Consider the following 60,948-nt stretch of genomic DNA (forward strand, 5'->3'; position numbering starts at 1 on the left):
CCTACAGAAATCTGCTACGTTTGAGTCTTCTCACAGTCTGCTTGTTTCTAATATGCAATTGCTACACTGGAACCAAAATCTACAGAACTTTGCCAGTTCTTGTTGGAGTGCAGTGCCCTATATATTTGTAAGGAGAGCTGTCAAGTATTGCAAACTCTGATTTACCAGTGATGTCAGCTGTTTGCACTGTGGTCCTTTGCTGGCCTCCTCCCACGCTCTTGCTTTCCCATCCAGTGGACAGGAGCAAACATGCAATTCCACATTCTGCTCTGACCTCTACATGGTTAATACAATAACACAAACACGTTGCTTAACACGACAGCAAAGAGATGGAGCTCAATACAAGGGAATGTTTGAATAATGGGCAACCATCACTTGTCAGTCTGGGGAGCAGCAGCACTCACAGATTATAAAATCTTTCCTCTGGCACTTCAGCAGCGGAGTGGGATGTGGAGATGAAATTTTCAAATCTAATTGAGTTTAAGTTATTAAATAATCCTTACAGACAATGGTGATGATCACTGCTCTTTTTCAGCACCATCTATCCAGGAATTTCAGTCTCCTAGACCTTCAGAAAGCCTTACTGAGCAAGGTAAGGTCACTGTCATGTCATCCTCCGACAGCACTTGCATATTGCAAGCTCTGGCACAAAGAAATGAAATTGCTTATGATTCAATAGTGTGGCCAGGGTTAAAAAGAGACTTGCCTCCTGCATTTGTTGCCAGACACACTCTTTCTCTGCTGCCACGTTTGTCACTTAAACTGTGTTAATTTTAACCTATCAGGGCATATAAAATGTCACATGCTCAGTACTTAACCAAACCAGTTGTCATTTCAGTTCTGGGTCACTCGAGGCTACCTATGGAAGAACCATAGACCAAGAACCATTCCCAGAAACAATTCACCAAATTGCCAGTAAATATGCAGAACTCATGAACTACTCGTAGGAGACAGAACAGGTGAAATTTACTGCAGAAATTCTTAGCTGTGGTTTACTTCCTCAGCCAGTTACCAAAACCAGAAGATGCAGGCTTGGTCCTTAAACCCAAATAATTTGTTCAACAAAAATGCCAGTTGCTCTTACATTTATTAGTATTTGCATTACAGGAGTCATATGGATACCATCGGGCCCTGTCATGTAAGACTAAAACCAGACAAATGAATGATACCGAGAACCATAGGAAAGGCTTTGCAGTCCTTCAAAAGAACTGTCCAGAACTAAGCTGAAGAACTCCCTGGAGAACATCCTGCAGGGAGTTGTTGGGAACTGGCAGAGGAGATGGACAAGATGACCTAACAGGGTTTTTCCATCTCTGATTTCTGTGACTACATAATTCCATCTTGAGGCAGGACCAGAGGAGCTGACAGATCTGCAGTCTCTCTTAAAAGTTATTGACTCTACCCATGGAATAGATCAAAAATTTAAGGGGAAAACACCACATGTGTATTAGGAATTGAGGGTGTGTATCAAGTTCTTCTTAAAAGCCATAAATGGGAATGAAGATGCAATGAAAGCAAAGATTGGTTTTGGTTTAAAAGCACAGTGAAGATGCGACCAGATGATATTAAGCAGAGAGATGGCTTATTACGTAAAGTTCAGCACTGCTACAAAGCTACAAATAAACGTTTTGAAATTTTGTTTCTTCTTTAGCATATAAAAGACAACGTCTCTTTCCAAAGCAAAATTCGTTTCCAAAATTTCAGAACATTTCTGCTCCCGCAGGTGTCCTTGTCTAATGTATTTTCTAAAGCATTTTAAAATTAAAAATAATAAAAACTCTAATGGTGCTTTCTTGGCTATGGAAATCAGAACAGTTATGAAAGAGCAATAAAGCAGCCTTTCTCTTGTAGCTGCCAACAACTCCAGAAACATGTTTGCTGGAACTCTGACCCCTTACATAGAAAACACTAAAACAACTGCAACTCGATACAATTAACTGGTATTAGATTCAAAGTTTGTGAGGCCAAGTGGCTTTTATGATATATTTCTTGGTACTTACATACTAATGGAAACACTCCAAACTTTTGAAAAAATATATTCCAGATAGGCTGACTGTTAACTCATTTTTTTTAAAGCAACTGCTTTAGCAACTGCCCGTCCTGTCTGCAAAGAATGAAAACCAGACGGACACGGCGTTTCTGCTGCTGTACACCCAAGAAACTTGTTCTATCTGCAATCAGCTCTCCCTCAGAATATATTAGCAATGGCAATATCCAAAGTGTTATGGATAAAGCTTTCATTGCACTTCTCAAAATACTAGTATCACAGTTGTAACATTTCCCAATCCTTCTTTTCATTCCCTCGCTTAATATTAAAAGAGGTACATAAAACTCATTCTAAGCCAGAAAGCCTTCAGCTATAGCCTGCTCTACACAATACGCTCTCCCTGTATGAGCCAGGGTAATAACTGTGGCAGAAAGATGACGGTTCAAGATTACAAAGCTCCTAAAACTGTCATTCCTCTGCATTCCTTCCACCTGTGTTGGAAAAGGGACAGCTATCAATAGCCACAGAATTAGAGGCAGAAGGTTGAATTGGACCCTACTAGCCAAAGGGCTACAAGAATTGTATAATGCGTATTGCTGCGAGTTAACCGAAGAGATTCAGCAACAAGTGAAATGGATTGGCTCCTGCTGGATATTCAGTGGATTGTTTACAATCATTTGGAAAACTCAACCCAGCTGCTAATTAAGAGGTGTTTATACCACACTGGCACCGGGAGCAGCCTGGCGAGCAATCTCAACAGCGAAAGCAAAGGGAACTTTCCAAGGTGGAAGCGACAAGTTTATTCTGCTTCTGCTGTCGAAATATCTCATGAAACGAGCAGTGTCTGGAGCTGTCACTCCAGCATCACCGAGAGCATGTATCGTGTAATGCTGCTGAGCACTCCTGCAATTACAAATCCATAAACAATTAAGGCCGTTTCTGTGAACGGATGCGTACATTCATATCGCAGTTGTTTCCTGTGCTTTAAACTTTCTTGGGCTAAGTCTATACAGTCGATAAATGTTGATTCCTTTTCTGTATTGCTATAAACATCAAAAGTTTCACTTGATAGTTTATTTTGAAATAAACTGAAAGGAGGCCAAGGAAATCAGTAAAGCAATAGTCTGAACACAGTGTGGGAAACAATACCAAATACTTTAACAAATAAGAAAGTCATTTACCTCATTGATACACACAGTACCAAACAAAAAATGAGAAAGGTTACTGCTTGGGGCTCATCACCCTGGCTACACCACTGCCACAGCACACCAGTGGTGTCAGGTCTATGCCCCTATTTCCATAAGGAATCAATCTGTCCATTCATCTCATTTTCTCAGTCAGTAAACTATCCACCGTTGTGATGAACTGTAAAAACTCCTCTCACTACGGGCAAATTTTCAGCATGGTCTATCAGAATGAAAAATATCACTAGAAAATTTCATTAGACTAGAAAGTGAATGCTGCTGAATGCTCCAGAACCTTTGTAAATCTGTGCTGCTCCAGCCTCAGCAAGGATTTTCTGATTTAGCTGTTAATTATCTCACCTCTTTCCTTCAGCAAGGTCCCCAGGAATCACACACTACTCCATTTTCCTTGACTTTGTACATATATTCTATTTTGTAATAGTAAGGCAGCCAAGACACTATGCAGTTACTGCTTCTATAGGAAAGCAAAGATCTCTTCAGCCTTAGCCCATCACTCAAGCCGATAGAATTCTTATTAATCATCAAAGGAGCGTGGTTACAGCATAAGGCACTGTAGCAGTGTTGTGAAAGGCTCACGCTGCAATTCTGCTGTTGCTTACAGCAGTCAAACTGTGGTGTTCTGTGCTATTTGTTAATGTGAGTGGATTTGGAATTACTCTGACAACAGCTCCTGTTCAAGTGCAGTTCACCTTGCACACAACTTAGAAAAAAATCCTGGATTAACCCTTATATCCACATTACTACAAACCCTGACTTGTGCACAATGACAAGGACAGTCCAAATCACAATGTCAAGATGTGCCATAGTGACATTTTGCATTCTTCACCTAAAGATCTTAAAAGGCTCAGAAACATTGAAGACTTAAGCCTTTCCATCTCAATACAGGAGATATGTTACCCTTTTCTACTGCTTTTGCTTCTCAAATTACTCAGCAGCAGCAGATCTAGGTATCGAGGTCCTATATTCTAAATTTCAGTTCTGGTCTGTGCCCCTCTACCCAGCAGCCTCTTCTCCTTAGGTCAGGGATACAGTCTGTGAGAAAACATTGGAAAGACAACACCAAAATCTCATTCACAGTCACTTAAAATTAGAATTTCAGAAGTACGTATGATTTGTGATAGAATGATTACATATGTGGCAGATATTTCCATCACAGAAACACACAAAGCTGGTTGTCTTTATGCCCATTTAATTTACCATGTAAATTGTCACTTAAGCCTTTGTGACCATGATCAAAATTCACAATAAACACAACCAGAGCAGGATCTTCACTTACGCTTTTGGCCAATGATGGGACTATTTATAGCCCTCATAACAAAACATGTACCTTACCATGGCAACCACAGCACCCGGGTTCTATCACCGAGACAAAAAGCATTGCCTTACAGAAAAGCACTAACCACCGTCAAATCATGCTTCCAGAACAATTTGTTTCCCAGTTTCCAAGCACATATTCCTCATCATTGATCATTATGAAACATTATTTATTGCTTTTCTCTGTTACATATTTGTCTTCTATTTTCTTCACAGAAGCAGAAAAAGATCAGAAAAGAAAGGATGGGGGTTTCTATTTGTCAAGCCAAGTATTCCAACCTTATATATAATTTTCAAGTATGAATCAATAAGGTTATCCATACTAGGAAGCCTAATAAATAGGAGAGGTTTGTATTCTGAAACTTTTGTGCTATAGCCTCATGCCTACTGAAGTCACCTGAACTATGCCAATATAATCAGCTCCAGTGTTGAACATCTTCAGTTATTTTTATATCATCAGTTATTTTTCTATGACAATTGTCATAAAATTTACTATATTATTTGATCAAAATTCTTAAAGACAAGCAAACCCCCAAACATTAATAGGAAATTTTAATCTATATCTCAAATGTCTACAGAGAAGATTTTTTTTTTTTCTTCTAAAATGTTAATAGCAAGACGACAACTATGACAGGGATCTTTAAGTCAATTATTTTCATGGCTATTAGAAGACTGCAGTTTTCAAAACTGAAGCCCCACTCCTGCATGAAAAACCTAACAAGGGTGACTGGGATGCAAAGACTGAATCCAGCTTCCACTGCATTCAATGGGAAAGATTCCATTGACTTCAGTGTGCCCTGGGTAAGAGCCCTGGCTCTGGGGTTTGATCCTTTTTACTTGCTGGTGACATTGAAAGAATCTTTGTTCTTGATTTTGGTTTTCTGTGGAAAAATTCAAGAGTTTGAAGGCAGGTGTGAGAGTCTGGCCCAAGAATGGGGGAATGGTCACTTCACGGACCATAAGCACATACTGGCCTGAAAAAGATAAGGGAAAGTTGGGAATTAAACATTTCAAATGGGGAAATAATAAAGCAAAACCGCCCCCAAACAAAACAGTTTCAGTACACAAACAGGGAGAAGTGACAGGAAAACAATTTACAATCATAACAAGTGTTAAAACAAAGTATGAAAAAAATTATAATGGTGTGGTACATTATCCAGACAAGAGTCTTTTTAAATATCTGTACGCCACGTACAGTATAGATCTTGGACTAGCATATATTTGTATATTTTAGAGAGATAAACAGAAGCCCAGATTGTTTTTTCTCCAGTATCTTTTAAAGATAACACAGTAACTTAACTTTTTAATCTGAACTATTTCTAATTACAGAGTTGGGTTTTTTTGTTTGCTTGTGTGTTTGTTCATTTGTGTGGTTTTTTTAAGACTGTAAAAGCTCCTATAACTGGTAACCAGACGGACAAAAAGAAATCAGGATCACTCAGATTAGGTAGAAATGTTTTAAACTCTTAAAGAAGTAAAACTGAATGGAATTCATGAATGAATTACTATAGCTTTGAGTAATCAATTCCAATCACTATTAATAATATAACTTTCCCTTCAAAGAATTACTTTCACCTTATAAAGTCAAATCTTGTAACCTCCTTAATCTTTAATAGAGCCTGCAACAATTACAATAAGGCATAGAGGATCTACAAATTTGAAGCCCTGTGCGATTATCTCTTTTTCCAACAGACTCTTTTGACGATCATAAATAACAGTAAAATTACCATAAAAATTAATAGTACTACAATTAAAGAAAATCATTATGTAAAGGTTTATGAATTTTGCAGCCATTAATAGACGTAAGTTAATGAGCCATAGGCTTTCCAGAATATGATACCAGATATTTTTCCACCAATGAAACTTTCAGAGTGCCAAATCCTTCAGAGGTCACCAACTTCAAAAATAGAATAGAAAGTTACTGTTTAATACTAATGTGAGTAAAAATGAAACAGAAGTATTATAGCAAGTATTGCGCATGGCAATTCGAACAGCCTAATAATAAGAGATAAAGAAATCTACTTTGTCAACAACTTGAAATGAAGACAGACAGAACTAGAATATTCAAGAAGAGTAAGATGCATTTTGAACATTCTCTGCGTATTTAAAAGTCACATGTACACAGATTCATAGCTTTAAGCTAGAAGGGAAAGTTAGGATCAGAGCCTATAGACACCAAGTGATGGAGAAATTTATTATGCCCCTTGGAATCATGTTCCCAAAAAGGTTATTGTAAATGAAGAATGTGCATTTTGACAACAACAAATAAAGCCGATAATCTGTTCCATTACTATGTGCACGGGATGCTTCAAGCTCACAGTAACAAAAATATGGAGAAAGCACAACTCCTACAGTATCAATGGCCTTTGGTTTTGTTAGTCACGTTTTTAAAGAGATGGCAAATATCTGAGTTTTTTAAATGACTAATAAACTTGCTACAGCACAAGAAACAAGTACACATCCTCTTTAAGGAAATAAAGCGTTGGTTTGGTTTTTTTAATATCTTTTCCCTCCAGCCAGGAGATAATAATATTTCCCCTTGGACAGTAACTGCCAGTTTCGTGACTTAAACAAGTAGGTACAACCTCACTGGCATAATTCAGTGAGATTATTTGACGTGAACTGATGATCTGGACCCAGCGGGTAGCACGTTGCGCTGCTGCTCCTGTTCCGCTGCAGCCTTTAGAACAAGCATTTATTCACACTGTCTCATGCTATTGCCACACATTTATTTTCAAAGTAAACTTCAGTGAAAGCTTCCTGCCATATGTGACTTTGCTTTTTGGTGTCTCAAGAGCAGGAGACTGAAGGCTCCCACAATCTTGTTTGTAATCACATACAAGATAAATACAATGGATTTAGAGAGCACCAGAAACATCAGAACCCTAATTAAAAGTAGCACCCAAAATTGTCAGATATATGACATATTAGACACTTAATCACGACACTAAAGATAAATATTTTGAAGGAAAAATTTCTAGGAAAATTTGACTGGCTTTCTTTACTGATCCTGGAAATAATTTAAGAATTGACATAATCTTCACGATCAGTATGTTCATTCCTGAAATTATACTAGAAACCATCTTTTCAGTTGATGAATATGGTAATACAGACAGGGGGAAAAAAGATCTTTACCTTGTAATGTCTTGTAACGTCTTAGAATTCTTTATGAAACGCTGATCCTTTTGTAGCTTGTATTCTTTGGATGTCATGTGAGATCTAAAGATTAGAATAAGTATATTATTACTACCAATAATGATGCTTACTTACATGTTGATGAGAGCTTGCTGTTATTAGCTTGTAAGACAGTTCAAAAGTCTCCCTCCTGTAAAATGTTTTGTACTATTCACTTTAACGTGAAATACTCAGTCACTTTAAAAACAATGTAATAACACACACGCTTCAGATCCTTTAGGCTGGATCTTCAAAAGCATTCAGTATCCTGAAGGTAAGTTACTGCCTTTGTCAAAATAAGCCAAATGCTACCAATTGACGGAACAAATTAAAAAGGTATAAACTTATTTGTGAGATAAAAAAAAAATACTTCAAAAATAAGTGTCTAACAAGTGCTACCCGAGTCACAGCCACAACTATGTTATGCTGTAGACTACAAAGGCACTTATATAAAAATATGTACATTTTTCACAATTTATAGTATACATATTGATACTTTAGTGTATGAAACTCCTTGTATAAAAGAAAGCTTAAAACATACTGAAGAAAAGCTAGTATTTAAGTAGTTATCCTTGCATTTTATTAAAATAAACACTCCTCACTACTGAGGAGCAATGAAAATGAAAAAGGTTCTCTCTTCTTCTACCATTTACTCTCTTCTTTCCTACTTACAAGTTATCAGGACATACATAACTTAAAGCACACAATAATATGATTATTAGAGAGGTATTTAAATTGTGTCCCATGCGAAACAAACTGCTATGGCACATTGGACCTCATGGGATGCTGGATTTAAAGGAGATTATGTGCTTAACTTTTTATTTTACCAGCATTTCAACATCATCGTTGAAAAACTCTTGGCAATTAAAAGACTTTGATCCTATAGGAGAAAGCCTCAAGACTGCTCTATAACACATGATATGAGATAGTACAGGAATGGTATTTTTTTAAAAACATAAATAAATTTGAGATCTGCTATTGAATGCAGGTGATGAGTAAGAACCATAATCAAGTAAACATAAAATGGTTTATATGACCTAGTTACCTTGTTACACTTAGAATTACAACTAAAAAAAAAACAGATACCACATCTTAGACATACTTATACATTCAAACTTTACATGTACTTTTTTTTTAATGGTAAAACACTACAGACAAAAGATAAAAATGGCTTCACTTTAAAGGGGGGGGGGAAGATAGGTCCCAAGAGTCAAGTTAAAGATTCAGAAGTCAGGGCTAGGAGGGAAAAGGAAGATAAATAATTTAGCACTAAGCATAACTAAAGCCTGTCAATCTGCCAACTTTAAGAGAAATAAAAAGGTTTACAAGGATCCTGAGAGTTTTTACAGAACCTCTAGGGTTTTGAAAAAATAAATCCAGAACAAGAAAAGAGTTCTGAAGTATTCCGCATAAACAGATTTTAAAGACACTGATTAGACCATGAGAATAATAGTATGGAAAGATTTCTTTAGTTTGAAATTAGCCTGTTCTCTGGCGTTTTGTTTGCCATCCTGTATCGTCACCAACCACGCCATCAGCTGTGCTGTCTTTTCCACAGACGCATCGCCTTGTCCGAAGCTGGGAAAGTTGTGCTTATGGGAGACCCAAACATACCAGTATCATTTTAAATAATATGGACATGCCTATGTTTGGCATTAAATGTACAGGCACTGCACAACATATACACAGGTATCCTTTTAAGATGAACCACACGTTCATGCTTAAATACCAACTCTGATTGTCTTTGAGTTGAGTAATTTCTGGATTTTGGAGTACGAATATTCACGGTTTAATGTAGGACAACCAAGCAAATAAAAATCTTAGTAAGCCTTGGCCACTCACGCTTTAATGGGAAGGGGGAAGAAAGGGAAGCTTCACATTATTTTATACTACTTTAAATTTTTTTTCCTCTTACTGTTTTTTTTGCAATAAGAATATATAGCAAGGTTGATTTGCATAAAACCAGAAGCTAAACTGCAAAACCCGCACCTACGTAAGAAATTTTAATTCCGTATCACCATCACTTTCTCCTTCCAATGAAGATGTAACCTTGTATTTCATTGCTCAGACAATGTTAGCTGCAGGAGAATCACAGAAAGGAACCAAGTTCATTTAAGACATAAAGCAATTTTGAATTGCATTGATTACAGTGATCAGTCTATCACTTTAATGTCATCTCAGCTGGCATTTATTACAAAGACATACATGTGACAACCCATTGATCCTTAACACTGTAGCTGAGATAAAAAGTCTATCTGCAAAAGAAAATTACTTCTTTAATTAGAAATGGAGTATCATTTTCTCTTTTCTTTGTCAGAACTTCAGCAGCCACAGATCAAATATATCACAGGAAGGGTTGTAGAATCTGCCATCTAGTTTGATGTCTTCATAGTTAATCCTTCCGCACGCTACAAATGAACGCTTGAGATGGGAAAGAAAACAGGTATATTCCACCTCTCTGAGGAGACTCCAGCTCCCTGCTGCTTGAGAAAGGGGAGTCCTCCTTGGAGGACTCTGCTGTAAGACTGAAGTTCAGGGGACAGGGTCACAACTGCTTTGAGTCTCTACACATGGAGTAAAGGAGCCAACAAAACCAACTCCACTGACTTTCAGGAAGATTTTCAATGAGTTAACTATGGCTAAACACGTACCTCTCCAAACAACAAACTATTCAATACAAGTATTCGCCATAAAAGAATCCAGCAAATATTTGCTAAAGAATATCCCGTAGAAATGACTGGATCTTGCCCGTCACTTAATGTATATGGAAAAAACAGATCTCAGTCTACCAGAAGATATTCCACAAGCAGATAAAAGGATAAATGTGTCTGATACACTGTGAATGACATGTTGTTCTATAAATTCCAGGAGGATTCCTTGTTGGTGAACAGAATTTGAAGCCAAGTAATTTAATCTGTGGACCTATAAAATCCTATTTTTAACGTTCTGTTTTCTCTTTGTACAAATCCAAAGCTACATGTTTGGAAAACCTTACATTTCATACAGTGCCTCTCTTCGTCCTTGGGACAGCCAGTCTGAGTCTCCCTTGGAGGTGAATCTATCAATTGAATTGCCTTCTTTTTATGAAGAGCATTAATGATTTCCTATCAATCTCTCTCAGAAATGCCAGGGCATCTCCACACTCTATGGCTGTACTTTCTAGCCTTCTCTTTCTGCTCTTCTGTCAGAACCATCACCTTTGGGAACCAAAGACAATGGTAAGTTCGCAACTTCGGCTGCTATCTTAGTGCTACGCTACTAGTTCTAATTTATACTCTCCTTGAAAAGCACGTCATTCAACAGATACGGGTTTAATTTCTCTAACTTTTCACGATGAAAATCACTAAGTAATACTAAGGTGGACAATGTAAGTAAATCTACACACTCTTGTGGGTGTAGACTTTTAATATCAAATGAAATTAATTCTGGACAATTAACTCATATTCCATTTTCCCCATCAATTAAAATCAGAAAGTTCAATGCACTGCTGATTTCTTAGCTGAATACAGAGTTTATATAGTTAAAAATGTCCAGACTGAATGATTATTTACAACAGAGGGTTTCAGGACCTTAAATTATTTAGATTCTTTTCTGCAGTATGTAACCTTTTGGGTTTACTTAAATTGCTGCCTACAAATAAACTATCAGTAACTCAGCATCTAGTCATAAAAATAACTTCATTGGGCTGCTGTTAGATATTCAATTGCCCTCACAATATTTGTACAGTATTTGGCTATAAAGCTTTAAATAATATTGTCTTAATTCATCTGAGTAAACTATCAGTTCCCTTAAAACAATAGACAAAAATCTGCATTCCTGTTTTAACTTTCCCCAGGGTTAAAATTAAAACTTTCACATTGCAGATCTTTACTCTATTTTGCAATAAACTCCCTTTATGACAATGCAAGTTGTGACAGTTGATGGCTACTGAAACGCTTAAGTGCGCGTTCCCAGCTATTATGCAGCGAACAGGAGCTGTGCAAAAATTCCCTGTACAAGCTCTGAAAATTTAGCTCTCAAACATCTAGAAAGGCAGAATTGATTGGCTGTGATCATTCTTCAGAGCGAATAACTTCCATCTTTAACTTGACTCAACTAGTGAAACACTCAGCTGTTACCAATCAGTAAAAGTAATTTCCATATGACCAGCTATTTTACAAGATACAAATTTTGCCCAAATTCTGTAGTTCTGTTTGAAGTAGCTCCGTACGAACACGTATAAGAGTAAATTAATAACCTATCTGTTGCAGAGTATGGAAAAGAACCAGTACATGTAGAATTTGAGGTTTAATCTCTGAAACTGGGCAGGAAGATCTGAACTGGGATACTAGAGTCACGATTCCTCAGCTGAAACAGAATTTGGGCTCCCAAGGGTAGGTTGAGATTAAGGAGAATTCCTAGTCTCAGTACAGGTTACTGTTTAAGTGGTATTTTGACAGAGCTATGTATTTACAGATACAAATAAAGAGCCAAAATTAGCAAATTCTATGTAAAGACACCACTTTATGCCTAGAACTTGATGAAATGATTCCAAATATCTTAGAAATATGAAAAAGTGTCTATTCAGGATAGTGAAACAGTTTGAGTTGACTGATTTTTATATTATTAGTTTACAAAAGGTAAATTATGTATAGGAGACCAGGATGATACAATATAACAACAACAGAAACCAAGAGTCTCAGATCCAGAACCACTGCTCTAAATACAGGATACCGTTGCTGTACAGAAAAATGACTTATATGAAAAAACTAATGGATGGAACTCGTATCTGCTCCAATTCGAGAATCTAGTGTAGGATGATGCTAATATCATCTAATAATATCAGGATCAAAGATGAGTGGAATAAAACTTCCAATTTTAGATGCTCTTTATCTGCAGGTGTGAATGTATAATGAATTCTCGCCACTGGCTCCCTATGATAAATCCAATGATTTTGTGCTCTACGACAGCAGTTTCTACAATTTTCTTTTGGCACAACCTGCTTGGAATATATGACAAAACAGCAGGGTGCCAAAATGTTTCTCTAAATGATCTACTTTGCAAGACAGCTTCCAAGTGTGACCCTGATGAATCTTATCATTACTCTTGGAATAGAATAAACACGAAAGAAAGAACCCACATATCACTTACATAAGTGGGCATTCCTTTGTTTCTTTTACACACTGCTTCACATCCGTGCCAAAGTATTAATCCCAGCATACAAAGCATTTTAAACCCAGGTTAAATAAAAACACATGATTGGGTGGGATAGGATTGCAGTATGCCTATTTTTGAATCCTGCTGTCTCAGACAAGTGTAATGAATCATTTGATGTCATCTCAATTACCATGTTAGCTCTAATCAACTCAATTGCTCTTCCTATCCATTCCTTGTATGGGACTCTCCAAATGAGATGGCAGAGGTTTTCCAGTGGATAAACCCATCCTCTGGCAGACTACAAGGGTCAGGATTTGACAAGATTCAAGCCACAGTATAAGGCTGGATGACTCCATACCTTCAACGAATATCAGATCATTTTAGTGGTACAGAGAGGCATTTCATTGCAATTTATAATGATGATTCAATGTTTACTTTAGTTGGGAAGAAGTGTTTACATGCAAAAGCTATATTAAAAACAGGGAGGGGATCATTATACACCTTCAAAAGCATATCTCTGAATTAAGGTAGATTTCAGTTGCAACACAGATTTCCAAAAGCTCCTAATTTTTTCATCTTTGCGTGACATGCCTGGCTGCAAACATCAAGGAACAGGCAATGAGGATTAGTAGAATGCATTAAGAAAGGTTCCTGAGGTATTCCTACAAGTGAAGGAAAAGTGAGCCTAAAGAGAGTTAACTGTGGTTGGTTCCCTCCTCCTTTCTCAGTCTAGGAACCCTTCCATATGCTGTGTTCTATTTATTATTTCTGCATTGCATCAGGAGGGAAATATTCACACTGAGCCACAGGGATTAAAGACTGAAGCTCTAGAGCAGTCAGATCACATCCGTCATATCCAGCTGTTTTCAATTCCAACACCTCACACCTGCTTTTATTTATTATTCCTGGGCGAGACAAGACAGGGCTCATTTTTCAATCTTTAAAAGCTTTCTTAAGAAAGACACAAATCAATCTATTCCTTTCCCTTTTGCCTCTGCGACAGCCCACCAAGACAACATTAAGTCAAACCATTGACATGGGGAGGATCTGAGCTAATGGGAAGCCACTCAAACACTGAAGCTGGACAGGTCCCTTGTCTCCCAGCACAGTGACAGCGCTGCAAACTGGAACAGAAACACCAGCAACTACAAAAAATTCACCGTTAGCATCGACTCTTAACCCCATTTACTCCCACAAGTTTCAATTTACATTGGAAATGGACTCAAGAGGTTTGGGTGGCAGTGAATTAACGAACTAATTCATGTACTACTTTATGCAGCAGGATCTCCACTTGTACTTGTTTCAAGCTACCGTTCCACAGAGCCCAGGTGTGGACAGTCCAGCAGAATTCCTTTCCGATTCTCTATCAGGAGATCACACTCCCTCAGCATTTGATTGTCCCTTTTTTATCAAGTAATTTTTCCAGACAGGGACTCATAAGTCATTCTTTTTGCAATCTTCTCTCGTGTCACAGGCTAGTCCTACATCAGGATCTTCCTAATTACTGCTCAACGGTAATTATTCAGTCACATTTAAAATGCAAACCAAATGTACCAGACCTCCTTGTACTTACAGCACAAACACTCCCATTCACAATTTGTCTCATACCCACCACACCAGGTTATTATCTGATGGAGAAAACTTGTGATCACTAAATTCCTCTTTATGATTTTTAGCAAGTCATTTCATAGCTATATTCAGCTCATTTTTTGGTACTGCCAAGTAGATACAAAGTCTTCCCACATCAAATGAAACAGGCCCTTAAGCTCATAAAACATTTTAAATTCTTGCATGAAGTTTAGCTCTGAAACACAAAGTATTATCATTTGTAATAACAAAATACATTAGGAGATGCTGAATACATTTGCTTTAAAGGGCAACTTTGCCCCACTACTCTTTAAAAAATAAAGGATACTCCATAACGAGAACAATCATCAGTGGGAATTCAAAACCAAACCGATGCATTAAAATCTGGATAGCATGTAATAAAACATACCTACAGTTGCCATAACACTGATGTGCTGTAAACGCTCTGCAGTTTTTGGAAGAGTAATGCACACTTACTACACAGACATCAAGGCAATTGCCCATGATACAATGTTAAAAAAAATAGATTGTACAGTTTGCAGTAGCATCAAGTCTCTATTCAAGTGTAAAAAAATTAATTGACTCCATCTGTATTGGCCTAATGACTGATTAAATGACTAATCACGGAAGTCTTAATTAAAATCATTTTTCTGTACAGAAGAGGATGGAGGGAGGAAGGCAATCATTAATGTGTTATAATGTATGTCAGATTCCATTTGTGCCATTTACTAACAGCCATCAAACGAGTAATTATGCACAAGGTCATTCTGTAAACTTTCTGCATACATCAGACTGATTGGATTAGGGCTTGGTGCTTGGCTGGGTTCTGCATGTGCCTGCTTTTTTTCCCCAATCACAAACCAGGTAATTAATATTGCTCAGAATAAATAATAAAGGAATTTGACATTTCCTCTTCCATCTTTGCACCAGCCAACCCAGTCAAAGATTCCTTTACAACTTTCATATGTTATTGGGTAAAGTCCCATCCCTCATTCATTAAACCAAGCCCATCCTCAGCTATTCAATATTCTTCATGAATTGACAGGGATCCCCGTCACACAGTGAAATCCTGTAATATGCAAGGAATTTTCCCTGCATGAATAAAATGACCAGGCAATTAAAAGAATCCTTTTCGAGTAAAGCAAGATGGCAGTATAAAATTAAAAGATTTTAAGTGTTATTTGCCAGCCACCTGACTACCCTGATGCATAGTGACCTTCGCTATCGAAAAATAACAAGCTGCTTCTACCTCAACAGCTGAGACCAATCTATTTAAAACAATGTATTAAAATGAGTAATGGAAAAAAAGTACATCTTGAGATTAGATAAACAAACTTTCCACTTGCATGTAACTCATACACAGGACCTACACTTTTTGATGAAACGTTGCATACAAAACCTTGAGGTCCAAAGTATAAATCGCAACATAGAAAATACGGACTGATTGCTGACTGGTCTCCTGCAATCTCCACAAAATCTTATTTGCACCCACAGTAAGTCTGTCAAATCACTATCTGCAACAATTCTCCACATTCCAGATGACAATACGCTATCTCATGTATAAAACAACTTTTTTTATAAAACTAATATTAAATATGTCTTAATGGGAAAAGAAAATAAGGTGATATAGCCCTGTCACTATTATCAACAAACTCTGTAAACATTGCTTTCCTTCAAAATCCTGAAATCAAATGTGTCGCACTGATGTGAGTTGCAGTTGCAGAATTAGTTGCCAAAGTTGTTCAAGTTCTTCTAAAATAAACAAATCAACTTTTAGTGCTGAATAAGTTTTTTAAACTACTGTTGCCTGTTTTTCCTAAACAGAAGTATTCCGACCATCAGTCTTGATAGAAAAGATCTCTGCAGTGACACTGAAAATGGACATCCCCCTGCACACATACAATGTGCTGCTTTAAAGCGTAACCAATTGGTTAAAAATAGTGCTCAGAATATGGATGGAGAACCAAAAGGGACAAAAAAAGATGAAAAGTATCTGAAGTCGTAACTACGTAACATCCAATTACACTTTTGGCATGATTAAATACTATTCTGTCTAAACTATTCAAAGTCATGCAAGTCACAGAAAAATATATGTAAAGCTACATCAACCGGCTTCATCCAGATTTCAACTAAATACATATTTCAATTAGTTTGAATTAATTATAGCACAAAATGTAGTCAAACGTGACCCCACATAACTGAAGAAAAATATGTGACAACAAATCTCTGCTTGCAGTAACTGTCAGCATCACATATGAAAGGTTCATTTTGCTAATAAAGGGAATAGAATTGACTGATAATTTTAAAATTAAATTCAGCTATTCTATAAATGTAATTGAGAGTTTTAAGGTGGCTCTCAGGGCTTAAAATCAGCATTGAGACTTTAATGTGCCACTCTGAGCTTCTAGAGAATTAATGAATTTTGTTTTATCTTCATTTGAAGACACATACATTTAAAACAACCACAAAATCCATCACCACCAAACCAGAACACTCCAAATCAAACAACATACATTTTTATGGAATAATTCAACACAATCTGCACTATTCTGCTAATGCAAATGAAAACTTGCACAACTACCTAAATTACAGGGTGGTGTGCCATTCTTAATCGTCACAGAAATGTAGGAGTTCCTGTTTCAATCATTTCTATTGTTTGAAATACAGCCGATGGTAACGGAGTGGCTGCCACTGCAGGCAGAGACCAACTTCATGGGGAAGTTAATTAATGACTCCATGTACGACTTACTGTAGGTTTAAAGGAATTACAGACAATGTGAAGATCCATGTGCGAGACAACTACAAGTACAGTAAGTGACCTGTCTGAAACTTCAGTACTTTTTTCTACATCCATTAACTATATAGGTTATTCCTGATCTTTGTTTGTATAAAATATTTAAGACTAAGTCAAGCATTTCAAGTACGTCTCAAGTACCTGAAAAGGTAACAGCACACAAGTACATACCCTTCACATCACAGTATAAACGTTCAACTAAGCTTGACTGAAAGGCAGCCTTCACTCCCTTTTTTTTTCTTAATTAAAAAAAAAATAATTAAAGTATCTTATGCCCAAAGACAGACCACAGAAGAGAGAGGGCGTTCTGTGTGAAGGCACCTCCACCTATTCTAGATCCAGAAATCTGGGAATTTGCAACTCCCTAGACCACTTAATAGGATAAAGCAAAATAGCTTCTCACTAAGGGGTTGGAATGCAACCAGGTAAAGCCATCTAAAGAAAAACACAACAAAACAAAAAACCCAGGAGTCTACACTGAATTCCCTGGTCACACTGCAAACATGAGGGAGACAGTTGCTGCATGTGGGAAATGAAGCACTTTTGAAAGTGCTTTACATACTTAGGTACATCTGATTTCTTTCATTAACCAGTGCACATTGTCCTGTCTATTTTGACATAAACGTGACTTCTCATAGTGGTTAAAGATGACAAAACACCTTGTCTGCTAAAGAGAAGCTACTGCAAGCCAGTGCTACCAGCCCTGATTTGACACTGAAATCACTGTGCCTGTTCATGTCAGCAAGTCCCATTATAATTATTTTATGCTTTCCTATTAGCTGAACTAGTGAAATGGGGGAGAATTAGTCATCGTCGCAGATTTGCTCAAGTCAGTATTTTAAAAAGCCTGTAACCTATTATACAGTAAATAAATTAAAGCAAACACTGGAAAAGTTATCAAGAAGCAGGCTATAGTAAAAGTCACTTTTATCACAACTCAGCTAATGGGGAAGGTAAAAAAAATACCTCTCTTAGTGTTGCAACTCTCATCCATCTCAGAGGGTACCTCCACAGTCACTTTGTCAGTTAAGAAATGCAAATTAGAAATCCCCTATTCTTCTATTTGTTTTGTACAGTGAGCACAATTTCTGCATGAACGTCCAACTGTATTTCCATCCTCTTTGTGTCACAGAAACCTCATTTACCAGCCATTCTTTTCCATATGAAAAGATCTATAATGAGGAGTCTTTCTGTCATTGCCCTGCTCCTCTGAGTCAGGAATTTTCATTTCCCCCTAATACTTGCTGCTGTAACTGCAATTTCATTTACTGTCATCTCATACCACAGCCCTAATGCAAGCACATCTGTGGCTGGATCACGGAAAAGATTCAGTATTGCTTTCAGAGTTGCGTATCGATTAAAGGGTTATGAGAAACCAGACTTTTTATTTACTATGTTCTCATGTGGTACTTATAAAAAGGAAAGTTTATTCACTGTACTTGAAATGACAGTATATTCTTCCAGTTAGTCACCTACCAAAAATATCTGTATGAGAATACTGGATATAAAAAGTAGGACTAGGAGGCCTACTTGCACATGCATTCTCTCAGAAAACAACTGAAAGACGTAAAGTCAAACAAAAGCTAAAAATATATTTTTAATTCACATCTAAGCAGTATCATGAAAGAAAATGATTACTTTTTGTTTTGAGGAAATAATACTCTTCAAAAAAATATTTTTACTATTATTTTCTTTTTAACAGACATACAAAGTGTTTTATACGCGCTGAGCCAAATTTAGATTTTCCGTGCTTAAATAAACTATAATTTTTATGTTACCACAGTTGTTCAAATCACCCTTGCAGAACTTGACTAATCTAGTAAGCAGAGGAGAAGTTTTCCTTCTCTACGTAATTCTTTTAACTGTCTGCCTACATCGTACGTAATGCAATTACAGAGGTTCATTTAAACACATCAGTTTTAAACTAGCAAAGTTACATTTAATTACTGAATGCAATCACAGCAACACAAATCAGAGCAGACTGCAAAACTAAGCTGAAAAACCAGATAGGAGATTTTAATGCAATTTTAAAGTTGTAGTGAAACCTCCTACACCTACTTTATTTGAAAGAGGGCAAAAAAAGCTCTAACAAAGCAAGAAAAGTACTTAAAAAAAGATCCCAAACACCCAAAAAACACAAAAGCAAACACTCTCCAAATTGAGAAATGTCAACCTTGCAAGTACAAGCCCATGTCATAAGGAAGTAAAAGCTGTAGTGGCATGAAATGTGAAAGGCAATATTATATTCCAGTGGTCAGCTAAGAAAAGGACTGGGCCATTTGTCCGAGAATAACACCAATAAGAAGTGGTGTATTGCAAAGAGAGAAAAACTGCTCTGGACACATAGCGTTCTCCAGCGGAGCAGCAGGAACACTTATTCACACATACCTGCTGTCTTCCATTTTCTCCCGCGAGACACTCATCTTCTCAGCTTTCTCAGCAGATATTCTGCCACTTGGCTTTTTGCCTCCTTTCTACAGAAAAAAAAAAAGAAAGAATAAGAAAAAAAGGAAGGATTTCTGTAGTGCTTAAGTGCCAAAAATGGTGTAATTTATGATGTGCTAGTATTTTCCTTTGCATTCATAAGTTAAGAACAAATGCAAAATCATCAGCACTTGAATATGCTGGATTTCGATTTACATATATTAAGACTCTCTTGTGATTTCCTATTATTTATTTCTGTAAACAAAACTGTATCCCGGTCACTAAACTATTAGCATCCCCTACAATAACTCGAGCCAAATCACATACAAGATAAAAGCCAGAACATACAACTCAACAGCCAAAAGAATTTGTAACCAGAAGTTGTATCAAACTCTTACCTGCTCTTCCATTTCAGAACTAATATCTTACTGGGAATGAAGCAAATAATTACCTATACCTGAACTTTAGGAATGGGCACATCTCACTTCCTCAGTTCAAACACCAGTATCTAGGCTTTGCCCTAGAATTTTCCCAATACAGTTGCAAGCCTTCAGTTTGTACCCTAAGTTATTTTCTGGACTATTTCCTGGAATTTTTAAACACCTACACCGTTGTTTTCTTTATTTTAGTGTATTGTATCCATGCAAATACAGTATTTTATATTAAGGCTGGCACAGATAAAAGTTTAATAGCTTTTACTTTTTTCTTTTCTGAAACATTCTTCAAGATCCCACTGTAAGAAGTACAGCAAAGCCTGAGAAATTATGTTGACAGTATTCCACAAAACAGGCGGGCTTTTTTTCCCCTCTTTTCATTCAGGTGTAACAGAATTGATGCCACCTTATATGGGTTTTGTCACAACCAACATGGCTAACAATTGCATAATACTGCAATTACTCATGATAATTTTACACCAACCCACTGTGTAGCAATTCAAATTTCACAATTAAATAACATCTGTTCTGTGAAGGACCTGCAAGAAGGCTGGTTTGGTCATGTTCTTAACGAGTGGAAACTTGAAGAACCATTTCAGAACACAAACCAGAAGACAGAAGAACACTTTGGTAGGCAATTGCCCGTCCTGGCAGGAGTAGTTTGTGCTGGAAAGCTATTGTTGAGTAATTCTGGACAAAACCTAAAAATAGCAGTGTTTGTCTCAAATTCTGTGGGGTGAAGTGCAAAACAAAGATAATATTCTAACTGTAATACTTTATCCTCGCTAGAATACCTTAAAGCAAGAAATATCTAGTTGTGAATGCTGCAGTAATCTCCACAGTGCCGTAACTTTATCATTATATGGCAAGATAAAAGTGAAATCTTTGCCTCTGCAAGGACATTAAATAACATCTTTCTCTCCATTAGCTTTTGCTGTAGTAGCAGTATTTATTCTCTGGGCAATGAATGAGAACCACACTGCTTACAGGATAACTCCAGGTTCTAAATGCACTAACAGTTTCAGAAAGGTTCCTGTGTCACTAAATTTAACTTTTTATATTATTATTAATTGATAGCTCTTGTGCCACACAGTTTCAAAGGAAACGTTTAACACCAAGAAGATACTTTTAGCAGTGCACTGTAGTCCCAAGGCTGGTAGAACTGCCATCAGGGATGGGAAATCAAATTTAATAAACCTAAGTAACCCCCTTCAACTTCCTTCCTTTAACAGTGCAAAGGAGGAATTCTGCCACCCTTTAGGGAAGAGAGAGGAGATGAACATTTCTAGTGGAAACACTTGACACAAGCCTTCAAGAGGTTTGCACATAATGTATTTATTTGCACAGTGAGAGTCAAGATACTTATAGTGACAAGTAAAGACTCAGTGGCTACAGCTGGGTGATCCGGGCAAGCACTGGAAACACAGAACTCCTGGATTCACACTCCCATTCATTGAATGACCCTGACCAAGTTGCCCTACGCTGATGTGCAGGGAAGTGACGGTACACACCTAGCTCACTAGGAATGGCAGGATTATTTAACTGTCCCACAGCCTACAGTGGATAGTCTTTAAAGAGTAAGCGCCATAGCTGTTAGGCCTACAGAAGGCTCACTGTGTCACCTAACCCTTCTCTAACACACCTGTAAGTACACAACGCAAGTAATTAAATACGCCTTTCACAGTGAACGCAACTGCCACCCTTATAAATAAAGTCTTCCCACCTTTTCCAAGAGAGTTGCTTGTAGAATTTTGCTCCCTTGTTTATTTAGGAGCCTCTTAAACGTCAATGGAAGTCCTACATTTAGATAATCCGTTTATTTAAAGAATTCTTCATACCAATCTTTAGCTGAAATAATCTCAAAATAAGCAGCTGTTCAAAGAAAGGTCTTCAAGATCAATGATTTCAAGGTGCCTGACAGGATTTCGCATCAGCTGTCTCAGAAACCTTACACATCTACAGTCGTATTTCAGTTGTCCCACATTACTGGCAAAATGGCCCAAAGAAGGTTTAAACAGCAAATCAGACAGTATTGCTCTGGGCATGAAAAACATACTACCCAGACAACTACCTAATAAGGTTTATGAATTCCAGTTTCACATGCTTTCAAAGCGAAACTAAAGCACCCAAATCAGAGAATCATTCCTTAAATATCCCCTTCATGTTAATTTTAATTATAACAATTATTACTATCAGCAAGACAAAGATCATGTTCCACCTTCGAGAGATAAGTGCCAGCAGGATGACTACTTTCATAACAACCATTCAAGATAGGGCAGCTTGACCTCTCTGGGAGTGAAATATCAATTAATTATCTTTTTACAGCCAATTCAATTAGAGCACACTAATCACTGGTGTAGGACATCAAGCCAGAAGTTGGGGGCGGGCGGGGAAATGGAAGGAAAAAATATTGGCAGTGAACAACTCTCAGTATGGATGACAAGGCAGGAATCCTACAATTGCAGATGTGACGTTTATTACCACCATGCAAATACTTATTAGCTGTACGCCGCAGACTAAATGCTATGATATCGCCCTCATCTAAGTGAGCTTTTTTAAAAATAAAGTTATTGGTCTTAGGGGTAATAGACATTTAATGTAAAGGTGACCAGACACACTGCATTAGTCTTTAATGTTAGAGTCAATTCACCAAAGAGCTTCGTTCATTAAGGAAAAAAAAAAAAAGGAAAGATTACCTCATCAGCAGAAAGCAAAATTTACTTAACTTTTCTTAAACAAACTAGTATTAACTCAAGTTACTGAGGACTATTTCACTACTATACTGATTCCAAAGAGAACCAAGTGCAATATATCTACAATAATGCACTCAGCAGAATATTGTACAAAACGTATATGCAAACAAAACAAACATTTGTATCTATTCTATTCATAGCATTCATGAAGTAAAATGGCAGAAAGCAGTACGTTAAAGGATCTCTTCTCACATGAATTTCTGTGAAATGAGTCTTGCACCATTTAGTTCAGCATAGATAACAGAACCTGGAAGAAAAGTTACCCAGTCCATATCTGAAACAGCAAGGGAAGACTGCTCCTTTCAGCCGTCTTGATGGACAGAATTTAAAGTATAAAAAATATATTTTTGACAATATGGTTGCATCATATAAAACAGATGTTAGCTCTGCAAAATCAAATAAAAATTATACTACAACAAAAGAGAGGAGCCAATGTGGGTTTTTTCCCCTCCCTATTCTGTAACACTAACAGTGAGCTGTTCCTAGTGGACAGGTTTGTCTTTGCTCAGAGCTCTTTAAGAAGTATTCTGAAAGAAAAGCTCCATTTGTTCCACCTGCAGAATCACGAAAGCATGAAAGAACATCCTACTGGAACTTCTCTTCTAGCTTTGTCTATTCTATACAGGTTCTTCCAATCCCTGCTGCAGTACCTCAGAACTCTCCCCTAGTATTCTAAGCAACGTAACCAACATCGGTCAAGTGTCTGTTCTGCGAGTGTCCCCGTTAAGAGACATTCTCCTGTTTAACACTTGTTTTGAGACAGGTTTGTACATTCTGTCCTGCACCTCACCCTGAGCTACCAGTACTTTCTGTTCCAAAAGGCTGTTCCACACAATATTTTTCTGCTGCCTTAATAGAGTACTGATATTTGCTTCCATTTCCCATAAAGAGTTCTGATACCAAATTAATTCTTTTTCATCATAGATCTTGTCTGGGAAGCTACTAACAACCCCAAACAGGTATTCTGTTCAATCAAACCTGCATTTGCTAAACACGCACACACCGTAAAACAATTACCAGGTGAATTTCTCTCTCAGTGCCGCTTTAAAAATATAGCCAACATTAGAAAATGGTGTTCAAATTACCTGCAATAAATATAAACCCCACACAGCCAGACTGCCAGAGTTTCCATAAGGGAAACACACTGCATGTTTCCAATAGCAAACCCCAAACTTCCTTAATGTAAAACACAGACAACATATTTAACAAATAGTTTGCTTTCAATGCTGGTTGAAAAACATGAACCCATGAAGGCACCAAGACTAAAATCAACTGTTAACTGAGAAAATTCTGTTCCCTTAGTGTCTTACAAAGCTAACTTCAATTAACAAAAAAACCCAACAGTATGTCAGAGCAAGATTTTAGGGTAATTCGACAAAACCCAAAGCGTTTCCGAGCTAAGGGTTCTATACATCCTTAGTGTATGCCGTTTTAATTTGTTTTAATATTGAATACAAGTGTTTCTAATTGGAAAAAAAAAAAGAACATGAAAACAAAACACATCTTACAGTGAAGACTACAAAAAGCTTCTATTTTTGACCCTAAATTTACCTTCTTTCTCTGTATAGTAACTTTGGTTAACCAAAGATTTTTCTCGTGAGAATGACTCTCATCTATATTAAAGCATTCTGTGGAAACAAAGACTTCACTCAGAGGGAGGGTTCATCAAACCCACTAAAATTATAATCATTTAATAAAAGTAATGACTACTTTGTATTTAAAATATTTTCCCAGGCAGCACTTTAGCATATTGTGTATTCTAAACAAAGTGCTATTGCATAATCATTAACTCTGCACTACATACATCTTATGAACCATATAATGAAGAGTATAGTAGAACAAAGAATATTAAGTTTTCCTATGGACAGAGAAGAGATACACACATGCCCACTAAGATTATATGACAGATATTTGTGGCTATAACATAGTTCAGATTAGACACAATGTTTTGAGATGTGTAAAGGAAAAGTAATGTCATTATTTTATACTGAGAAAAGCAAGACTAGAAGGAAGTAATCTGTCCAACATCACTCAGACCAACTGGGCTCAGAACACAAAACTTCTTTTTAACTCCCACTCCCATGTCATATTCACTGGATTATGATGTTACACCGAACAACCATATTTTCAGAAACTACTAGACAAAAATTCCTATTAACATCCAAAACCAAGAGGACTAACAGACATTTTAAAAACTACACGATAATTGTTGAACCTTAGAACCTGCCACAGTGAAGACTGTTGTAAAACTGCAAGAATGTAAAAGTGTCTTAGAAATGGAGGAAAAATCCTTCTAACTTTTTTCTTTATTGTCAATACGATGTAAGGTTATCTTCAAATAAGGGATTTATTTTTTTAAAGTGTTCTCAAATCCAATTTGAAAATAATTGTTTGAGACATATATGCTGCAGCCAGTCAGACAATAACAGTTCTGCAATTATCGGCACCTGCATTACAATTCAATGGATTTAAATTACTGAGGGGCCATGGCAGATACCCTACTGACAACAATTAGCATAAAAATGTTCTACAGTTTAAAGCTGTGGGTGGGAATTACAAAAGGTTAACAGACTAAATATAAAAATCTTTTTGAATATAAAATCAATGCGCTTTGTTACCGAAATCTGGGTACTGTAATTTAACCAAAATAGGGTTTAGAGTATCTGGCAATCTTCCATGTGTGTGAGCTTGGCTTTTCTTTTAAGCAAAATGCCGAGCAGCCAATCTGAAAGTTTAAAACAAAACAAACCAAAGACCCAAAGAAAGGGAAGTATTTTATTTTATTATTATTTATTTTCTTAAGCTTAGTACTAAAATGAAACACCACTCTTATCAGGGCTTAGAATGATCCTTTTATATGGTCAGATTCAAAATCCCAAATTATTTTATTGGACAATTTAGAGAGGGAAATATTCTAGTGGTCAAAATAAAGTATACTAGAAGTTTCTGCATACCTCCCTTCTGCACTCAACTGAATTCTAGTAACAAAGAGTTTTCTCAAAAGGTCATCACTACATCACATCTATATTTTCAGAAGTGGCTTCTACTTCTATGTAGCTACCAGGGGAAGTAAAGAAACAGTCTGTTTTTCATAATGCCTGGGATCACAGCTTTGTTTTATTTAGCCTTTAGATATAAGCAGAACAGATGAAAACGAAGAAATCCTGCTCATTTAAAATACTAAATCAAAACGTTGAATTTGATGAGAACATTGAAGTATAATAGACATCAGCAAGAAGCACCTTCAGGAAAAATACAAACTTGTAAGTCAAAATTTTATCTAGTTTGTCAAAGCTTTGTGCATTTTGTTGACAAGATAAATGGTCATACAGGATCTAGATAAATTCAGAGTAAGAACTTTGACATTAAAGCTTAATTCCTTTTACCACCCAATAATTTATCTTTTTAAAAAAAGAATTAATAAGTCTTAGAATTAACATACTTACCTGGGAAATGTATCACAGGCTATAGAAGCTGCAATAAAGCAAAGCAAATAAGATACTTGTAGAGTTAGATTCTAACTCCAAATTGATGCCTCATTAAATTGAGTTGCTTGACACATGCTGGGACCCCTTTTATCACAATTATGCCACATCTCCAGTGCTCCCTCCACGTCTAATAGAATCAGTGTGTGTAGGACTAGCCCTAGGTTTCTAATTGAAAAATCAGCAAACATGCTAATCATCACTTTGCTGCCCTGTTGTTGTGAAATGAGATTACAGATGTGTATTAGAGATTACAGAGAGGAATCTAACAAATTGATTTAGCTACTATTTCAACATGGTACTGTAAGATGCTTTTGATAATTCCTTGTAGATAACTCCTACTGCAGTTCTGTTACTAGCATTATTTCAAAATCTTGTGAGATGAACAGTGAAATACCACATACCCACACTTTGTTCCAGCGAGTACAACAGAGATCTCCTGAGATACCACAAATAACCACGAGACAGCATGCTCTGACCACATAGAGTACATTGAGACTCTTGTCTTGATGCTTGTTCCAAGGGAGTTAAATGCGTATGTTTAAATTCACAGAACTTAAGTACACTAAGACCAATTCATTCTTTTGAGCAACCGCCTCGTGGTGCTGAGGAATCAATGGGAAGCAGTGATTCTCAGGAAGAGCTGCACAACAGTGGAATGTCAAACTGTGGGCTCTAACAGATTCCTGTTAGTATACCCAAGTGTCTTTTCAGACCTTTAAGAGAACTAAAAGGGAAACTGTTAAGAAAATAAAGTTATTGTAGACAGTTTAGATACTAAGTTTACATATTGTTGCTACTGAAAAATTATTTCTTCTTAGATGTCCCTAATTTACACAAGCTCCAAACCTATTATTTCTTTTTCCATGTCACATGTGAAGGCAGGCTTCTTTACTTTTGAAATATAGCAATTCCTACAGTGATGGGTTCACATAAAGTTCCAGATAAAGTGATCAAAATTACAATAAATACCTATGAGCTAAAAGAAGGAGAAACTGCTAGCTGATATGCAGGTCAGATAATAACAAAATCAAATAATAAAATCGGGTGAAATCTAATTATAGCTGTAGTTTCCCCTTGCCACCACCCAGGAGAACATACGAAATGCCAGATTTAAAATAATCTAATTTTGCAGAAATTCTTTATTTATCACTGCCCGCAGGAAAGAGGGGGTAGAGTCAAAACCTTTTTTTTCAGCAGAGTATTTGTCTGTAGTGGAAATTACTAACAAGTCTTCAAAGAAGTCTCTGATGATCCTCAGGCTACCTCTATTGATGATGTCAAGAGTTTTAGCGCTAAGGGTTTCAGTAGAGAAGTAGGAAACATGGACAGGGAAGTGGGCTTTGAAGTTAGCACAGAGAAGCTGACACAAAATATAAAATAAATCATGTTAAGGCTTGATCATGCAAACACAGATGTCAAAGGTAAAAATCCTATTGAATTCAAAATGAGCAGAATCAGGTCCTCAACAATGAAGCGAAAATATAAGAAGATTGTTCTGAGGCTTCAAGATTAAAAAAAAAATAAGTTACTAAGGCTTCAAAAAAAAAAGAACCTGATAGGCTTCTGATAGAGTTGTTATTCCATTGTTTAGTGCAGACTCTGTCTGGTCAGCTGTCCAGCCACAGTATTCTCTAATACGATTAGAAATCAAGTATTCAGGGTTGGGATTTTTTAATTACTTGCTGCTGCTTCCCGTAATGGATACGATCATCTAACAAAGCATAATATCATTTCTGATATCAAAACATTACTTGAGTAAGGATGACAAGAAAAAAAAGTCATTCTTGCCATCCATGAAAAAATGTTTCATCCTTTTTTACTGAAAACACAACTAGCATGCATGTGACTGACCTATTACATTTTAAGATGTTGTCTCTCTTGGAAATACAAGTGGTGAGTCAGTTGTTATGGTAACTATTTTTCTTTTTATTTTTTTAACTAACATATGACAGCCTATGTGTCATCTGATGCTGTTCCTGAATTAAGTTGAGCTCGGAGCTATGACATTATGATGGGAAGAGTAGCTCTTTTTTGTTCCTTTTTTTTGTTAAACAAACTGCCTACAATTCCATGTGTTCCAATCTCAGAAATCCAGTCTTGTTTGTCTTGTATCCTGCTTAACCAGTAACTTTAATGTAGGTCTATGTGAACTATGATCTTTCTGCTTAAACAACCAACTAAAAGTATCAGTTTACTACTTCACCCAAGTGTGTTTCGCTCCTTATTCAAATCCAGTGTTATCAGTTGAATACTCAAAATGGTAAAATAAGAAAGAAACCCATTCATCCATAATGCACTTTCAAAAAAGTATCTCAATTAGACATACTTTTAGTGGAACTCAGTGGAGTTAGTGGGTGAGGAAGAAAAAGTATCAAATAGTGATAAGCTTGAACTAAATGGCAGAATATTTAAGGCTAAGCACTTGCGATCTAAAAACAGCAGGAGCCAAAACTTCAATATTTTTTTTTAAAGCTTCAATCTTCTAAACAATGAACCAGCGATACGTTTGAGTTGGCTTAGCACAAAAGCTCTGTACATTCCTAGCCCTGGTTTCAATTGAAAGCCTGTTACTCGGTCTTGTAAATTCCCCTAAATTTAAGACATGTAGCACAATAACGTTCTTCAACCCAGAAATATGAAAAATATTTTAGCTGATGCAGCAGAAATGTGATGATATGAAGCAAATGTAAAACAGAGGGACTACAACAATCTGGACAACTAGCAACATTATGTCACTGATATCAGTGCCTAGAGATTTGTTTCTTTATTACACTGTGATGTCTTGTAATAACATCACGAATACAGAGAACATTTTCAACATGCACGCATCGCTTCTATTACTGCAGCAAACTGACATAACCAAGATAACATTGCTACTCCAAGTCCATTTAGGAATGTACCCAATCCTACTTTAGGCAGTCATTATTTTCTTTTCTAAAAAGAGTCCTAGAAAATAACTAATACCGAAGCAAAAAATGTTGCAAAAATACATCACTAGTAGCAAGGAAAAAACTAAACCCACACACCACAAAGAGCTGCATCAATACCAAGCTCACTTGCTTGGCCAGCATCATGAAACTACTAGAAACTAAAGCCTAAGATATATGTTACTAAATAGTGATTAAAGAGGCTTTCCAGTCAAATTACATCTAATAGATCTGTCATGGGTGTGGATCTCACTATCCATTTGAAATATGGAAAAACATCCATATTTAAACAATAAATACATATATATTATTACTAAGCAACAAAACCTCTTGGAACTCTTTCACTGACAGTTCATCAATACTGGATAAAACCTGGATGATTCTCCATCATTGCATGATTATATCCATACTATAGGTAGTGATGCATGAAAGCCTCGAGGATCTCATCATTTATCCATCAGTAGAAGTTATTCTGCTATTCAAGATATTTGAAGAGTTAGCCAACCTTTTTCTCCAAATGCCGAGATGAGAAGAATCAGAAGGGAAATCAGTAGAGCAATGAAGTAGAGCATTACTGCTGAAGTAATGGTCACACTAAGGGACCACCATAAACAGGCATGAGTAGGAAAGCTTTGGGCAAACATGACCTGTGAATAAGAAGAGCCTAAAAAAGAAAAATACCACATCCTAAAGGTCCACATTTGCTTCCTCTGACCTCACATGTGATGAAAAGCACCTGAGCTTATAATCCTTTTCGTTTTCACAGAAGGCCAATTACCTAGATACATAATTATAACAAAAATTTCAAGTTTAAAAACACAGGGAAATCAACCTGCATTGTCTTAGCAGAGAATGTCCTGTGACAGGGCACAGCAAAATGGATCAAGTAGCACAAATGGATGTGCACATTCACAGAAACATGTGTGCCCAAGCAGTGACACTGTAAGACTAGAAAACGATGACTGACTGCCTGTAACAACAGGATGCCTTGAATCCCCAAATCTATCTTTAGCTCACTGAACTATGTAAAAGAATTACTGGTTTTTGTTTTGAAGTCCTAATATTTAAAACAAGCCACATTTCTATGTTTTCTCCACAATACCATCTTCCAAAAACACCAAAATGCCTCCTCTAAAAGTGCTCTTTTGCTGTTGCAACATATGTTATCCCATCCAGAGAGTCACAAGAGATTTTGTTTCTAATTGATTAAATTGCATGAGTCACAGACAGGATTTGCACATGGACTGCAAAAGCAAGGGCTTGTTTTTCATGCGTTTCACAAAGTAACACATTGCCCTGACAGTTACCTTTGCAGTCCCAGCTACCGAGTTGTCAACAAAAAGCCCCCTCGAAAGCACCATATTTGAAACTTCAAATCAAAATCTTTGACTGTTCTGATTACATGGCCAGCAGTATTTTGTGGGTTTCTTTCTCAAACCTCTTTGTTGCAATTAGGGGATCAAGTGTTACATATTCTGGTGTTATGGATACGGAGTAAAACTTTGTCAATTCCAATGTTTCAAATCTCACAATGTAAATAAACTGAACCCAGATCCACCATCTTCAGAATCTTAATATAAGCAGCCAAATCAGACCTGAGCATTAGTGAAGGGCATAAAATCCAGACGCCGGATTCAAATTTTAGGCCCTATTTTATTCTTAGTAAATTAAGACTGTAGAAATTATACTTGAACACTTTTGATCTTACTGCACACCAGTATATTTTGCCTGATTAAAATAACTGAAAAGAAGCCCTAGGAGGGATAGATTTCTCTTATAAAATAGAAACAAAATAATTTTATGACATTGATTCCATTTATTATGAGTAATTCAGCACTGAGCTAAAAAAAAAAAATCACTTATAACTTTCTGTTTGTATTGCAAAGGCAGTTTCTTACAGTCTCAAGTTATTTTACTGCTATGCAAAGATACATTTTCATTTTTCAGTCAGCTAAAAAGTTGGGCATTCAACTAATCCATTATCTTTACTTACCATGATGGCTGCTCAAAGCATCTCCTGCTCCATATAGGGTGTCAGCTCCAGATCCTGGCTCTGGCTCCCTTAGGGACTGGTAAATCACCCAGTGCAAATCCAGAATTACTAATGACAGAAACAGTACATTTCAGTTCCCGGTTTCCAGATGCAACATACGTCAAAAGAGAACTTATACACTCAAATCCAGTGAAAGAAAAGAGTTTTGACGTTTTTGTTAGTTTGTACTGAGAGGTTTTAAAATCTTAATTAATTCACCGTGACAGCCATTAGGTATTCAGCATAGGAGATTTACAGCTGGGTATTGCAGCAGAAAACATCCATTAAGCAGAATATCGAGAACTACTTTCAAACAACATGAGTCTATCAGGTTTTGTCAAACTGCAGATACAGTGACAAAGTTGACAAGTGGAGATATGTAATTCATTTAGGTTACTCCTTGTGTTTTCCAAGTTCTGTTGAAGTTCTGCACAAACTTAAAGCAGTGACTTCCCTAATAAACAAAGAATCTACAGTGAATTTTTTCTTTGAAGCTGTGAAATGATTCTATTTCATCTGGTACTGCACTTCAAATAATTATTGTTGAGTATTTAGAGTTCTGGCATCAGCTATTATCCTCAACAGGGAAAAGAAGAAAACTGTTGCTACAAAAATATACAGAGAAACCAAATGCTGGGTGAGATTTTTGAAAGAAATTTCAGTGAGGTTTAAAGGTTCTTGGCTTCTTAAAAGTACTAACACATTCAGCAGTTTCCAGGGACCTAAGTGGATTTATCAATACTTCAGTAATCAATCACTAATTTAGGATTGCAAATCAGTATTTAGGAGGATGATTTTTATGGCTCTGTTTTTTGGAAACAGAGTTTGCTGCACCTCCTTGATTAGGGAATTCTTCCTGGAATAGTCAGAAACTACCAGTTGGGGGCGGGGAATGCAGTAAACAACTTGCACTTTTTGAAGGCTGAACATTACATTATATCAGCATATTTTACAATCACTGAAACATCTCAGCATATAAAAAAAAAGGGTATTTGCTACTATTTTTAGGGTGTAACACTTGCACATTTGTTGCAATTTATGGAGCTGGCATACTAAGTATCCTGTTTTAGATTACTGCATACACATTAATTCAGGAAAATTTACAATGAATTCGGCTCTCCTCCACATTAGGTACGCAGGAGTTAACTGCTCTCTTCTCAGTTTCTTCAATTCACTCAAGTAAGTTGGTTGCAGAACTTGATGGGATTTGGTGGCTTCTGATGACAGCCCAGATCTCCAGACCACACCTATTCACAGCTGATCATCAAAAGAACAATAAATAAAGTTAGTATGTCACAATTAAATATATAGACTATCTCTTACTGTTACTGTGTCACAACATTACAAGTTCAGCTAAAGTTTTGAAGTCAAGAGTATAAAACACTTACTGTACTTCTTACTCAAAGAGGCAATAGAACTCTATTTTGGTCAGCAGCATTGAAACAGAGGAAAGTCAATGGCTGATGACGATGACTAATGTTAAAATCAAGAATGCTAAAAAATATGACTTAGGTGAACAAAAATCCCCACCAAATCAGAATCAACTGAATGGAATGATCCATTACAGGTTTATTTGTTGTATCTTTCATAGCATTTGTGGTGGGTTGACTTTGGCTGGCTGCCTGATGCCCACCCAACTGCTCTCTCACTCCCTCTCCTCAGCAGGACAGCGGGAAGAAAAGATGAGAAGGCTCATGGGTCAAGATAAAGACAGGGAGATCACGCACTGATTACACCCATGGGCAAAACAGACTCAGGGAAAATTACTTATTGCAAATAAAGACAGGCTAGGATAGTGAGAAAAAGATAAATTAAAACAACATCTTCCCCCTTATCTCACGCCCTTCTTTCGCAGGCTCAAATCCACTCCTTCATTCCCAACTCCTCTACCTGCCCCCCAAGTGGTGCAGGGGGACGAGGAATGGGGGATCACAGTCAATTGGTAACTGTCCCTCTCTGCTGCTCCTTCCTCCTCACATTTTTCCCCTACTCCAGCATAGGTCTTCCACGAGCCACAGTCCCTGTCAAGATAACGTGCTCCTGCGTGGGCTTTCCATGGGCTGCAGTTCCTTCAGGAAATATCCACCTGCTCTGGCGTGGGGTTCTCTGTGGGTTGCAGTGTGAACATCTGTTCCACTGTGGTCCTCTTCATGGGCTGCTCAGAAACACCTGCTCCACCATGTTTTTTTCCAGAACTAGTCTGAAGGAGAAATATCTGCTTTGACATCTGGTGAACCTCCTCTCCCCTCCTCCTTTTCTCACCTTGGTCTCCACAGGATTGTTTCTCACACTCCCCCCCACCCTCACCATTGTGGTTGTGCAGTGTTTTATCCTTTCTTAAATATATTTTCACAGGGGTGCCACCAGCTTTGCTGACGGGCACAGCTTTGGTCAGCAGCAAGTCGCTTGTGGAGCCAGCTGGAACCAGCTGTGTCCAGCACAGGGCAGCCCCTGGCCTCTTCTGTCAGAGACCAGCCAGCCAGCCACCCCACTCTCAAAACGTTGTTGAGTAAACCAGCATTAAAAGTTATCTCAGTTAAAATATTATTCCAAGGAAAAAATCCATGAAGAGTAAATTTTTTGCTCATACTTTTATTTTTACATTGCTTATTTACGAATGGACTCAGAACAGCAGGTTCTTGCATTAGGCCCCTGTAAAATGTATTCTCCCATTGCTATCGTTTCAGGGAACAGGAGAAAGTGAAGGAAACAATTATGATCTTGACTCTCTCCTGACATAACCACCATAAAATTGAAAGCAATAATATATTCAAGATAAAGACTACAAATGCAGCTCAACAACTAAACAGTTCCCTTATATAGGTAAAAATCACTTAAAGCTTTGCTAGATAAATTTGTTGCAAAGTTCCAACAGAAAGCTAACAAACACGTACAGTTAAAATGCTGCCCACCACATCCAGAGTCTCCAACCCTTGTGAAGGTGAACGTCTCACAGAGACAAGAGCAAACCATATCATCTGTACTTGGACAATCACGACACTAAACCAAACTTGTCTCCCCAAACAGATGGAAAGAAGATAAACATTCATTCCTTTTAATGAAGGCAGTTTCTTCACAAAAGCTATCATTCTGCCTGAACTACTTATCTAGGCATTTATGTTCAACTGAAGTCCTGTGAATAACCTTGACTTCCACGAAAATGCATTTTTAAAAAAAACAATTAAGTTTTAGCTATAAACAGGAATATCATGCTTTCTTAATACAGAATGTAAATGATTGCACTGCTGAGAAAAGGGAAAATTAAGTCTTCTAAGTACCCAATGAACAGGAGTGGAACAAATTTTCTCTCTTCAAATATATCCTTACAGTAATCTGAAGAGAATACTTCCATGATTGTGTAGAGATTTCTTCAAGACCTATTCAATTCCTTATTGTTCAGCTTACAGTGCCAGAAAAAAGGCCTGTTAAAGTTAACATCTGCTAACTAATCATGAAACAGACCATCACAATATTTTATAGGGTTTGAACATAGCTATGAATTTTGATTACTACCAACTTTGACTGGATTAAAAAAGCACTTTACTGTGAGACTTATGAAACCTACAAAAAAACTTAGTCCTTTATAGGAAATGCTTCTAAAAATCAACATTTTCATTTGGGTTCTGAAAATATAACCTAGAATTACAAGGATGTCCAATATTAAAGATTGATTTATTTCTATCAGGTGAATTATATTCTTCTGATTTTTTGAGTAAATATTTCATTTTTAGAGTGTTAACATCCTACAGCAGAAATTCTGACATGCAACTATTCTTAAGATGGGCTGCTGCACAGATCTGTTCTTCTGAGTTCCATTCCGTGTTTTACTGCTTGACACCAACAGTATGCACATATATGCTGCATTTTGAGGTTTTTTGATCATTTCCTTTGAGGCGATACATTCATATTCGAGTGAGGCAGCACAAAAATTTACTTATGAGCACCTCTTGACCAGCAGCACTCAAGTTGGAACTACAATATTCTGTATAAACAGTCCCCTCACACAGAAGTCAATTGGATTAAGCCACCGAGACCATACCTTTGCATTATGGGATTAATTTCTGCTCTATGCTTAACAAATCATAACCTGCTGAGCAATTCTTCACTATTTCCAGTGACATAGTTTAAACTAACCGAGGTTACTCTTTTACACATGCATACCGCACATGCAAACGCAGTTTGTTTCTTTTGCTATCTTTCCAACTTTTAAATTCCAAAGTACTTTCTCTTTAAAATTAATAATCCACATTAAAAATCCACCAAAACCCTCTCCCTCATTGCAGGAATAAAAATCCATTACAAGAACATTTGATACCTCACTGTAGTTCTGCGTTTAATTTGAATGAAGAGCTCTTTCCCTTCAGGAAGGGTGTCAGTCAAAGAGCTATCCCCTTGCTCCAGAGAACTACGCATTCTAGGAGAACAGAGTACTCAGGATGCTAAACACTATAGTCAGATCATATTAATCAAAAGAGGGACAACCAAAGCATTATGTCAAAGACTTGTTAATAACTGGAGAGCATAATGAACATACGTACCAGCAGGGTAGCCATTGATCCACAGTCCATCACAGATGTCACCAGAACAATCAACTATAGCGCCCCGTTCATTGACCACGTCATTTCTCCACTACCCCTTTAAACAGAAATACACACGGATTTTAAATTTCGACTACACCACAGCTAAATTACAAAGAAGGGATTATTTCAGTCAATTTTCAATAGCAGAGTGGGTGGTCCTCAAGGCTTTTTATAAATACCCTTCCAACATTTGTGTGAAAAGTTGAATAGGAGACCACACAACAACCAAGGATTATGTAGCACTCCTCTGAAGGGGTAAGGGGGAGAGAATCAAACATTTCTTGCCCAAGGTTTGTTACTGTGGGATACTATTATGTGAGGTCCTTCAGTTCATATATTACATCGCATTAAATTACATGGCAAGAATGAATAACTGCTTTGTCACATACAGAATCACACATTATTTTGCTTTTTAAAGACTGAGGAAAGTGAAATAGTGTACTAACCACCATTCCAAAAAGCTTCAGTTATTTAAATCTGGACTGCATTTCACCCAAGATATACCCTTTACATAAAATGAAAGTTTAAAAATTCCCAAGGCTGCAAAGCCAAATACCACAGTGGCTTAGGAATGAACCAATTAAAGTTTCTAGCAACGTTGAACTTGCACACGTAATCGTGCAATTTAGTATTACGTCATGGTGAATGGGCAGTTTTCGCAGTGTACCCTTTCCTACTCAGTACAGTATAGTATTGAGACAATTAGTTCACAGCCACAATGTTACTAACTTCAACTGATAGCAGTCAACAGATTCCTCTTTGTGGTCCTATAGTAGGGGAGGGGACAGGAAAATTTGTCAGACTTTTCACAGGTATTTTCTGACAGGAGAGTGAAGGTCACCATCAGCAATACCGGTTTCAGTTTCAGATGTGAAAAGAAATTATAGTATTGTATATTGTAGTATGTGCTTTTATTCCAAGATACATGTGAAAACCACTTTGAAGCACAGAGCTGGCACTGAGAATTATTCCGAATTGGCCCCATATTATTGGAAGAGTTCAGAGTTGAAACCGGTAAGGAAATAATCAGACAATGGTCAAAGTACAGTCAAAAGTCCAGGTATGGCAAGTAAAACAACTCAGCAACAAATGTCACTTGTTTTACACAGTACTAATTCCTCTTTAGCTATCGGACAATATTTTTGAATGTAAAGAATACATAGGAACTAGAGAATAAGAATATTTAAAATCTAAAGTGATCATTCTTCTATTAAGTTGAATAACTGGCTTTTCATGTGATAACAGCAGAGGTACCAAATAAAGTGCTACTATAATTCTAAAATGTGTGTGAACCTAGTTGAAACTCCAGATGGATGGAGGGGCTGAAGTTCTAGCACTTTGTTTACACCTTTACCAATTACAGATGTAAGCTAGAAGACAAGAGCAAAGAGAAAGCAGTTCTTTGGAAATACGCTTCTGATACTACTTGCTTCGGTCTATTCCTTCCACCACTTTGAAGCCCACGATGCCATCTTCAGCAGTTACCCCAGGGGACAGCACTACTGTTGGTAACTAATGTACAGGAGCTTCAAGCTCCACTGGCATTTTCACAATATTCTCTGCCTTGTGGAGGAGACCTTTAAAGAAGTAATCAGCTAGTCATACTCCTACATACATATTTCCAGTACATAACTGGAAGAAGGTCTAGAAAAAACTCATTTTAACTGGAATTTTATCTAAATTATGTACTGAAATCATAGGGGCTTTCATTGTGCATCACTGTATATAAGCATGCAATAGAATTCAGCTGTGTCCTGCTTCCTCTAGGGAAGGAAAAAGAATGTGGGATATAAAATATGCAACCTTCCTCAGTAGTTCCTTATCTCTACCTGTAAAGGCATTGTGCTTGCTTTCAATCAATTCTTATGATTGCCTACTATTAATGTCACTCATTCTCTTAAGTAATTAAGCCACCTCTTTCTTAGATTTGCCTTTGTCTCTCTCTGGCACATTTCCTTGTCTAATCCTCTTTTCCAGATGGCATAAGGACTAGAGATAAGTGTTGCTAAAAGTTGCTTAGCAATGCAACACATGCAAGGTTTGGAAATGCTGACGTCCACATAAGCACTATCTATACATCACACATTTATGCAGAGAAACAAAGGCGTGAACAACCAGAGTGACATAGGGGCCTCCAGAAAAAGAGCTACCAGTTAGTACACAAACAAAGGGGAGCAGGAAACAGAGAGAAAGAAAAAGCTACAAGCTTCCAGTGATGGGCTGTATTATGCTGTGGGTTGTTTTTTTTTTGTTTTGTTTGTTTGTGTTTGGTTTTGGTTTTAAACTGGAACAGGAAATTCTGCTATTAAACAAAACAAAATCCTCGAGTTTCAGTAAGGTCCCATATCTTCTGTGAATCAGAGACATACAATGCAGTAGACACTAAAGACACTGCAATCCACTATTAGAGACCAAAGCAGGAATAAAGAAATTCATTAAGAACAGTAACTGATGAAGGCCAAGTTGTTTATCATCAGCTACGTATCAACCACAGAAGTCCTTCTATCCTACGAATCAGTAATGCAGAATTTATTCTGGTAACTGCACAACGTAATTGTGGATTGTTTCCTAAACTCCACAGTAAATGTGTTTATATGGAATATATTTAAGCCACAATTAAATGTTACAGGTAATAAATAAGAACATTTAGTACATAAACAGCTACAATTTCACAAGGTCATATCACCATATTAATTCATTTCTGCAAGTGCTACTTAACTAGGTTAGCATGACTCATTTTGTGCTTAAAAACCTGAGATGTTCGGAATTTATTCATCTTTGGTGACAACTTCAAAACAACTAGTTCTAAGAAAACAGCTAAACAGTAGTAAATTAACTACAGAAATTCACATGTAGCTTTACTAGGGGTAGTCTCTTACTAGGCTAGCCTTTCAAATACTAACTTTGATGGACATCTGTTTATGAATATAGAAAAAGATGTTGTAAATGGCTCATAAGTACTTATCACTTCATTTTTATTTCAGGAAGCAATTTCCAGTTAATTGATGAGGTTTCCATTTTTCAGTTAGTGGCTATTACACTTCTTATTGCAATTAATTCTGTTTATTTCAAATTCGCCTGCGTCTACACTCAACTTGCCTGCCTCTACCAGTATATGATTTCCACACACTCTAATTTGGGCTTTTATCAATCATTTTCATCATTTGGCTTTAACCATTCATGAAACTTATTTGCATGGGCCTGATCTTAAATATCATGTTAAAATTACTTAACAGATTTGAGTAATGACTGATCCATGCTTTCCTTTGTAAAAATCTTTGGCATTATAGCATACAGCCTCAGCTGACAGTAATTAAACACATCTATATTTAAATACACAGAGTTACTCCAGTATATCTTGACTACTTATCTGGCTGAATATGTTCAGATAGTTCATTCTATATGGCCTGTTCTAAGAACCTGGGAGAATCTATGTCTATTCCAAGAACTATAGTCTCAAATGTAAATCAGTTTATGTCAAAAGAAACACGAGGTTTTATTTCCCCCTTCAAACTTCAAAGAGTTTCCATACAACATTTCAGAAAGTTCTTGACACTCAAATAGTTTTAATAAAAGAAAACACACTGGCTTAATATACATAAAAAAACAACTTTTCAATGCTTTTGATCCTTAAATAAGAAAAAATATAAAGTATTAATATAATTTTATATCAAGACATATTAGGGAATAATGCTTTGCTGGCATTTTTTATGTAGTAATGTGTGTGATCTGACAGACTGCCTTACTGTCAAATCAGCATGCACTTCAGAGTAAGACCAAACCCTCAAATTCTGCAGGCACTTTAGCACCCATTTTAAGCACAAGTTTCCTTCCCGATTAGTTTTCTGATTTTTTTTTCTGGTTTGGTAGTTATTTTAGGCCTTTCGTTATCCATCTTCTAAATTGAAGGTAACAAGCAAAGCTCTAATGATTTCTCTGTTAGGTTGAGTCAGGAAAACATTCAACAATGTTTCTCTTTAGCAAGACAGACCACTGTAATACAAGATTTTCAACAAATCCTCCATGTAAAATGCTGTATATTATGGCAAAATCTAGATAAACTACAGAAATTGTAGTTTGGAGGGGGTTTGGCTGGCCTTTCCCACCCCCATTCCCCTTCCTGGTCTTTAATTCTTACACGAAGACTGCTAATTACATCTTACCACTGTCGTCACATCTTATTATCGAGCATCAGAACCACATATCAGCTTAAGATCACTAAAAACCACTCAAAAAGGCAATTAAATATAGAAATTATGCATTCAGAAACATGTTCAGCACACTTCCAGGTCACTCCTGGGACACAGTAACTTCTAAAAATTACTAGAGCTACAAATGATGCAGTAGTCACTGGTCCTATCCACAGGCAAATAAAATAGTGGAGCTCAGCATTTACCAGCTGGGAGACTCATTCACAGTCTTTACGTAGGCAATAGCTTTATTTATATTTTTATACCATATATATCATTATATTGTAATTATAATCATAATCAGGATTTGGGAAGACATAGTGTATCTTCAAATTTCATATTATCCCCTAGGATGCAGTGTAATTCTGAGCAACTAAAAGTCCAATAATTTAAATAATTTGCATCAGAACCAAAACTATGACTCTTCCAAACAGGTAACTCAACTGGATTCTAAGGGGGGCGGGTGAACAAAAGCCTGCAGGTGAAGAAGCCCATAAGGTTTGCCACCTGTTTAGTGCGGTTAACAGGTGTATCAAACAGCAGGCCTTCCTCTGGGAAAGAAGACAAACTAAACACAGCCAAAACACACAAAGAAGCAGCAACAGGGACAGAATGGAACACAGCATCTGCTTACTGGGACTTTCGCAGCAGCCAGAAATGAGAAATCACAGAAAGGAAACACTTTCATGAAGAAAATGAGTGTTTTACTTCATTAACCTCCGAAAGCTTCATTTACATGTCATTGTTTTCTTTCATTAATAATTTCAGCAAATGCACCAAAACCAGACAGGCCACCACAGGTCACTGGGGTTTTATTTGTTTATTTACATCAGCAGCTTTCAGGGGCTTTGTTTTGTGATAAGTTCCCTAGTGTTCAGCTATCCTTTCTATCTTGCATCTCTCAACAACATTTTTATCCAATTTTTAAATGCTTAATTTTATGGTTAAGCAGTAGATAAATCAGAGTTGTTTTTTATTATTGGACTCCTCTGTTAACATAGTTATAATTACTGCTTGTTTACTGGACATTAAATTGACCTGAATCTCTGAAGGTTCACAGACTACAATATGCTGTTAACTGGCAGCATCCACTTACTAAAAATTTATCACTTGCAAAAGCTTGATCTAAAAATCTAGCCTACAGTTAAAACTGAAGAGGAAAACCAGACAAATTCAACATTCACGCCGTTATTCAATCTATTCTATATGACATAAAAGTAATGCTAGAACAGTACCCTAGAGGATGAAATATTTGCACATGTTCTGGTTGTTCTAGCAAATTACTTCAGTATGTCCAAGGTACTATTTCAGTAAAGGAAAAAAAATAATAAATCAGATTCTTTCAAAATCCCTACAGTTACACACACTTCACAAGCATAGAGCTATTTGTATAAAAGTACAGGTACATTAACTGATTAGCAATAAAGTTTGATATTCACCAAGGTATCTGACCATACAAAACAAACTTCAAAATCTCACATGCAAAAGTTTATATGGACAAAGCAGACAGAATTTCCAGATCTTTAACTCGAATTTCATAGTAACTTGCCCTTTTTGGGGCACAGAACCAAGTCTTACCATTTGTGTTAGGACTGGGTTTGCATCCCCTGCACTGCCCATACATAATTCCTCCAATTACTTTTGACATATTTCCTGTTTACTTCTGTATTACCTGGCTCATGTTTTGTTGGAACTGTACTTTGATTTTTGTTGGACTTCAGTGTATCCTGATCTATTACCATATCTATCAGGAATATACTGCTATAAACTTAATAATTACTGTGTACACAAACCCAATGGCTAACCAATCACATAGTTTCTGTCAATTTTTCATTGACAAAAGCAGATCATTAAAGCAGGTGATAGATTGTGCTAGTTAACTGTACCGTGTCAAAAGTGGCTGCTGAAAAAAAACAGCAGTATTGAAAATTTTATATCCATTAAGTTCATGATTATTATTCCCAAAGTATATTATTGTCAGCTTTCTATATATATTTTTTTTGCCACAGTATCTTGTCACTTTCAAGCACATATCCAGTGAGACTTAAATATAGTACTAAACACTTAACAACCCGAGACACAGACCAGTTATTGAACAAGTGTAAGGCTGAAGAATTTACTAATTCAGTCTCAAAACAGATGCTAGAGAGACACCCAGTGGTACAAAACTGCATGTGCAGACACGTGCACGCAAATACATACACATAGAATATTCTATCTTAAATGTGTTGAGTAAGAAGCTATTATAACAACATTTTTGCTTAACAGTGTGTTTTTTATGATGAAACAAATGCACACCACCACTTGTGCATATTTTTAGGTCATCTGTTTCTTTATCTAACAAGTATTTATTATCTTATCCTACTGATTTTAATTCCTTTCATGGAATAATACATAGTAAGATTTTTAAACTGTATTCAATAATGAAGTTCAGATTAACAGATTTAACTACAAATTTCTAATGTATAGTCAAAAAGAAATCTGGGGCGTTGACTGATGCAAAGAAAGAATGAAAACGAAAAACCAAACCCTTAACTGAAAAGCCAAGATACCTGTGTATGTGTATACCAATAGCAGACAGAACTGCAAGATATCCAAGCTGTTTTCTGAATCTTAGTATTTTATCAGTAGAGTCTTTTTCTTCGTAGATTATAGCCAGTAATAGCTTTTTTTCCATCTCTAAATTTTACTAACTACTACTATTTCTAAATACTTACTCAAACATTACTCAGCATTCTATAACTCTTATTTTTGAGACAAAAAACAATTCGCACATATTAAGTCAACATAAGGCAAGAACAAGATCTTAGTTTCCTGGCTTTCAGTAGTCCAAAGCCATCTTCGAAAAATGAAATTGTTAAATAATTGTATTTATGCAGCATAAACAGGCCTGTCCAGTCTTGACAGCGTAAACTTTAAACAAAGTTTACTCAAAGAGGCTTACTTACCTTCTCTTATTCCACAGAACTGTCCTTCATATTTCCCACCATCTTTCTAATGCAATACTTTGTGTCCATGGAGCTTTCCAAACACAAACTGACTGGACTAAGTGTTTCCTTGAACCAAATATATGAGAAAGTTAAATACAGAAAGAAACAACAGATCTGTCAAATATGGTTTAATTTCTTATATATATTTAGAGTTCACCAATAAGTGATATTTTAGTTACAGAGCACAAATAGAAGACATTCTAAAAGCCTGAAAGTTTATAATTAACAACTACTTTTTTTTTTTTACTGTTGATGATGTCTAATGAAGAGTACAAACATGTTTATTCAGTCTTTATTTTAAAACTGAAATCATAATTGTTCTGGTCTTTAAAACTGTCAGTGATGTGTTAAGAAGAAAAGATTCATAGTATGTTCTTTTATGGCTAAGGGATGCATAAAAGAAGTACTTGAAATTCATAGTCACCTTAACAGCTATTTGATGGCATGTGCTCATTCAAATGTTCTGTGTCAATGTCTCACAAATCAGCTGCTTAGCGTTAGAAGTACTGTATTGTGAAATTCCTGATGTATGTGTGATCTCAGAATGACAGATAACTATTTTTCTGTCAAGTATTTACTCAATTTACTTATACAATACACTGTATTCCATGTGGTCACTCTTTATTTTCTGTCAGCCTTACAGATTTTTGACTAAAGGGGTTAGGCAGGTGGAGAAGTCACTAACTTTCCTCTACAGGAATAAACAGAAACCAAAGAAATTACTTTTTCGAGCAACTTACTGGTTATCGATGTTATTTCACATCAATGTTACTTCATGGTTATCGAACTTACTTCAATCGATGGACTTTTTTCTGCTCAGGATGCTAGGAGAGAGATGGATTCATTGAAACGTTCCCTTGGTAAATCATGCATGAGACATTCCTCCATAATGGAGAATTTATTCAAGTTCTTTAAATCCTTTAAGATCTTTGGCCTGACCTTGTGGAGCGCTTCACACGAGCATATGTGTGCATCTCTGAAGGACTGAGACTGTTATCAATAATTGATGGTACACATTTCTAGTTTCTACCATTAACACATTTGATTAAGTTTCCAAGGTGACTGAAAGTTAACCCAGCCAAAATTGAGAGGCCAACAAGAAAACCCAAAAATCACAACATTTCAATAAATGCCATGAAAGACTGACAACTTTTGGCTGCAGTTTGGCTGCTTATGATATGTATTTATATATCAGATTTTAATAGGATTGGGATTTTTTCTTTTTTTATAGGGTATGTAATAGTTACAGGCTCACCTGGTGCCCATTATTGACATCCATTCCCCATAGTTTCTCCATTAACAAACTTGCCCTCATAGCAACTTCCATCTTTAAAGAACAGCTTGTCCTGACCTGGAAAATAAAACAATACTTCTAATTCCTTTTAGCAGACCAATTAGCACCTCTATTTGCAACTCAACTCAAAACTTTCTCTTATTTTTCTCCTTTATATGACCAAATTAAAAAGGTTGTTAGCACCTTCACACACTTTAGACTTTTCTTAAGACTTGCTATCTTAGCATCTAAATGTTGACCCCAGCTGAAGGGATTTACAAAGTATATACACCACAGAAATCTCAAAACTATTAAATGAAATACATCCCTATGGGCTCGAATAAACCAGAACTGAACCACAGTTATTGAAACTCTTGAAGTCAAGGATCTGACTTTCACAGCAGCAAGCTCTAGAGCTATGCCGGTTTTACAGGTAACGACCACTTACTGTATTGTGTAAAATGGAGGGACCCATTTGCCAATCTTGTTCTGTCTTATAATTACACAAAAGGTTTAAGAATTACAAGTGACACTTATTTCTCAAAAAAGAAAAAAAAAAGAAATTAAGAGGATTGTTGGAAGCCCAGTTTGTTCCTGCTCCTCAGGCCCAGGTCCTGAGCACACCCCACAGACCCCAATTGCTCCCACAAGCCCCACCTGAGGCCCCTACACACAGCCCTGAAAAGAAGAAAACTGGAATTATTTAAACAATACAGAAAGACTAGGCTGAATACTCAATAACTAGTAATACAAAAGTAAATGTATTAGTTCTACTCAGGGATACCTATTTTAAAATTTCAGTACGTGCAATTACGTGAAGATAAATATATAACTTCGCTATTTACATCGTAAAGGGAACCCGGGCTCCTAAATAACTAAAAACCATTACAAGCGTTACAGGCTACACAGAGACAGGCAGAAGCTGAAGCGTTAGCGACTGTGCTGCCCCTGCGTAAACCAGGGACGCTACCACAAAAAACGCTGCAAACCCATGGAGGAAAAGCGCTTGTATTTACATTCGCCTCAACACCGGAGCTTCGTCCTCACGAGAGGCCGGACTCGGCGGCAGGAGAAGAACCGTCCTCGCCCCTCAGGCGCGGGGCTGGGCTGAGGCGGCACCCGCGGTCCCGCCCTGGGGAAGGCCGGTCACCACAGGTGGGGCGGGCAGGGAAAATGGCGGCGCCCCGGAAACGGAAGCGGGTTCTCCCCGCCAGTGACGCCATATTCGGTTCTGTGGGAGCGGGGGGGAGGGGGAACGGAAGGAAGAACCCGGCTTGGGCGTCTGTGAGTAGCTGGAGCCCCGCGTCGACGGCCTGGCCGGGGCTGGGGGCGGCCGGGGCGGGAGCTTACGTCTCCGGGCTGGCGGGCGGAGGCGGTGACAGTCCCTGGGTGGGAGGGGCCCCCCCGGGAGCTTCTGCGGGCTCGGCTACCGCTGCCGCACCCGCGGCCTAGGCGCTCCGCCGGGCCGTACCGCTGCCGGGGCCTGCCGGGGGACCCGCGTTCCCTCTCGCCAAGGTGCTGTCTGCTCTAGAGCTCTTCCCGGGCCCGCCTCACCTCAGCGGGCCCCGCTCGCGGCTTCCCCGTCTGGTCTCTGTGCGGAGACAGCGCCATTGTCCCTGCGCTCTGGTTGTCCCCAAAGTGTCGCCTCGGTCCCCCGCGCTCGTGCGGCGCTCGGGGTGCGGGGAGCCCGCAGGGGCCGGGCAGCCGCTGCTCCTGAGGCAGCCCCGAGTTTCCAACAGGACAGGCCGCTGTTGGAATGAATAAAATCAAACAGCGCCTCTTTTAGGATTAAAAAAAAACAAAAAACAACCAAAAAAACCAACCAGTTTGCACAACCAGTGGGTCATTCTCCTGTGGTTGTCCATTCGCCCTGTTGTCAATAAATCACTTTAGTGTGTTGCTCTTCAAATGTGCTTCCTCTATGAGATAAGGAAAGTTCTATGAGCAGTAGGGTGCTTTTGTTAGTAACGTGCTTTATCTTAATCTTAAATTTAAGAATAATCTTTGTCGTGATCAGAAGGTTGTCTGGAAATCCTGTACCTCTCCACATGTAACGATGCGAGGCTTAAATGTTTTTACTGCCCCAGGTCCTGTTTATTTTAAGAACTCAGGGACGCAGTGGTGCCTGTAATGATGTTCCCATAACAATTGTGGTAAAAGGTGTAATTGGTGAAGGTTATGCATTTGCCTACTTGGTATTGTTCCACAGAAAAAAACCGTTTTAATACGGTTTAGTTCTAGTAGCAGTCTGTATTCTGATAGTAGCAAACTATTCAATTGTTATAGTAATCTTTGTATATCTTTCTGATTATTGGCTTTACTGAAATGGCTGAAGGGTTATCATAACTCGTTATGCTGAACAGTAAAGTCATTTGTTAAGTTATGAAAGAGGTTTGCTACTGTTTGGATTTAATTATTCCCTTAAACCAATGAGATCTGACTTGTGTTCTTAACTGTAAACTACCTTCAAAGCAATGCCATTGCCTACTTTTCTTGATAATAGTCTGATTACAGATGTTCTTTATGTAAATGTTTTAGTGTGATAAAAAATATTAACCTAAATTCTAAGCTGTCATGTGATGTACTTCAGTCTATGCTACTTAAATTGGGCCAGTGAAGTTTCTTTTCAGTAAAACAGACAGTGTTAGTTGGTTGTATTTCTTGGTCTGCTGTGGAAGAACTGTCTGTATGATAAACAGTCGTACGTAATCCCATATAGTGTAATTTTACACCAAGCGAAAAGCCTACTCCATCATAAAGCCATCAGTAGCCTTACATACGGGATTCTTCACTTGTTCTGCATAGGTGAGCATTTACAAGATTGTAATATTAGGTCTACTTGTAGCCCATATTTGCTATGGATGTATATGTAAGATGAATTTTGATAATAAGAGAGTTTTTATGTTTATGATCTTAAGAGAATTTATATCTTTTTGATATGGTTTTATACTTCAGGGCATTTCAAGGAAAAAAAAACCAAACCCAAAATAAATCAGAAAATTATGCTCAGCTAATAATGCTGAGTAACTTCTTCCTTCTGCAGTGCAGCGAACAGGGAGAATAATAATTACTTCCTTTTGCCTGTAATGAAAAAGTCCATATCTATATTGTATGAGTTTCTATTTGATATTTTTTTTCTTTTTAGCCATAACTTGAATTAAAGTGGACTGAAGCTCCTGAAGCCTCGTAATGAATCCCCTTATCTTTTGAAGTGGAACGGGGCTCCCTTTTTCTACTTACTAAATATTCTGTAGGATATACTTTTCAGATGTTTACAGAAAAAAATATACAACTGAGGTTCTGGGCTTCCCCAGATTGTCCTTGGTCTCAAATTATTTTTTGTAGCAGTCACTGTATTGCAGCATCTAAGATAATTTACATTTTTTTGGATTTAGTAATGTTTCATATATCTTTATTATCATCTGAGGCTCTTGAGATATTATTATAGGGCAGAAAGTGCTCCCACTATCCCAGAGCTGTGTAGTCCCACCCACAGATGAGGACTCCAGGAAGTAAAGTCAGGGATTGCTTTTGGTGATGTGGCAAAAATGTGTCTGTTGAGAATCTGTTTTATTTTGTTTGTTTTAGATCTTGAAGTGAACTGTAAAACTTAGTTGAGCTTAGCTGAAAAGAAAAAGATCTTAAATTGGTAGCATAAGCACATACTAAAAAATAATTCCCTTGGTCAATATTTTTTTTACCTGAGTTCAGAATCCTGGCCCCTTTACTACACAGTTTTGCTCATGCGTAAAACTTCCCTGTGACTGCTGAGCTCTTCCTGTTGAAGAGATAATCTCATTGAATATTTCTGGCAGTGGGTAGTGTTTTGGTTTAGGTACTTATGGCAGAGTTTGTCTCGGTAAACCACGGGTGTACAGAGTCCTGAACTTAAACTTCTTCACTATCTAGTTACTCAGTATTTAAAAATCCTAAGCAGCTTTTAAAAAAAGTATTTATTTTGGTTTTGTTCATCGCCTGAGGTGTCAGGAAGGTGGTGCTGCAGGTCATATCTCAGTGCTTAGATGTTATAACTCCTGCCTTATCAAGTGAAGATGTCTAACAAGGCTCATTCCTATATTTCTCTATGGACTTTTTTTTCCCCTCCCTAAAGTGGGTTTGGATCCTGTCTTGCCTTTGTAAAATACCCCGTTCTTTGCTTTCTTGACAATTTCTTTTGGAAATTACTATCGTTTGGAAAGTAATTTCTTTTGGAGTAAATGTCCTCAGTTTAAGAATACTTCACTAAAAATAATGTTTCAAACAGGGCAATCCAAAAGAGTATCATATGTAAAAGCTGGTTCAGGTAATGTACTGTAAAGCGACACTGAGCTTAGATTTTTGTTTTAAATGTTACCTATGTATCATGTTTTGTTTCCACAGCAACCATGTCAGAAGGGGACAGTATTGGTGAGTCTGTGCATGGAAAGCCTTCCGTGGTCTATAGGTTTTTCTCAAGACTTGGACAGGTTGGTTTTCTGGAGGGTTTTTCTGACTCTATTAGAAGCAGGTCTCAGTGCAGCTTCTTAAACTCATTACTTTTTGGATAAGTTGTTGAAATAGTAAAGTCTATACAAAACGATTTGTTTTGAAGCCTTTTAAAAGTAGATTAACAAATATTATAATACATAGCTTAATGGAATATTTAATGTGTGGATATGTGACATTGCACAGTGAAAATATATGTTGTTATTGTCAAAAAAGAGGAGTGACATCAGATTTCATGTCAGATTAATCTTAAGGAAAGTAAACTTGCAAAAATTTTGAAAATTTAAGTTGCTTTACGACGCCCCAAGCATTAGGAAGTTGTTATTTTCTGCCTTTGTAAAAAAATAGAACTTCTCAAATGCTTGTATGTTTAAATTCAATTCAGTTTATTTGTAATAAAGAATACAAATGTTTCGCGTTACTCTCCTTCCCAAAATACTTTGCACAAATGCCTACTATTTCAAATACTACCCTGTAATGAATGGTATTCATTGTGCATCATGTATTTTATGCGTGTACGCTTTATATTTCTTCCTAGATCTACCAATCCTGGTTAGACAAATCTACTCCATATACTGCAGTGCGATGGATTGTAACTTTGGGTCTGAGTTTTATCTACATGATTAGAGTTTATTTACTGCAGGTAAGAAAACAGGATTTACTGCTAAAGTAATTTTAGATACCATTACTGTTCTGTTTTTTGTCTTGAGTGTTTTTGAAGTATGGTGTTATTTTGGAATTACATATGGTATCATGTAGCACACAGTAGAAGGTAAATTAGTCTGAAGTAAAAAACACATCTTTCTGGTGCTAAACTTACTGCTTAAGCATGGAGAATGAGCAAATGCTTGAGAATATTCATCTGATGGCAACAAAAAGTAGGAATATTCCATTGGTTCTGATGAAATTACATAATAAACCTCTGAAAACTCTGTTGCAATTGAGTTTTTACTTTTATTTTTAAAGCCGTGTTAGAACATGTTCAGGAGCCAGTGGTTACCTTCTGCCATCCAAACCATAAAGAATGGCTTTTTCAGTATTTTTATTGCTGCAGGCCAGTTATACCCAAAGCCTGACGATTACAGGTTGAATGTGAAAGCTGTGCAGGTGGTAGTAATAGGAACATTTAGGAGACTGAAGCCTGCAAAGATGATTAAAGATGTGATGGTATTATGCTGTTTGCTTCTTTTGTGCTGTTTTTATGATGTCTACATTGCGAACATAAAGATTTGATGCCTGAGAAAAGCTTCCATATTAAATCTGTCGACAGATGAGGGATTTGCACTACTCTCATGTTCTGAGGCTTGTTTTGATGAATATATTAGGTTTGCAGTAGTATACCTTAGAAAACTTGTAGCTTAAAAAGGCTAATAGGTTTTATTTTAATCTTGTATTTTACAGTAAGCTTAGTCAGTATTTCGTTAACTTTAAATGGAAGTTGTTATACTTGTTAGCTGTCAGTGTCCAAATAAAAGAAGTACATTCATAAAGGTGATTTCATCTTTTCAGAGTCAGAATGCTTATTTTACATAGTGAGAAACTGTAATATTTTTTTAACAAGTGCAGAAAACTTTTCATGCTAATGTAAGGATGTAGAAAAGCACTTCTCAAGGAAGCAAAAAACCAGGTTGTTTAGTCTTGTTGAAAAATCAGTATCTGAAAATGGTTTTCAGGAAGACTTTAATCTTAGCTCTTTTTCCCTCCCTGCTTCAGGGTTGGTACATTGTGACATATGCCTTGGGAATCTACCATCTAAATCTCTTCATAGCTTTCTTGTCGCCAAAGGTAGACCCCTCTTTAATGGAAGATTCAGGTATGATGAATAGTTCATTTTGCGGTAATTTTGAACTTAGTCAAACTTCCAGCTCTTTTTGATGACACAGTAGTGTAAAAATGTGCAATTTTAGCATGACATTTTATTTTTAGACTTGCAAAAAAATCTCTACAACTTGACAATAAAATTTGTCTGTCTTTTATTTTTCTCAGACTTGACCGTATTCCATCTTGTGTTAGTTTTCTTGCTTTTAAAACAGAAAGTTTCTGTGACTGAAGTTCTCCTGAAAGTAACTCAAGTGACCTGGCACTCATTTCTATTATCTATTTTCTTTTGGGAAATTAATGTTAAGTTACATTAAAAACAGCCACTGTAACTGGAATCTATGTGTCACAATGAAGGTTTTTCTTTTTAAAGGAAAAAAAATAGTCTGGAGTCCAAATAGTGTGGAAAAGTAGTGTGAGAGGGTTTGTGGTTTTTTTTTCCTGTTTTTTTCAGATGATGGTCCTTCCTTACCTACAAGGCAAAATGAAGAATTTCGGCCTTTCATTAGAAGGCTCCCAGAATTCAAATTCTGGTGAGTGGATCCGTCTACCCATGCTGTTTTTGAAAAATATAAATATCTGCATCAAAGTAGTGGTAGCTGGGGTTGAAAGATTAATTGTTAATATTATTTTGAAGGCACTCTGCCACTAAAGGAATCCTGGTTGCTATGGCATGTACATTCTTCGAGGCTTTCAACGTTCCTGTGTTTTGGCCAATCCTTGTGATGTACTTCATTATGCTATTTTGTATCACTATGAAGAGGCAAATCAAGGTAACCCACCAAGAATAGAGAGTAGCTCTTGTGATGTCAGAATTTACAGTATTGTTCCAAACTGTCCATCTGGTTGAGCACTTCAGAGGTATTAAATATATTGCACACGCTTCTGTTACTAGAGGAACTTGAACAACTATCACTTAGTCCAAGCGTGTTGCGTGTTTGCAACTTTGAGCAAATATTGACAATGGGAAACAAAACTAGTTGGCAAAAGAAGTCTTCGTACGCTACATTAGAAAATTCTACACTTGCTTTCAAAAGGTTTCTACCTCAGAATTCAGTATCTGGTTTTTATGCAGGATGAGTCCTACAATTTCTCATCCGCTTCCTTTCTTCAGTTAACTGGCTGTTTTTAAGGAAGAAGTTTCGTAGGATTTCTGGTGGGTGAAAAGGGAAGTTCGGACAAGTTGGTGCGAGAAAGTAGATGGAGAGAAGGGGAAGAAGAACGTAGGCAAGTCATTCAGGCCATTTTTAACAAATTACTTATGATATGTTGACATTTTAAAAAGAGAACCATTTTTTTCCCCAGACATTCAGAATTTTGGATAGGTTCTGTTATTCCAAGTTGTAAATTAAAGGGTAGTAAAGAATTAACACCTCTGTGCTCTCTCCACTTTTCTGTGATCTTTCAATCAGTAATCGTCACTGTACTGTATAAGTTTGATATACCGAAACTTGAGATTTATAAGACATTTATAATCAATACTGGTGCATGAGTAGTTACTTCATTACCTTTACAGTGCTGAAGAACTGCTTTTCTAGAGGACTTTGTAATTTACAACATGTATTGTAAAATGTTCTTGTAAATATTACATAAGTTTCTTGCCTCAAAAATTGATCTTTTCTCTTTACAGCACATGATAAAGTACAGATATATACCCTTCACACACGGCAAGAGGAAATACAAAGGGAAAGAAGATGTGGGGAAGACCTTTGCTAGCTAGAAGATGCAATCAACCTGTTGACCAATTCTACTTCTAACTAAAGGAACGATTTTGAGCCATTGTAACAATGCCTTTTTTCTTCATAAAAAATGATTGAGTGGTGACAAAGCAGTTGAATTTTCATTTTAGGAGGATCTTGCTATTTTTATCTGAAATATCAGTTTCTTGAAGAAACTGGCATTCTAACCAAATTGCATTGAGTTTATTCTCTTTTGTAAGAAGTTGGAGAAACTTTGGATAATCCCATGGATTTGGGATAATGTTTTTCTTTCAAGATCCATTGCACTGGAGAGATTAATGGCTTAGAGTTGGATATTTTTACATAGTTCTCCTGCTCAGTATCACCCTGAAGTGCTGTGCACGTATATGGAGGAAAAATGTAAGATGGCACACATGATGCTGTTTTCTGCTTCATGGCTGTGTGCTATTTCCATAGAAAAATTCAGTAGACCTAAATAGATGCAGAACTTAAGCCAATTTCCTAAATGCATGGTATTACTGAGTTATAAGCAAACAAATGTAGATAGGAATAAGAAATCTACTAAATCATGGGGTTTGCAGTAGGGAAAAAACACTCATCTAGCTTCTAAAGCAACTCATTTGTGTTGGGTTTTAATGCCAGTTTCGCCATCACGTCTCGCAGCAGATGCTAAAATTGGGCTCTTTCATGACGACTCAAAACCTTGTTCAAACTCTATTGCAGTTTCCTTTGAGGACCTGGAATTATAAAAATATATATTTTAATTGTTATTAGTTGGAGTTTCTTTCATACTTAGGGGTTTCTTCATTAATTTAAGCTGACTTCATGCAGCCCTTTCAGAACATACCCAAACTGGCCATAGCAGACAAACTGTGTGGGTTTTAACACAGCTTTTCATTTTCTATGGGGGAAAAAAAAAAATCAGAGATAAATGACCTTCATGTAAACTTTTTCATGTGATACAACTGCAGTTTTATTAAGTGACTTTTTAATTCCAAAATTTATTAAAAGACAGTGTCCCCCTTTACTTGTTCTCTATCTTTATATACCTATTGATCTAACAGTATTTATGGCTCCTTTTCAATAATGGTTACCTTCAATTTATCTTCATGCAATGCCTTTTTCAACTCTTCAGGGAGCAATCACTTGCAGAAAGTAGGAAAAGATTAGCTCTTTGAAGATTCTGAATGGAGAATAGTGGCAACTTCAACAGACACCTAAATGGAAAATGTATGTAGGAACCCTTTCATCTAGTTTTGTCAAATGAAGTTATTATGGAGCTCTGGAATTCAGCCTTCAGTAATTCTGGGAAAATTACAGGTAGTTTTAGTTCACGTTGACCTGTTGTTTTTTCTTTGCGTGTGTTTGTTTTATTAGCAGTGTGGAAACTAGTAATGTCAAAACTTAAAATTATGGAAACACGGTATCCAGAAAGGGCCTTATAAAAGTACCAGCCCCGGTCGCTCACAGTTTGTTGCCTGAAAATATGAAATCCCTGAATTGGAGAAGCTGTCTTCAGGTTTGCTGGAGTTTCTAAATATGGGCAAATCAGGGAGAAAAATACAATGTTTATTAAAATTATCAACTGGGATAACTCTTACTAAACAAGTATTAATGACATCCATTGCAAATTAGACATTTTTACCTCTACTTAATTACAAACTTTAGTGGCAGTTGGAGATTAATGCCTTCTCACTCTTGGGTAGGCACAGATGCTCTGCGTTCAGTGGGATTAACAGTTTTCAAATACGGATTGTAGATAACATTGGGACAACGGTATAGTTCCCTGAACTATAGTGCTAAAAATAAATTAACCTTACAGAATGCTTGAAAAACTTGGCTTGACAACTTCCCAGATACTTCCCTGTCAATTGCTTCCTATTTGTTTTTATGTGCAACAAAATGTTTTTCCTTACTGTTTTCTTAGTAAGGAGACCAGGCAGTGATATCCTTAGATGGTCATGTTTTCATTTATGGTACGGACCAGTTTTCTTCCACTGTTGCCTTGACACTTTTAAGTAGGTGAAGGATGCCTGAAAGTTTCCTGGTGTAAGAAAGGGATGGTATTGCAGCTCTGAAAATCACTTTTGTACAGTAACGATGAAGTGTTCATGTAGTTGCCAGCAACTGTTTTTTATTCCATTTATAGATATGATGAAAAGTTAAGCTAATTTTATTGGGGTTTTTATGACAATACTTGGAGATTTAATTGTTGATTAGCTAACCAGGATGTTACTGTGGAGTAGAAATAACCATCTTAAAAGAAGTGCTCTTACTGTAGCACACCTCCCCCTGCCACCCCAAGTCCATATTCAGTGCCATTTGTGAAAGATTTATTGAAACTGTAACTCATGATCCACAGAGTGGATCATCTGGCTTTTTCTCCCCATCTGTATTTAAAGAATATAAATAAATTCATCTTGTACATTTTCTATCGTGCAAGAATGACAAGGTATTTTAACAACTAACAAGTTTTTTTCCCTGCTGCTCCGAATACTTGTATAACGGAACTAATAATAACTTACGGGAATAAATCTTGATGAGGTGATGCTGCTGAATCCTTCCTCCTTTATATTCTAAAATACTGGCTTGGCTGTAATAGCCCTTATTGCCGTAAAGAGTGGAAGGGGGTCTTTTGGCTGAAGTCAGTGTCTTCCCTATCTGTGTTAGGCTGTAGAAAACACCCAGACAAAACTTGAGCTGGGTTATAAAACTAACGTTTCGTAGTTGAGCTTAGTTTCTATTAGTGTATGTACTAGAGCCTTTTTGAAGCAACGGTTATTACATTGCTATAGTCTAAATGTCTAGAATACTTGATGAAGAGTTTTGCTATCTAATAGCGATGGAAGAGCTTTGAGTTTGGAAGCTGAGTGTGAATTGATGAGTGTACAGAGCAGTCTGCATCACTGTGGGTTTGTGCTCATTGCTTTTGTTATCTAAGGGAAATGTAGTTTGTCAAATCAAGGAAACCTGCTTTATTGCCAACCTTGTTATGAAAATAGAATGGCACATGACATCCATCTGTCATAGAAATTCCACTGCAGTTAAACTAAGGATTTGTGTACAGCTTTTGTCCTTTTCCTCTGGAGTCTACAGCATGGACTCATTATTATGTTACAGGAGAAAGAGAATCTTAGAAATTGTAGAATTTTACTAATACCTTACGTGTGCTATGAAATGTTGGAAGACTCATGATCTACACTTACATCCAGAGAATGGGAATCTGATTTAAATTTTTCATTGTCCAAAGCAAAGAAAACTATTACATTTCTATTAAGCACTTCTTAGATGTATTTTTAATACGGGCACGGACCATGTTAAAAGAAACAGAAGGGTAGAGGCAGACATAGATTTATTCTGTAAAACAGTAATGAAGTGCCACCTTGCACAGGCAGTTACCAGTTTCATAATAAAGTCTTTTTCTTGGAGTACTCAAGGTGTCTGACAACCTCATAAAGGGTATGAGAGCTGAGGCCCTTGTCATCAAACAGAACAGATTTTTCCTTTACAGTTGATAGTGCCGTAGGTAGATCAGTTTCTGAGGATGAAACTTCTCTCTGCACAGTGGACATTCTGTCTACAAAAAGAAGTTAGATAGATGTACTGAATTGCTGTATTTAAAAGTTAAAAAAAAATCCACATGTAACTGTTTAGAAAATAATCAGCATCCATAATTTAAAAAAACCCACATTTTTTCAGTCCAGTTTGTGCTGCAAGCACTCTAAGCTAGCCCAATTTAAAGAGCAACATGAGATGATGCGAGTGCTCAAACAACTGGATGGATTCTTAACAGTTCTTTTGCTCTGTGTGTTTATTTTTAATGTAGGTGGCAATACTACTTCTTGTACACACTACTCATTTCTAGAACAGCTGCAGTCACACATCTGAATTATAGCACAGATGTAGCCTCTTGGCAAAGATTTTATTCGTAACTAACATCTGATGCCTTTTTTCTGGCAAGCAGTTTTCAGTCTTTAGAGAGAATAAATGGACAATGTCTTACTTCACAGTGTCTATAAAATCCTTAATGGATGAAAACTCTGCTGTATTTCATTAATCCAAAGCAAAATCCAAGTTTGAAGTACCATGCATAAGAGCTAACTTACTTTGGTTGTAATTTTCTTATTTCTTTTTACTGGAAATCAGGTGAAGAAGGCTTCAGAACATGATCACTCTTGTTTCTTTGCAGTCAGAATTATAGCCTAGGTCTGTAGATAAAGGAATTCTTTCTGTGTCTGACTTCCAGAGTAGGCCGATTGCATTTCAGTGGTTGGGACAGAAAACTGCTCACCTTATTTACCTCATCTGTGTAATGCATAGTCATAGTCTAATAAAATATATAGGTCCTGGTAATCTCTCGTGTGGGGATTTTGGATGCCTTAGTGAGAGAAAGGGTATTAACTTCAGCACCCAGGCTGACAGGTACTATCAAGTAGAAATTTCATCACGTTTACCCCTTCCAGCCTCCGTTTGTCCTTCTGTACTTACTCTGGTGTTACACCACTCAGTGATGCATTCCCAGCAGAAGAGGTGCCCACAAGGTGTGGCTGTTGTGTGTCTCCGTTCTTCCAAACACAACGTGCAGCGGGAGTGGCGCCCAGTAGTTTTTTCCTTGGTCGTGTTTCTAATTAACATAGTTATGTATTACTTAATTTTATTTAGCCTGCTTGTAAGAAATATTTGATAACACCATCTTAAAGTAAACCCCGTCTTCAAGTATTAACCCTTTTTGTGAAGAACTCAAAAATATGAAAGCGAAGCATGAAATCTAAGAGAGGCTTAAAATGGTGAGGAATGCATCAAACATTACATCAGGTAGTAACATAAGTCAAAGTGTCGCCTCAGTGTTCTCCCTGTTCATGAAAGCTATTACATTTCTCACCCTTGCTTCCACCTCTTCCCTAGTAAGTAAAAATCATCATACTTTTGATGAGCCAGGTTGCGATGTAGTTTCCATTCCTGCCTTGCTCTCTGCTTCTGTTTGAAGCTGTACATCTGAACGCCAATTGTTAGAAGAAGATGGAAGAGTGAAATTATTCCAAGAAACTTGTAACTTGATCGAATGCTCTGATCTTCTCCTTGCAGTCCTCCAAAATGCAGCTACAGAGTTCACAGAAATAGAGAAGTTTTGTTACTGTGGTTTTATGAAACTATCTCCCTCCCCGTATCAATAAATTCTTGATTTGAGATTCTCATTTCTGTCCAAAATATTGACGTGTATCTAGGACTTATCAACCTGCTGTCTCTCAGGAGGTCTAATGTGTCCTGGATGCATCTCATTCAGTCAGGCTACACTTTACTGCTGTTTGTGCAGGGATCAGTTGTCTTGTCTGTCTGTCCATCAAAACTGCTGCTTTAATTGCTTTGGCTTTGTTATGTAGCTCTGAGCAAATAGTCAGACTCCTCTTTTCCACGCTGACATCAGGAACTGTCGAAGCGTCTTCTGTCTATACGCATTTTTGGCCAGTGGCTGATGTTTTTTGGAAAGATACTTATTGAAAAGATAATATGAAATTAAGCTCTTCATATAGAAAAATGGTATCTAAATGTGTACTGATCTTTCATTCAGAACTACCCTTTTTTTTTTTTTTCAGTATTTCCCATGGATTTAGTAAGCTAATTCTCACTTTCTGTGTATATGTAGAATATGGACTGGACTAGACAGTGTTCTCAATGTTACGTAGCGTATTAACTTCTGACAGTGCATTCACATTTATTAGCCATAACCTTTTAACCACATGGACTCATAACCCCTCTATGTAATGTTAAAAATTCCCCTTTCACCCAGTCTGCTCTGCCAACATTATAATCAGCTACAGCCAAATTCTATATCCCTTTTACACATGTGGCATCCCAAAAGAGGCCAAAATACCGCAAGGGACACCACCTTCAAACAAGAAATACATCCACTTACGTATTTGATTCCTGTGATTCTTTTAGACAGGTGATAAAAACTGCCGCTTATGTAGAATACTGCCAGATGTAGCCGGTGAAGTAAAGGTACGCATTGTTTAAGAACATACACAATTTGTAAGACTGTTTTCTTCTGCTGTTCCGTAAGCTCCCCAACTTGTTTCTGTATCCAGTTCCGCATGAAGGTCCTGCTGGATAAGCCGAGAGCCGAGTCGCCCTGCGAGGCTCTGGACTCATCAGTTTCTGTCTGCAGCTCGCGTTCCAGGTGCAGCAGTCCCTTTTCTAAGCAGTAGGGTACCACGGTATGAAGAGCAATGAAGACGGCCCGCCGAAAAAAAGAAGGTACCCTTTTCTTGCTTGAGTCAACTTGGACAATGTTAACGTACTCTTCCCCCAGAGTCTGGTAACCTAAATAATGCGTGTAACAGAGAACTTGCAGGGTAAGATGGCAACGGCAATGTCATTCTCTGTACGGTTGAGCAGCGGTGAGGGGCTGCTCAGGTCAGAACACGTCAGGTTTTGGAGTTTCAGAAATAGTTGTATTTTTGTGTTGAGTGAGGTGAGCGTTATGTTTACATCAGCATCTGCAGAGGCAGTATCTGCAACGGTTTTAGGCTTAAAGCAGGGATTCTTTTTCATAGTGTCACACACCCCTTTTTTAAAACGAACTTCTTAAAAGAACATACATCTGGGTTGATAAGCTGCTGCATTTGAACTCAAACTTCCGACAATTTAGTTGTTTCATATTTAGTAAGGGACATTTATAGAAAAACAAAACAAAACAAAGCCCCTACATTAAACAAATCACTGTCAAGTGGTCTCACTCCTTTTTGTGGTCACCAACAAACAGCAGCTGCCCAGGACAGGCAGCTCATTTTTCACCCTGGCCCAGGTTGCCCAGAGAAGCTGTGGCTGCCCCATCCCTGGAGGGGTTCAAGGCCAGGCTGGAGGGGGCTTGGAGCAACCTGGTCGGGTGGGAGGTGTCCCTGCCCGGGGCAGGGGGTGGCACTGGGGGGAGGATTTTAGGGTCCCTTCCAACCCCAGCCATCGTGTGATTCTATGAAATGCCAAAGAGGCAGCTCCTGGGCTCGATACCTGACAAAGTGGTAAGGACGAAGTAGGCGACATCGGAAAGCAGCTCGATCTCTTTCCTCCATTCCAGCCACTTCTTGGCACCTGCGGGACGGGGATCATTGCGGTCACCTGACGTGAAATTCCCCTCTCCGGGAATTCCTTCCCAACACTGGATTAACCTCTCCCTCCCCGCGATGGGTGGGCCCACCTCCCTCCCCGGCCGGGGGCACTGCGCTGAGGGGGGACACCCGCTGCTACCCGAGCACCGACGGTGCCGCTTCAGTCCCTCCCTCCCGCCACAACGCCGATCCCGGCGGCCTAGCGCCCCCCCCCTCCTCAGGGCTCGGGGTGGAGAAGGACCCCCCTCCGGCGGAGGCTTTACCCGCCAGCCCGTGCAGCGCGGCGCCGGCCCCGCTGCGCAGCCCGCTCCGGTGCAGCTCGTCCTTCTGCCCGCAGCGCACCAGCCGCGCCGGACCAGCCGCCACAGCCGCCATGACGGGCGGAGGGAGACGCGACCCCGCGCGGAGGCGCTGCGGTCCCGAGGAGGGCCGCTGCACCGCTGCGCGCGCGCGGCCGGCGCAGGGAGGCGGTGTCATAGCGGGCCGGCCGGGGGGCGGGCGCGCGGCTGAGGGGAGGCCCCGTGAGGCGGCGGCGGCGGCGGCCGGTTCCAGCCGATCCCTCAGGGCCCGGGGAAAGATGAGTGAAGATACGCGTTAAGGCTTTCGTCAGCCTCTTCGTCTGATAAATTGCTCTTGGTGTTGTGTCTGGGTGCTAGTTTATTTAGGGAGTTGAGCTTGTCTAGTGACTTGTCGTAGAACTTTGTGGCCTCTTGATGGAGACAGCCGGGATCCCATTGCCTGCGATGAGGCTGTTGCAGGTGTGACTAGTCCTTTCAAGTAATACTAATTGCTTTGTTTTGTATGCTCCCTACAAATGGCCTTTTTAACAAAGGCAGCAGCAGCATTCTGAAAATGTTTACTGTCCATATGCATCTTGAAGTCTGATATGTTAATTTTTGTTAAAACGTGTTTCTTAGCAGATTTTAATGTGTAGCTATAAATTTAGGGTTGCAACATGCTTAAGGGAAGGGGAAGTTAAACAGTTCTACAATGTAATTGATTTATATGACAAAACTACTTCCACATGGATTAAAATAGATGTTTTTCAGAGAATTTTGTGGACTAATATTGCACTAACTCACCTGAAGGTAATGTGGAAGACTTGGAGCTTGTACTTGGGTTTTTTTTTTTTTCCCCTCTCAGTGCTGAGAAGCAGAAAGGCTTCCTACAAACTTAAATAAAGGTAAACTGGGTATTTGGAGTCCTTTAGTTGTCAGTAGTCTGTTACCAGCAGCACAACCTGTGACATCAAAGTTCTAATTTAACTGCGCCCAAAGTTGTGAAAATTGTTAGTAAAGCTGTGATGAATCTTGAATCTTAGGGTTAAGTAATGCATTCCTATCCCCTTCCTCCTTATTCCAGATGCAACTCAAATTTTTCTTTGCTAGTGTTTGGAAAGGCGTATAACATAAATGAAATTGCAGATTGTTCAATCTGTAGCTGTAAAATCAATACAATTAAGGAAAAACATTAGAATGTTTTATTGAGTAAAACGGTAGGGGGAGCACCTGCATAAGAAAATATCCCATGAGAAATGCGGTATGGAGTGTG

At 37.6% G+C, this 60,948-nt stretch overlaps 2 protein-coding genes and 1 long non-coding RNA gene across 4 annotated transcripts; 1 reads left to right on the top strand and 2 right to left on the bottom strand.

Moving 5' to 3' along the window:
- Positions 1–3,049: 3,049 nt before the first annotated feature.
- Positions 3,050–43,797, bottom strand: LOC141474073 (uncharacterized). The gene is made up of 8 exons (XR_012463615.1): positions 43,756–43,797; positions 42,974–43,081; positions 35,794–35,890; positions 32,360–32,512; positions 31,217–31,324; positions 19,586–19,671; positions 7,642–7,725; positions 3,050–5,480 (listed from the first exon to the last, which is right to left on the bottom strand). It is a non-coding gene; the product is annotated as an uncharacterized lncRNA (long non-coding RNA).
- A 1,727-nt stretch (positions 43,798–45,524) lies between these two features.
- RER1 (retention in endoplasmic reticulum sorting receptor 1) lies at positions 45,525–54,838 on the top strand. Of its 2 annotated transcripts, none has more exons than XM_074161520.1 (7): positions 45,525–45,572; positions 48,669–48,754; positions 49,312–49,416; positions 50,487–50,586; positions 51,046–51,124; positions 51,229–51,364; positions 52,222–54,838. In XM_074161520.1, exons 2-7 carry the CDS (start codon positions 48,674–48,676, stop codon positions 52,309–52,311), a joined length of 591 nt encoding a protein of 196 aa, XP_074017621.1. In that variant the 5' UTR covers positions 45,525–45,572; positions 48,669–48,673; the 3' UTR covers positions 52,312–54,838. The 2 variants fall into 2 exon arrangements, with proteins under 2 accessions (XP_074017621.1, XP_074017622.1); XM_074161521.1 differs by lacking the exon at positions 45,525–45,572 and adding an exon at positions 45,895–47,093 and having other exon boundaries at positions 52,222–54,723.
- A 728-nt stretch (positions 54,839–55,566) lies between these two features.
- Positions 55,567–59,841, bottom strand: PEX10 (peroxisomal biogenesis factor 10). The gene is made up of 6 exons (XM_074161519.1): positions 59,661–59,841; positions 59,300–59,380; positions 58,206–58,612; positions 57,216–57,391; positions 56,780–56,915; positions 55,567–55,868 (listed from the first exon to the last, which is right to left on the bottom strand). The coding sequence occupies exons 1-6, from the start codon at positions 59,770–59,772 to the stop codon at positions 55,797–55,799; spliced, it is 984 nt and encodes a 327-aa protein (XP_074017620.1). The 5' UTR covers positions 59,773–59,841; the 3' UTR covers positions 55,567–55,796.
- Between the last annotated feature and the right edge of the window lie 1,107 nt (positions 59,842–60,948).

Source organism: Numenius arquata, chromosome 20 (genome assembly GCF_964106895.1).
Source record: "Numenius arquata chromosome 20, bNumArq3.hap1.1, whole genome shotgun sequence".
NCBI classification, from domain to species: Eukaryota; Metazoa; Chordata; class Aves; order Charadriiformes; family Scolopacidae; genus Numenius; species Numenius arquata.

Bases quoted from the DNA above. Each gene is read 5' to 3' on its own strand.
- RER1 (XM_074161520.1), top strand. From the start codon at position 48,674: ATGTCAGAAGGGGACAGTATTGGTGAGTCTGTGCATGGAAAGCCTTCC. The intron at 48,755-49,311 runs GTTGGTTTTCTG...ATTTCTTCCTAG, and splicing joins TTTTCTCAAGACTTGGACAG to ATCTACCAATCCTGGTTAGA. The intron at 49,417-50,486 runs GTAAGAAAACAG...TCCCTGCTTCAG, and splicing joins TTAGAGTTTATTTACTGCAG to GGTTGGTACATTGTGACATA.
- PEX10 (XM_074161519.1), bottom strand. From the start codon at position 59,772: ATGGCGGCTGTGGCGGCTGGTCCGGCGCGGCTGGTGCGCTGCGGGCAG. The intron at 59,381-59,660 runs GTAAAGCCTCCG...CCCGTCCCGCAG, and splicing joins CGCGCTGCACGGGCTGGCGG to GTGCCAAGAAGTGGCTGGAA. The intron at 58,613-59,299 runs GTATCGAGCCCA...CGCATTATTTAG, and splicing joins CGTCCTTACCACTTTGTCAG to GTTACCAGACTCTGGGGGAA.